The 72,089-nt window shown below is 33.0% G+C and overlaps 5 protein-coding genes across 5 annotated transcripts; 2 read left to right on the forward strand and 3 right to left on the reverse strand.

The window, feature by feature from the left end:
* The first annotated feature begins 756 nt into the window (after positions 1 to 756).
* LOC124921206 (non-specific phospholipase C2) lies at positions 757 to 2,942 on the forward strand. The gene is made up of 4 exons (XM_047461834.1): positions 757 to 1,130; positions 1,207 to 1,754; positions 1,829 to 2,070; positions 2,335 to 2,942. Exons 1-4 carry the CDS (start codon positions 816 to 818, stop codon positions 2,808 to 2,810), a joined length of 1,581 nt encoding a protein of 526 aa, XP_047317790.1. The 5' UTR covers positions 757 to 815; the 3' UTR covers positions 2,811 to 2,942.
* A 1,264-nt stretch (positions 2,943 to 4,206) lies between these two features.
* On the reverse strand, positions 4,207 to 7,837 carry LOC124920619 (hydroxyproline O-arabinosyltransferase NOD3-like). The gene is made up of 9 exons (XM_047461144.1): positions 7,701 to 7,837; positions 6,925 to 7,410; positions 6,545 to 6,612; positions 6,256 to 6,457; positions 5,396 to 5,493; positions 5,227 to 5,296; positions 5,077 to 5,148; positions 4,876 to 4,989; positions 4,207 to 4,689 (listed from the first exon to the last, which is right to left on the reverse strand). The coding sequence occupies exons 2-9, from the start codon at positions 7,318 to 7,320 to the stop codon at positions 4,627 to 4,629; spliced, it is 1,083 nt and encodes a 360-aa protein (XP_047317100.1). The 5' UTR covers positions 7,321 to 7,410; positions 7,701 to 7,837; the 3' UTR covers positions 4,207 to 4,626.
* Positions 7,838 to 22,144: 14,307 nt separating this feature from the next.
* LOC124921177 (ABC transporter G family member 23) lies at positions 22,145 to 24,212 on the reverse strand. The gene has a single exon (XM_047461801.1). The coding sequence runs from the start codon at positions 24,179 to 24,181 to the stop codon at positions 22,145 to 22,147; it is 2,037 nt and encodes a 678-aa protein (XP_047317757.1). The 5' UTR covers positions 24,182 to 24,212.
* A 3,486-nt stretch (positions 24,213 to 27,698) lies between these two features.
* On the forward strand, positions 27,699 to 29,326 carry LOC124921255 (ankyrin repeat-containing protein P16F5.05c). The gene is made up of 6 exons (XM_047461883.1): positions 27,699 to 27,836; positions 28,261 to 28,348; positions 28,463 to 28,527; positions 28,691 to 28,759; positions 28,836 to 28,885; positions 28,972 to 29,326. The coding sequence occupies exons 1-6, from the start codon at positions 27,768 to 27,770 to the stop codon at positions 29,081 to 29,083; spliced, it is 453 nt and encodes a 150-aa protein (XP_047317839.1). The 5' UTR covers positions 27,699 to 27,767; the 3' UTR covers positions 29,084 to 29,326.
* A 37,830-nt stretch (positions 29,327 to 67,156) lies between these two features.
* LOC124921471 (protein LATERAL ROOT PRIMORDIUM 1-like) lies at positions 67,157 to 68,981 on the reverse strand. The gene is made up of 2 exons (XM_047462138.1): positions 67,698 to 68,981; positions 67,157 to 67,609 (listed from the first exon to the last, which is right to left on the reverse strand). The coding sequence occupies exons 1-2, from the start codon at positions 68,188 to 68,190 to the stop codon at positions 67,287 to 67,289; spliced, it is 816 nt and encodes a 271-aa protein (XP_047318094.1). The 5' UTR covers positions 68,191 to 68,981; the 3' UTR covers positions 67,157 to 67,286.
* Positions 68,982 to 72,089: the final 3,108 nt, after the last annotated feature.

The raw sequence follows: 72,089 nt of genomic DNA on the forward strand, positions 1-72,089 counted from the left end.
ATGTTACAAATACTATTATATTTAAATCGATAAAAGAGCACCAAATTTTTGTGCTCGCTTCAGGCCTCGAAATCTCAGGTCCGACACTGATATTGATATATACTGAAATTCTTCAAAGAATCCATTTAATAAATTCTCAAACTTTTGACTACTTTGAATTTCACCACTAAAACTAGAACTTTAAAATCTGATTACATCAAATTCAAACTCTAAAAAACAAAAACATTTGTTCATGAATTTGGCAATACCAAAAAACAATTTTACATTTAAAAAATGACAATATTCACTTCATTGTAATTTGAAAACACTCAAACAAATAACATTCATGTACCTTGTAACTTGTGTCACATAAAATATAAATAATAAATAATTACCTAGTTAACTTATTTCAGATAGCAAATAAATATTTTTTCAATAACATCATATTAATTAAGCTGTGAATAGGCTACAAACAATTCAATGAACTTAAACAACTATGAATTAGAAACAAATATAGTTGAATATGAGTAATAACTTTTCTTCACCAATTATAATTTATGTAAGATTTATTAATTAAACAAGATTGAGTAATTAAATTTCTTGTATAAATGTATTTATCAGTTATTCTGAATTAAACTAAATTTCCTTAATGGTTGAATCATGATAATCTTTAAAATAAATTAGTATTTCTTTTTTGAAAAGTAACAAAATTATTAAATATTGAGTCTTTTCTCCTTCTCTCCACGCATCACTAATATATAAATCTTTCTAATGTTGTGTGACTGATCATTATTTTCAGTACTTTAGTTGCTTCTGTCATCTCTCTCCGGTTAAAAATGTTTACCAGGCAGAAGCAACAGTCGCCGGCGCCGCCGGTTTCTCTCTCTATGTTTATCTTATTTATAGTCATTTCCGGCTGTGCCAATGCCGGAAAATCCCCTCCAGGTCCCATCAAAACGGTGGTGGTTCTGGTAATGGAGAATCGCTCATTTGACCACATGCTCGGCTGGATGAAATCCTTGAACCCTGAAATCAATGGCGTCACAGGATCTGAATCCAACCCAACCTCTACTTCCGACCCGAATTCATCCCGTGTCTATTTTCAGAACCAGTCTCATTACGTTGATCCCGATCCGGGCCATTCTTTCCAGGTACCGTGTATAAAAATGAAATCTGAACATAACCCATATATTCATTCATTCATTCTCATTAACATCTTGATTTCAGGCCATTCGGGAACAGATATTCGGATCCAACGACACCTCAGCTAATCCGCCTCCGATGAATGGGTTTGCTCAACAAGCTCTATCAATGCAACCAGACATGCCACAAGCAGTCATGAATGGGTTCAATCCGGATAAGGTTGCTGTCTACAAATCTTTGGTGTCTGAATTCGCAGTGTTCGATCGGTGGTTCGCTTCTGTTCCGACATCAACTCAGCCGAATCGACTCTACGTTCACTCCGGCACATCGGCCGGCGCCACCACCAACAAACCGATTCTACTCGCAAGAGGGTATCCTCAGAAAACGATTTTTGAAAGCCTGGATGAAGCCGGTTACTCATTTGGAATATACTATCAAGATGTGCCGGCGACTCTGTTCTACAGGAACTTGAGAAAGCTCAAGTATGTGTTTAAATTTCATCAATACGATTCGACCTTTAAGAAAGACGCCGCCAAGGGGAAATTGCCTAATTATGCGGTGGTGGAGCAGCATTACACCGATACAAAAAATAATCCGGCCACCGACGACCATCCATCGCACGACGTCTACCGGTAAACGATTCTTACATCTCCGATTGGTTATTTATTCACTGTTAATGCTAATCGAATTCAATGATGATGAACAGGGGACAAATGTTGGTGAAGGAGGTGTATGAAACTCTGAGGGCTAGTCCGCAGTGGAACGAAACCCTTTTGATAATCACTTATGATGAACACGGCGGTTTCTTTGATCATGTTCCTACTCCTGTCCGTGGTGTCCCGAGCCCAGATGATATTGTCGGACCCGAACCCTTTTTCTTCAAATTCGACCGGTTGGGTGTCCGGGTTCCCACAATCATGGTCTCACCTTGGATCCAAAAAGGAACCGGTAAGATGTCACTCTTTCTAAAGGGTGGTGGGAAAGAAGCTGCCTTTTGTTGGACTTTAGTTTAATAAAATCCAGTCTAGAAAAAGAGGATAAGTTAGTGTTAAAAAAATAATATATTTATTTATTTCATTCCGTGATCTAAATTATTGCATGTGGTTTTCTTTACTAAATTCAACACCAAACAAACTACTTTTGTGTTTTTTTCAAAGGGTCCAATAATTTTGATAATAATATGAATATAAAAGTGAGTGATTTTGTTTGCAGTTGTGCATGGGCCCAATGGGAATCCATCTGCAACCTCAGAATACGAGCATTCATCAATCCCAGGAACAATGAAGAAGATATTCAATCTACCCAACTTTCTCACCAAGAGAGATTCATGGGCTGGCACCTTCGAGGGAATTCTCCAAACAAAGGAGCCAAGAACCGACTGCCCTGTAACATTGCCGATGCCAGTGCCGATAAGACAAACCGAGGCCAACGAGGAAGCGAAGTTAACGGAATTCCAGCAGGAGTTGGTTCAGCTGGCTGCGGTGTTGAAAGGAGAGAACATTCTGGGAAGTATTTCAAATAAGATTGAGAAGGAGATGAATGTTAAAGAAGGGAAAGTGTATATGCAAGAAGCAATGGAAGGGTTTGTTGAGGCAGGGATTGCAGCTACTTCAATGGGAGTTGATTCTGAACAGATTGTGCACATGAGGCCTTCTCTTACCACAAGGCATTTCAAAACAGTTCATTAATTTAATTACTATCTAGGTCTAGGACTATATCATATTACAGGACCTGGTGTATTATAAACCTATCAAATCATAGTCATGATCAGATCGTTAAATATATGCAGTATTACTAATTCAATTCATTTTTTTGCTTTATTGATTTGTCATTATGTTTCTTGGAAAAAATATGTTGGCAAAGAACTATTCTTTTTGTGTAAATTGTCTATTATCCTAATAGAGATTGTATTTATGCCAGTGACAATTGATTTTGGACATAAAAACAATCCCACCTGTAACAATTATAAACAGCGGTAATATGATTTGTTAAAAACAAAATGAGTTTTTAAATTCTATAAGACACATAAATCAATAGTTATAAAACATGAATCATAAAATTTTCTAAAATAAAAAAAAAAAAACGAAACTTGGGATAACAATGGGTCCTTTACCCATGGGTAGTGAAATATTCATCTCCAATTTTCATTTTACAACCTAACCCTATCGGGTATTTCTAATTCTATCACTATCGACCCCATCGGGTATCTCTAATTCTATCACTATCGACGTTTCGTCGGATATCTGATCTCCCACGGATGCTTTATTATCCTATTCAATGAATTTAAGAAAGTAACATAATTTTATTAAATAATAAATAATTTTAAAATTAATAATATTAAAATGTTATAGAAAAATAAATAAATAATTACTTAACATCTTATTTGTTGAAGAAAACAACCTCTTAAAAAAAATAAAGTAAAGATTAAATATAAAAAAGTGAGAGTGAAAGTAATATTTTATTATTAAAAAGAATGGAAGATAATGAGAAATGATCTAAATGTGTGATAAATAATTTTTTTTTGGTAAAAATAAAGTTGGAGTAGAGAATAAGTATAAGCAAAATAAATTGTGTATTTATTAGAATGTTTATCAACTTGAAATGTCACGATAAAATTTAATAAAAAAATTTATATTAATATAATCGGTTATCGAAATTTTGAATCATACCCGATTTAAAACACCCTACCCAATTATCTAATACTCACACGGAAATCAGGTACCCATCCCGATTTAAAATATCAAGCCACCCAAGAACACTTGCATAGATATTAACATAATGTTTATTCAATTAAATTAAACTATATTCTATTGTTAAAACTGTCTTGCTTTGAAGTGGGGTTAAATATAAACTAAAACCTTTAAGTTAACTTGTATTTCAAATGTCAGTTGTGGCTTCGAACTGATAACCGTTTCATTTGAAGAATCTTTCAATATTTAAATCATGTTTAATGCTAATATCTTTACAAAATATTATTTTAATATCTAATTTAAAATAAGAGTGCTAGCTTCCAAGATTAAAAATAAAATAATGCCCTAATCTTGCCATTTTTTTTTGCAATAAAAGACCCAAATTTGTAGTTTTCATAATAACATATTGCATAAACATGAAACAAAACCTTAAAACACTCTGAAGGGGATAAACAGACCTTCCAAAAGTATCAAACAACTCCTAAACTTCCAAAACATGAACACCTATTCTGGTGTTACTTCAATAATGAAAAAAGAAGTCATTGTTCTAACTAAATATATAAAAATGAAAATAAAACTATCCGAGCAATATTGAACTCAAAATTCTGGTTATGTTAAATCAAAGAGAGTAGATGAGTACTGAAAATTCCATAGCATCAGTTTTTGATTTGTTGATGTAAACATTCTTCTTCCTATGATCTAATTTTCTGCTCAAAGACCTGTATATGTTTTGTATTATGTACTCTCCCCAGTTACTTCCATTTTTCTACCTATATTATTATACCTCCAAAAGATACTTCCAGTCTTCAGTTCACTACAGTTTGTCCCACCCAGGAATGTTAGCAGAAGCTTCGTTCACCATCTTTACAAGTCTTACCTGCCAAGTACAACAACATACATAACAAACAGGACATCAAAACCAGAAATTAATTTACAAAACATAGGTAATGGCAGATCAACAATCTGATCTTTCATTGTATCTCAAGTCCAAACATGTTCTTTGCACATTCAAACAGAATGTCATTACTATACGCATCATCTAAAGAAGAGTTGGATCACATACCACACTTTCGGGAACTCCAGGGGGAGGCAAGGTGATGTTTCTCGGGGGAGGTCTCCTAAGATGAGATCTCTTGTCAAAACGCCATTCCCCAATTTTTCCATAAGTTAGTTTTCCCTATCATTTTTTACCAACCAGGAATAATAAGGCTTAGAAAAGAGGAAAGGTCATCACATGGGCGAGTCAGTCAGTAAAACCTCTTACCTTCATATTGTAATCACATCCATAAGTGTAATGAATTATAAAATTCTTTCCAACCTCCAAATCCCAAGGTGGCTGATTGAAGCGAAAAACAGTCCAAAACAAGTGAGAAGAAGTCAAATAGTTAAACTAGAGTAAATAGCACAAACAAACCTGAATCATAAAGTCTGTACGAAGAATGTGTCGCACACCATGCAGTGCAGATGCAATCGCATAACCATACCTAAAGGAATGGAATGGATGTTCAAAACCTCCAAAGTCAATATACATGTTCAACTTACAAACTTAAAATAAAAAAGTTTGACATATGTAATGAACTCACATTTCAAGTACCCATCCAAAAGCTTTGTCGGTTTCAGGGTCGTATTTCATTCTGAGAGATATATTCATCCATGTAGGTGCTATATCCTCTAGAATAGACTGTTGTTACACATACACTAATGTCATGTCATTATTAAAGCAACATCTTTCAACAGAACATATCATAACTAATCAAAGTTTTTCTCAAAAAAAAATTCATAGTTCACCAACTACAGTTGAAATCCATTATTGGCCTTATAACTTTAACCCAATGCTATAGAGAACGCTATCCAATACCAAGGACAAGGATATGTTAAATGAATAGAACAAAGAACACTATATAAGATCCAACAAAGAATCAAACTTATTTAAATGTTCACCCACCATTGTTTAGGTATTTTTTTCCTTTGATCGCGGAAAAATCTAAATTTGTTATGTTTGCCAATAATCACTCTAGTCTATAAATTATTTGGTCATGATCCAGAAAATAAAAATTCTATACCAAATGAAGCAGAAAAATACACTATAATTTGGATTGTGATTTAGGAAATAATTTGCATACCAAATCAAACTACAAAAATCATGCTATAATCTGAATTATAGTAAAAGAATAAACTAATCTCATGGCAAACAAAAAAAAATGTTTCAATAATTTTGGCTTTCCAATGTGACTGACAAAATACTAGTTTTCAGATAGGCTCTATATTTTCTTGACAAAAGAGCTCAACCTATAGGAACTGTTCAGATATTCTAAAGAATGCAGATATTTTAAAGTAATTTCATCTGAATCAACCGAAAACTAGTTTGAATTAAGTAAAAAAAAGAAAAAAGAAACAGAATGAGAGTGATGATTTGTATTAACAAATGGGGAATATGCATCACCTTCTTGATAATTACTGGAGAATTGCCAATAGGATCAACATTAGTGATAGGTCCCTTCTCTTCAGGAAAATATTTCCTAACTATTGCCTTGTTTTCAACTGGTTTGATGTAGAAAAATGGAAAAGCTGCTGGATGAACTCCATGTGCCAAGTTAGGTAGAGGGTTTACAAATAGGTGATCAGGTTCTGCCATCAAAATGTATCTGCATCAGCCCATAGAATGTGCTCGATTTTAGATCATAAAAGCATGAGTGAAAATAAATTTTATGAGGATTGCAAATGAAACTTACTCTTCCTCAATAACAGTTCTCTCTAGCCATTGCACAAAAGCCCACGGTCTATTCAACACAATATAACCCTAGACATGACATCCAAAATTGTGTGAAAATAGATAGTTAAAGTGATGGATTTCTTGAATGCACTATTTTTCTCTTATAGAGAACCAATTGAAACTGCCTCAACCAAGGCCTCTATCATATGCACGAACGAAAAGCAACACATGAAGATGAATCTACTTACTGTGAAATAAGAATTTCCTTCTTTTTAAGATGTTTAGTGTTTTTGTACCTTAAATGTTCAAAACATTGGTACACTTATACAAAAGAAGCAGGGATTTACATCTACTTCATATATGCAGTATCAAAATTAATGCAAAGAATAACAGTTATACCCGATCAAGCCCATTAGGAAGTGGATCAACCACAAAGGATGGAATCTCATCCATCAAACGATCAGATCTCCCTGAGTGCAAGATCCTAGTAAACCCTCCCATGTCAGATCCAGGCATGTCCTTAACCTTCTTATACCAGTAATACATAATTCGACACTGCCATTGGCTGTAAGCCGCATCTGTTGCTGTAAGAGCAACATGGTAAAGAGCTCGTGTTTGATTAGTCTGCCTAGACCCATCTGGGTTAAAATCAAACCAATTCAAATCTTCCCCAGAATTTGCTTCCATGTTGTGCATGATCATAGTTATCAAATTATAAGTTGCAAGGAAGAATCCCAATGATATCAAAACCAGAAACACTGGAGAAGCACGAGACATATGCTTCTTCCCTATCATTGCACTATTTTAAATCAACTCAATCTAATAGGAACAGCTGATAAGCAGATAAACCCTTTATAGAAAACAATATCAAACCACTCCCCGAATCTGCCAATCGAAACAGAAAAGAAAATGAAGTCAAAAAGCAGCTAAATAAACTGCAGAATCGATGATGCGTTTCTTTCCTGGATGACAGATACGGAAAAAGGAGTAACTGCAGATCTGACATTCTAATAAAAAAAATTGGATTTTGACTAAAACCCTAATAGCATAGATGATCAATGCATGGGAGAGAGGAAGTAAAATTGAAGGCGTTAGCGATTGAGTAGTTAAAATTGAAAAGAAAAAAATACCCTAAAAGTTGAAGTTCATGAAATGTATGTGGTGAAGAACATTACCTGAGCTTATGATAGACGGAAATGGAGAGAAATAGATACAGATATCTCGATGTATATATATATATATATAGAGAGAGATGATCGAAAGGAAAGGGACGATCAGAGGACTGAGTGGGGATCCACAACTGCAACCATATTCAGATCAGTCTCTTCTTTTACTTGTACATTTTGACTTTTCTTTCTTTTTAATAAAAAAATATTACATATGTAAAAATTTAATAAATAAAATTATAAAACTCACCTACAAAAAGGGTAAAATCTTTCAAATCCATTATATATATTATATATATATTAGGGATTTATCTATTATAATTATTAATAAGCATTCTATTTTACACTTAAAAAAATAAAAAAATAAAAAAATAAAAAAATAATAATAATAAAAAATAGTAATGTTTGTTACATGGTATTAATTATATAAGTATTAATTGTATGAGATATAAGTTATAAATGGATATTAAGAGGTGTAAATTATATAGGCTATTTTTATTTGGTTGATAGTATAAAAAGATTATAAATTGTAAAGATTTTATAATTTTGTGTTTGGTTGATTGTATAAAAATGTTGTATAAAATGTAAAAAAATATTTTTATTCTTTATATTTATATTTATATAAATTTAATTTAATTATTAAATTAATATTTATTTATTTTTATTCATATTTTTTTTATTATTACTTATAATTTGTAAACACATTTTGTGTTAGGTTATAAAATGTAGTTAACAAGTGTAGATATTTGTTTATATTGAATATTAAAACTTTGTTTTTCACTTATAATTATTTTATTTTATTTTTGTGGAAAATTTTTAAACTAGTTAGATCTAATTTAATAATCAAGCTTCTTACCACTATATTAAATCATGGCTTTATTAATAGGTAATTTTTATTTATCTTATTTAAGAATATATATAATTAATAAAGAAAATGATTGCCAATCAAGCTAATCACATTACTCATCACATAATTAATAAGATTAATATAATATATTAAATTTTACCACAATATATTAAATTATAAAAAAAATATCTATATCTTTAATTTTTTATTATTTTTATTCCTTGAATGCCCAATTTTTATATTTACATTTTTTTTTATTATAATTTGTAGAATATATATATAGAAAGTTAATATATTGTTCATTTACTCCAATTTCAAAAATGTTAAAATTATTAAAAAAATATTAGATCTAGATTTTATTTAAATATATAATATTAAATATTAACAGGGTCAAAGTTAATAAAAAATTATTAATTTCATTTTTATTTATATTAAACTAAATAAGAAAAAACCCTTTTTCATTTTTATTATATTAAATTAAATAAGAAAAAAAACCCTTCAAAAAAACATAAAATTCATAAATAAGTTGTTAATTTTTAAAAAAAAAATGAGAATATAAAAAATATGAGAAATAAAAACTAATAAAAAAAATGAAATATAAAATAGAAATTAATATTAAAATAATAAAAAAATTAAGAATAAAATAAATTAAACAGTTTAATTAATGAAAAAGAATGAGAGAGAAAATATATTAATATTTAATTAATAAATATATAAATTTAAAAATAAAAGTTAACCATGTTTATTAAAACAGGCTAAATGAGCCAATTTTTGATAATACATATGTTGAAATGATTTTTATTAGTACATACGTCTAACTTAGCTATTTGTACAAGTATATATGAGCTTTTTTCTATTTTAAAATATAAATTATATAACTTTTAAATATTATTTATACAAAATAATTAAATAAAAACACTTAACAAAATTTACTATTACTATTATTATTTTATACCTACAATCAATACTACCTAACAAATATATATGGCAATATATATTATTACATAAATATAATAATTTTTATATTATTATTAATAAAAATAATTTACTTTAGTTACTTAAATAGTATTTTAACATTTATTATAGATCTGTTCAAATTTTAGAAAGTGGCATAATATTAATAATATAAAACTATTTCAATATTAAAGGATTATTATTATATTTTTTTATTGTTTAAAGAAGTATGAAAATGAATATTAAGTTCTTATCATTTTAGTAATCGGTGAGTCATCCACAATTACAAAATTTAATCAACTCAATTGGTAAGATTATAAAAAAAATGTCACAGTTTCAACTATATTTGGAGAATTTGGGTTATTGGTTATAGAGTCCTACCCAATTCTACTTAATTAAAAACAATAAGAATTTAATGAACTCAATTATTTTTAGTTAATTAAAAATCTTATTTTTTTTAGTTATTATATATTTACTAACATTTATTTATTGCGTAAATTTTATTTTAAATAATAATACTACTATTATTTACAGATTTTATTTAATAAAAATGTGTGTTTAAAATTATTATTGCGTTGTAATTTTATACTTTATTTTGTTTAAAAAATGTCTTAAATCTATTATTAGAGGTATATAATTGAATAATAAAAATTATCAAACATACATAACGTTTGTTGCATCAAATGGGTTGTTTAAAGAGGTCTTGAATTTGAATAAAAATTTCTAATTAAACATAGTCATTGATGGGCACTGCCATACTCATTTTAAAAAATTAAAAGAAAAATAAATATATAATATGAATGATTATAAATTTTAATTTGTTTTCATAATTTATCCCATGATAAATGTCAATTATAGCAATCATTCATATGCAGAGTCGGTCCCGAGTTTCGTGCTGTCCCAGTCCCCGTTAGTAAAATGCTCTATATTTTTTTGTTGCCTTAAGTCGAGTTAAAAAATTTAATAAGAAAAATGGTTTTTGGTGAGGTTTGAATCCATAACCAAAACAAAAATTTTAAGTTTTTATCTAAAATCACTAAACTACAATATTTTATGTTCAAAATTACAATATATTTAATTTAAACCTTATTATTTTTAATAAATGGGCTGTCCCGGGAAGTGGGCTGCCCTAGCCCGAGTACTTGTCGGGCTTACCTCAGGGCAGACCCTGTTCATATGTCATTTATGATTTTTATTTTTATTGTATTAGTTTATATAGTAAAAAAGGAAAATAAACATTTACAAAATAATTATGGATCAATCAAAATATTTTTATCCATTTAAGAAAAAAATACTATTGATTATCTCATCCTTTGAAATCATTTATTGATTTAGAATTGCCTTAAATTTAATATTTATATTCTTAGAATTAAATTGAGATTTTTGGGTTGCAAATATAGGTATTTATTAATGCTCTTAGGTTACAAGTAATTGCAAATTTGTCACTATTCCGTTACAAGTAATTGCTAACTTTTATTTATTGTTTACAATTGAGTATACAATATAGAGGTCTCCTTATCATGTGTGAGTTTTTCTAACATATTAAAAAACAAAACTTTTTAATTAAAGTAAATTTTTATAATTAATTTAATATCTTGCATAGGGTAAAAGAGTTGAGTCGAGTACGTACCATACTACTCGAACTCGACTCGAATTGAATTGTAAATACTCGAACTCGATTGAGTATCAAAATTTATACTAGATCGATTATAATTCAAACTACTCGAGCTCGAACTCAAACTCGAAAACTCTAAAATTAAATTTTATTAATTAAAATTATATTTTACCATTAAATAATATCTCAAATATAATATAATATATATTTCACAAACTACACATATATATAATCACAACATTATTTAATAATAAAAAATATAAATATCATCACATAATTTAAAAATAATCATTCAATTATAAAAATCTCATTTAAAAATTACAAACGAAATTAAATATTTAAAAGATGTTCATCATAAATATTACAAGATTCGAATATATAAAATAGTGAAAGCAATGAACAAGCTGTTAACGTAAAATCCAAAAAATAGATGTTTCAAAGTCATGTTGGAAAAAGAATCTACTAAGGAGAAGAAAAAGAAGGGTTTAACCGTTTAAAAATGGAAGGAGAAAAAAAATAAGGGTTGGCCATTTTGGAAATAAAAGGAGAAGAGAGATAGAGATGAATTTGACTGTTTGTTTGAGAATGGAAGAAGGAAAAAACAGAAATGAAAGGAGAAGATAGAGATAAATTTGACTGCTTGCTTGGGAATAAAAAGAAGAAGAGAAATGGAAGGTTTAAGAAGGAAAGTCTGTGGGTTTTTTTTTTGGTTATAATATTATATATTATATAATTATATATATTATATAATATATAATTATATATATTATATAATATATAATATATAACTCAACCAACAAATATAAAACTCGAGTTTGAGCTCGATTTTATAATCGAGCTACTCGAATTTGACTCGAGCTCGGTCAAACCGAGTTCGAGACGAGCTTTGACCGAGCTATTTACGAGCAACTTGACTCGTTTACGCCCCTAAATGTAAGTAGGATAGGTAAGTCAAAATCACATTTTAACAAGATCTAAAATTTGACTATATATATATATATAAAATTAGGAAGAGTATAACATTTACGTTCTAAGAATCGAACCCTTCACATTTCACTTATGTTAGTTTAATAAGTTTTGTCAACATATATATTACCTTTGAGTAACAAAAATTAAGTTGCTAAAAAAAATCTAAAACAAATAACAATCACATTGTGCAGCACTAATTCTTGATCCCATGTTTTGATTTATCTATATAAATAGTAGTACCCAATTCGACCAGGTCACCGTGAGTAGGAATTTAATTTTATTAGAAAAAATAATTTATAAAATATAACTAAATATTTCATGATAAATACTATATAGTTGACTATGCTAATATAAAAAATTATTCAGATCCTACCCAAAAACTCAAATCTCTTAGAACAATTTAAGATTGGGGCTAAATATTTATTTAAAAAATTTGTATCAAGAGAATAATTTTTTTTATTACAAGTTGTGCCATATATATATTGTCATAAGTTATTCAAAAGAAAAACAAATTTCTCAAAGAATGTCTGTAAATATGAAACATCATTGAGACAAAACATAAAATGATCATGTTCTCAAAAATCCAGTACAAATTTAATTTATTTTTGCCAAATAATATATTTTTAGAATTTTGATCTAATAAGATAGGGAGAATCAGCCTTGATTTTTTTTTAAAATTCTTTTTTATAACCTATTAATGATATTTAGTCATGTATGCTTGTGATTTTCTATAATTTACGTTTTTAAATCGGTAAGAGAAATTGTAGATCAATCGGATCATGTTATGTTGTTATACTTTTCATTTTCCCATTATTATTTTCATTTTCTTCATCAATTTATTTTAAACATTGCTTATGCAATAAGAAAAGGTGTATTTATGATACTTTTTATAAAACTTGAGAGGATTAAATTCTTATTAAAAATATCTTAATTAAATTGACAAGGGCCAAATATTTCATTTATTTATTTGTTAGTCATGGTAAAGATAATTTAATTTAAGTTTCTCAATTTCTTCTTAGAAGTTTTTAACTTTAATTTTTTTACATTGTATACAATACTTAATTGTATCTCAATACAAAAAAGAGATAAAACTACATATCATAAAGAATCTAATCAAAATTCATAGTGTAACATGGTAGCATAAATTAATGAGCAAATTTAAAAAGTCCAATATTTACTTCTGTCTATATATATATATATACCAAAGTATAGAATATTGTCATTATACAAGAAACTAAGAATGGGCTCCAAAAAAATGAGGGGAAATTGCTGAGAAATATTTGTATTAGTACTTGTTCTAGTCCCCATGGGATCTACAATGCAGTCTGCTCAAGGATCAGAAGTCTGCTGAAGGATCAGAGGAACTAGACGGAGAGAAATTGACCCCCTTTCCAGGTTTGGGTTGTTGGAAGATGATCAATAACGTTAATGGGTGCAAAGAGAAGATTCTCGAGACATTCAAAACCCGAAAAATGCATGCTAGTAAAGATTGTTGTATGGTCATTTCTAGACTAACCAACGATTGTTTCTCAATTGTATTCAAGACCAATCCTTATACTTAGCGTCATTTTATTAAAAATTCCAAAAAATGGGAAAAAAAAAACCACGAGTTTAAGAGATCATTCTAGACAGGCCTATAATGATTTTGAAGTTGTAACATTCTGAGTAAAAGCTAAAAAGCTAAAAACGTAAATGAATTATCTGATTACAATGTTTTCAATTCTAGTGAGTTTAAAAAATGGTAAATTCCAGTTCCTACAGATATTCCAGTTCTGCTCCGTGCTTGGAATTCTTGTCCACGTTACCGCGAGGGCGCTGCAATCCGATACAACATCTTTCCATAACTCTTCAACGCTCCTGCGGGTTCTGTCATATACTTTGCATTCCGTTCTTGCCAAATGTTATACACCACTGCTCCAAAAAGCCGCACTTGAACACGTTTGTTGCAAATTTATTTCCCTTGGCTTTGAGTAGTGCTGCATCTTTGATTTCATTCCATTCGCTCGGGAAACTGATCAACTCCAGGCTTTTATAGAATCTGTTCCAAAGCTCTAAAGCAATACAACAACTCCCGAATAGGTGATCTATGGTTTCTTCATTTCCTTTACATAGAAGACAGTTCGTGTTCGGGATGCTCATATACTTGCTGATACGATCACGAGTGTTGAGTCTTTCCCAGAAGGCGAACCATAAGATGAACTGGTGTCTAGGGATAATCTTCGTTGACCATAAAAGATGAGCCCATTCTACTTTATGTGCTTTTTCCCGGGTTACCTCCCATATTTTCTTCGATACTAGCTTCCCATTGTCCTCAGCTTTCCATTCATGAATATCCGGTATGTCGTGTAGTTGTATGTTACTTATATGATCAAGTATCCTCTGTCCTTCTAGATTTCTTCTCAAGAGTGAGTCCCAATTTTCGTCTTTAATGTCTCTGATTTTCGCTTCTGTGCAGTCCCTTCTGATGCGGGTATTTTGAAACTCCTCCTTGTGGATGATAAGCTGGTTTTCGAACTAGGGGTCGTGCTAGAATAAAGTGTCTTTCCCGTCCCCTAGTCGGATGTCATAAAGATCTGCAATATCGCTTCTTAGTTTAAGAATCTTTTTTACAGACCATCTCATACATTCATGAATTTTGTAGGTCCAGATGCTGGTTTCGTATTTCATAAACCTCGTATGCACCCATTTGATCCATAGTGACTCCTGATTGTGCTCTAAAGCCCACAGATGCTTGAAGGTGAGAGCCTTGTTCCACTCGATACAGTTCTTCAAGCCGATGCCTCCCTCGTCCTTCGGTTTGTAGAGAGCGGTCAATTTGACTTTTTTTCCTCCTCTTTCGCTACTGACCCAGATAAAGTTCCTCATCAATGTATCGAACTCATTCATTACCTTCTTCGGAATGACCATTTGCTACGCCCAGTAGCCAACTATGCCCATGACCACTGTTTTGATAAGTTCGATCCTCCCTGCATAAGAAAGTTTTTTCGTTGTCCAGCCAGATATCGTGTTTTTTACCTTTTCAATCAGCGGCTTGCAGTGTGAGATCTCGATCTGCTTGGCAGTTAACGGAATTCCTAAGTACCTTAAGGGAAAACTTCCTTCCTTGATGCCCATGATGTTGAAGATGTCCTGCTTCGTTTCGTCATTTACGCCTCCATAAAATGCCACACTTTTGCTTTCATTAATAGTTAAACCTGTAATCTCAGAAAAGAACGTTAGTGCAGCCCTAATAGTTATAATGGAATCAATGTCTGCGTGCGCTAGAATGAACAAATCATCAGCAAAACATAAATGGGTTACCTCCTCTACCTCACAGAATGGGTGAAAGATGTATGGACGATTCTTTCGGAACATCGCGAATATGCTCTCAAAGATCGCCATGATAGCTATGAAAAGGTAAGAAGAGAGGGGTGTTAGGATTTGTATCTCCCAAATCCGACCTGCTTGAAAACTATATGTAAAAAACAAAAGAAAGAAGAACACAAGAACACACAAATTTATAGTGGTTCACTCAAATTGAGCTACATCCACTTTAGCCACCACCAGATTTCACTATGAAGAAGAAGAAAGAATACAGAGTTTTTGCCTTACACTTTATCTCTCTAAAATTCTGTCTTGACAATGTAAACCCTTAATAATTACATATTTATAGGGTAAACATTCAGTTAATAAATCTAAATAACTTTAGTCAGGCCCAAACCCAAAACCAAAAAGAAAACCCAATAAACTCTAATTAACAATGTAGAGTTTATTATAAGTGTAGGATCCATAACTCAACAATCTCGCACTTGGAGACTAACTTCATCATCTCTCGATCGGTAGTGGCTTTCCATTTGGTGTCTTAACGAAGAAGACCAACTGAAGTTACACACAACTTCAGTTTCCCATTTGTCACAACTTTCGTTAACATATCAGCTGAATTCTCACTCCTGAGAATCTTCTCAAGAGCTAATACTCCATCTTCTAAAGCTGACCGGATGAAATGATAACGAACTTGTATATGCTTCGTCCTGCCATGATAAACATGATTCTTTGCCAAATGAATGACACTCTGACTGTTGCATCGCAACACACTTCCCTCGTAGTCTTGACTCAATTCTCGCAAAAAGGGTTGTAACCACATCATTTCCTTAGCAGCTTCTGTCACAGCAACATACTCTGCCTCACAACTAGAAAGAGCAACAATCTTCTGCAATTTTGAAATCCAATTGATTGCAGTACCTCCTAGAGTATAAATATACCATATTGTGCTCTTCCTACTATCAACATCACCACCATTGTCAGCATCAACATATCCTTCCAAACCCATATTAGACTTTCGAAAACACAAAGCGAGACCCATACTTCCTCTTAAGTATCGTAGTATCCACTTTACTGCTTCCCAATGTTGTCTACCCGGATTGCTCATGAATCTGTTAACAACTCCCGCTGCATGTGCTATGTCTGGTCTTATGCAAACCATCGCATACATAATACAACCAATGACAGAGGCATACGGAACAGTTGCCATGTAATTTTTCTCCTCCTCTGTTGAAGGCGACTGATCTTTAGATAGTCTGAAGTGACTAGCTAAGGGGGTAGTAACTGGTTTTGCATCATACAAGTTGAACCTGCTAAGAACTTTCTTCACATATTCTTCTTGTGAAATCTTGAGAACTTCTTCATCCCTGAAAATTCTCATCCCAAGGATTTGTTTAGCAGCACCCAAATCCTTCATTGCAAACTTTTCAGACAACTCTTTCTTGAGCTTGTTAATCTCATACAAGCTTGCTCCAGCAATCAACATGTCATCAACTTAGAGAAGAAGAAGAATGTACGATTTATCAAACCTCTTGATATAGCATCAATGATCAGCTTCACACCTCAAAAAATTATTACTTTTCATGAAGCTATCGAACTTCTTGTACCATTGCCTTGGAGCATGTTTCAAACCATACAGACTCTTCTGAAGCTTACACACAAACTCATCTTTTCCTTTGATTTCAAATCCTTCTAGTTGTCGCATATAAATCTCTTCATCTAAATCACCATGAAGAAAATCAGTTTTGACATCCATTTGTTGAAGATGAAAGTCTTCTTTCACAACCAAACTCAAAATAGTTCTGATTGTCATCAATTTAACTACTGGAGAGAAGATTTCATTGTAGTCAATATCTTATTTTTGTTGAAATCCTTTCACAACCAACCTTGCCTTGTACCTCATGGTTTTATCATGTTCTTCTTTAATCATGAAGATCCATTTGTTGTGAAGTGATTTCTTTCCCTTTGATAGCTCAGTGAGCTCCCAAGTCTGATTCAACGTCAAAGAGTCCATCTCATCTTTTATCGCAGACTCCCACTTAACTGATTCATCAGATTTTATTGATTCCTCAAAGTATTCAGGTTCACCTCTATCTGTAAACAAGATATAGTTCAAAGATGGAGACCATCTCTCAACTGGTTTTCGATTCCTAGACGATCTTCTCGACTGGTTTTCGATTCCTAACGATCTTCTCAACTTTATAACCGGTGTTTGCTGATTTACCTCTGGGGCCACATTCTCAACAGTTTCATCTTCAACAACATATTGTTCTTCTTCGACAGTCAGTATATATTCAGCTAAAAAATCTCTCAAATCGACTATACCAGTCTTTTCCAACTTGGAATCACCATCTGATGTCTTCCCAACACAATCTTTGTAGAGAACCTGTTCATTGAAGATAACATTTCTGTTACGAATGATCTTCCGATTTTGATTATCCCAGAAACGATAACCAAACTCGATATCACCATAACCAATAAAAAACATTTATTAGACTTTGGATCAAGCTTGCTCCTATCACATTCATTAATATGAACATATGATAAACAACCAAATACTTTCAAATAAGAAAGATTTACCTTTTTATTGCTCCAGGCTTCTTCAGGAATTCTGAATTCAAGAGGAATAGAGGGTCCCCTATTTATCAAATAGGCAGCAGTATTAATAGCTTCTGCCTAGAAGGTTTTAGGCAGCCCTGCATGCAATCTCATGCTTCTAGCACGCTCGTTCAATGTTCGATTCATTCGTTCAGCTACTCCATTCTCTTGAGGCGTTCAGGGAACAATCTTCACCATACTGATCCCATTTTCAACACAATACTCATTGAAATCTGAATTGATATATTCACCTCCATTGTCGGATCTCAAGCACTTAACTTTCTGATTTGTTTCATTTTCAACCAAAGCCTTTCATTTCTTGAAAATAACAAATACTTCAGACTTGTGCTTCATAAAATATACCCATACCTTTCTTGTCGAATCATCTTTAAATGTCACGTACTATTGTGATCCGCCAATAGAAGAAATAGGTGCAAGTCCCCACACATTAGTGTGTACCAACTCTAGCCTTTCTTTCTTGAGCTCCTTACCAATTTTTAAGAAACTCACCTGTTTCTGTTTTCCAAGAATGCAGGTTTCACATAACTGATGTTCAATAGACTTCAGTTCTGGAATATGTCCATTCTTCAAAAGAATTTTCATCATTTTTTCGCTCATATGGCCTAACCTGCAATGCCACAGCTCATTGTTCTTCGAGTCATCAACTACAGTAACAACTGATTCTCTGCAAGTTAAAGTCGTGTATAACGTTCCAGTTTTGTGACCTCGAGCAACAACTATTGCTCCTTTAGTCACCTTCCATGCACCATTTCCACAACTGAAATTGTGACCTTCTTCATCAAATTGTGTAACAAAGATCAAATTGCGCATTAAACCTAGAATGTGTCTCACCTTATTAATCTTCCAAACAGAACCAATTGTCATCTTCAATTTGATGTCCCCCATGCCAATAATATCTAGTGGCTCACCATCTGCGAGATAAACTTTCCCACAGTTTCTAGCCACATAATTCTCCATTAACTCTTTGTGGGCAGTGGTGTGGAAAGACGCTCCTGATTCCAAAACCCATGAATCTATCGGGCTATCAATAGATAGAAGTAATGCATCAGTGATAGATTCTATAACAACGTTGGCTACATCATTTTTATCATCATCATTTTCTTCGGTTCTTTGCAGTTCCTCTTTAAATGACCATATTTACCACAATTCTAGCACTCAAATGTCCGCCCAGACTTGGACTGACTCCTCCTGCTCCTTGACATAGATCTGCTCTTACCTTAGTTGAAATTTCTATCATTACCTCTTCCCCTGTTTTCCACATTCAGAGCAGAACCTTTGAATGTTTCACCAGAATCAATTTTACAAACCTCTTCAGCAAAAATACGATCTCTAACTTCAACAAATTTCAGTTTAGCATTTCCAACTGAATTATTAATTGCTGCCCTCATAGGTTTCCAACTATTTGGTAGAGATGCTAACAAAATCAGGGCACTAACTTCTTCCCCCAAATCAATCTCAACAGATAGCAATTGATTCACAATTGTATTAAATTCATTTAAATAAGTAGTGACAGAAGTACCATCAACCATTCTTAAGTAAAAGAGTCTTTTCATTAAGTGTACCTTGTTGTTAGCAGATGGTTTCTCATACATATCAGAAAGAGCTTTCATCAGACCCATGGTGGTCTTCTCCTTTACTACATTGTGAGCAACCGTCTTGGCTAGCGTCAATCAGACAACTCCCAAAACCTGTCTATCAAGGAGTTTCCATTCAGCTTCATCCATCTTCTTTGGTTTCTCACTCAAAGGAACGTGAAACTTCTTTCCATAGAGATAATCTTCAATCTGCATTCTCTAGAAGGCATAATCTGTCTCATCAAATCTTCTAATCTCATGTCCTATACTGTTCTCACTTGCCATCATTTCCAATGCTCAGATCTAGCCTAGCTACTCTGATACCAGTTGTTAGGATTTGTATCTCCCAAATCCGACCTGCTTGAAAACAATCTGTAAAAAACACAAGAAAGAAGAACACAAGAACACACAAATTTATAGTGGTTCACTCAAATTGAGCTACATCCACTTCAGCCACCACCAGATTTCACTATGAAGAAGAAGAAGGAATACAGAGTTTTTGCCTTACACTTTATCTCTTTAAAATTCTGTTTTGACAATGTAAACCCTTAATAATTACATATTTATATGGTAAACATTCAGGTAATAAACCTAAATAACTTTGGTCAGGCCCAAGCCCAAAACCAAAAAGAAAACCCAATAAACTCTAATTAACAATGTAGAGTTTATTATAAGTGTAGGCTTCACAACTCAACAAGGGGGTCCCCTTGCCTTACCCCGTTTTCACCCTTGAAATAGCCTCCGCGGACTCCATTGACACTAACAACAAAGCAGGATGATGAAACACACTGCATAATCCAATCAATAAAAATCATAGGAAAAGTAGATACAACAAGAAAGTCTCGAATGGCTTCCCATCTAACAGAGTCGAAAGCTTTCTTGATATCTATTTTGAAAGCCACTCTCGGGGATATTTTCTTATTCCCGTAGCCTTTTAAAAGGCTCTACATGAGAAGAATATTATGAGAGATTGTCCTACCGGGGATGAATGCAGATTGGTTAAAATTTATAATTTTTCCTATGACATTTTTAAATCGTTTAGAAATGATTTTTGAAATTATTTTATAAATCACATTGCAGCAGGAAATTGGTCTGAAATCTTGTACTTTCTCAGGTATCGCAGTTTTGGGGATCAAGGTTAAGACCGCTGTATTCCATTGCTTTAACATCTTCTTGTTCTTGAAAAATTCCAGAACCCCATCAATAACGTCTTTACCCACAACCGACCAATTGTCTTTGAAGAACTGTGCATTAAACCTATCAGGATCCGGACTTTTATTCCCATCAATACTAAACAGAGCTTCTTTAACCTCAACCCTCGTGACCACCCTTATCAACTCGCGACTATCTTCTGCTTCCTATTAATAACTACACTAGTTGAAACAATCTGTTTTTGTCTAAGGGTCATTTTTTAAATTGTCCATATAAAACAACTATTACAAAATAAAAATAAACAAATATGAAAAAAAAAATAGGAGTAGAATGATGAATTTATTTATTTTCTTTCAAAATAAAATACATTCAAATGCACAAGTTTAAGAAACAAGTCACGGCTTGAATTATCGTGAAGAAAATAAATATTCCAATAGAAAAAAACAATTGTTTTAACTTTCACTTTTCTTTTAATTATTTTGTTCAAATCTAATATCTCAATATGAAAAAACAGATAAAAATGACATATCACAACAAAAAACCTTATTAATCATAATCTATATTCTAACATGGGAACATAAATTAATGAGCAACTTTATATTTACTTATATATAAATACACTAAAGTGTAATATATAATATGAATAAGTACCAAAGTATAGAATATTACCATTATACAAGAAATTAATTAGAATGTCCTCCAAGAAAATGATGGTAAATTTGGGAATAATAATTGTATTAGTGCTTGTTCTAGTTCCCATGGGATCTACAATGGAGTCTCAAGGATTAAAGGAGCAAGGAGAAGAAAGATTTGGGATTCCATTCTTCCCATCATATACTTGTTGGAAGAAAATCACGAACGTTAAAGGGTGCAAAGAAGAAATCAGTGATACATTCAAAACAAAAAGGTTCAAAATTGGCAAGCCTTGTTGTATTGTGATTACCGGGCTATCTGCTAGTTGTTTCGGGATTGTCTTCAAAACGAATCCTTATACCATGTTTTATGGATTTTCCGTCCAACAGTTCTGTAAAGGTAAGGGTAAGGGTAAGAATGGAAAGGAGATGTCTTTTCGCGAGAATCAGATTCAATTACATCATTTGTTCATTAGTGATTGACACTTTTGTTAAATGTCTTCTTTTATTCATATGTATGATTCATGATACTATAAATAATGTCATATAAATGATCAATTAACTAGTATCTCGTGTTACAATCGGGGATCTAAAGCTTATTCATAATAAAACTAATAATGTCAGTTTATAAAACTTGTAGTTTGAGTCAATACTCTTGTTCAATAAAATGTTGAAAATAATTAGATATTATTTAATAAGTTACATTATTTATTACCTATAATCGTAGATATAATATAGTTAATAGAGAATTATATATCTTAATTATGGATAAATATAATAAAAATATGATGTCATATTGTTGTTTTAGATACTCTTCGCAGAAGAATGATCCAACAAAGCACCCTATAAATGATAAAGAATCCAAACATGATTCCAACGTTAATCCATCTGTTGTCTCCTTCTAGATCTCCGTTCTTAAGCACATCATTCCCCGTCGTCAAACACTTGTAATCTCCTCCTCCTCCGGTACTATTATTGTAGATCATCAGATCAGATCTAGAGAAACAAACATCTCTTTGGCTCCAATACTCATTGGTAATCATTGAATCCAAAGGATATCGATAAATCGAAACATAGTACATGAAAATCCAATACTTGGGTATATTCTTCTTGGGTATGAAGTATCCCGAGAACAGGAAAAACGCGCCCAAAACCGTACAGATTAGAGAATTTCCTGATATGAAATCGGGCGACACGGCGCTCAGGAACATCACTAAGGAGCTGGCCATTAGAACGATCATCCAAACGAGGAATACGAAGAAGGAGAAGGCGGGAAGAGATGGGTTAAGTCCCACGAGCCAGTAAACGGGGATGGAGAAGAGTAGGGCGACTGCGAAAAGGAATGGGAGAAAGATGATTGTGTTTGCGATTATGTATGATGATATCTTGTATGCCCCTCTGGATGCTTCTTTCATTAGGACTCTCCTTTCTTGAAGGTAAATCGGTAAAGCTTCCACGGTTGATGATAGGAGGAAGCTTAAGCTGAACGCGAATAGGCCGAGTCTTTCCGCGATGCCAGTTTCGTCTTTCTTTACACTTACGTACACGCTTCCTAGCCCGAATCCTCCCACCAGGGCCTGAACTGTTCTGGCTAAGAACAACTGTTTCGTTCGATAAATGATTTTCCAGAATCTCGAGCACAGGACCAAGATTTCAAATCCTGGGAATTCGTTGTTGTTAATGATACTACTATTATCGTCTGGCTTCCATGGTTTTGATGATGGGAAGTTGATCTGTTGTTGGGTGGAATTGGAAATGGAATTCGTATTGTAGTGATGTTCCAGGGCGGAGATGATTTCGGATTCCATGGAGAATTCGAGAGGATTGAGTTGGGGTGGGATTCTGAAGCCTAATTTGTTGATTGTTTCTTCTAGAGAATGGAGACTGCCATGGTGGACGACTGAGCCATGAGAAAGAATCAAGAAACTGGAGATGAAGTCCAGGATTCTGTAACTTGGCTGGTGAATTGATAATATGATTGTCCTCTGCTTTGATTTCGCCATGGACGATAACAGCTCCATCACCTGAAGTGCTGATGAACTGTCGAGGCCGGAAGTGGGCTCGTCAAGGAGAAGAAATGGAGGATCATGCATCATCTCCACTCCAATAGAAACCCTCTTTCTTTCTCCTCCTGATATTCCTCTTTTCTCTTCATCCCCAACAAATCCATCCCCGACATGGGCAAGTCCAAGCTCCTGCATCAAGCTCTCAACTCGTTCCACTCTCTCTTTAACAAGCCTGAACTTAGCACTGAACATGAGCGTCTCCTTAACCGTCAACAATGGCAGTAAATCATCCTCTTGCGGAACGAACCCACATGTTTTCCTCAAATGGGTCGCCGATTTCACATCCTGATCGTTAATATAAATGCAGGCCCTGTTATCATCGAATAAATCGTTGTTGTTTCTAACTCTCCCGGAGATGATTCGCAGCAATGTGGATTTTCCAGTGCCACTTGGGCCTACAATGGCAAGTATTTCAGAGCTTCTGGCCTCGAACGAGACTGATTTGAGAATCGGAACTTGGTTTGGGTTGGTATTTTTGATTAATGGGACGATAGAATAGATCAGATTTGAGATCGAATTGGGACCCTTTTGGGAGATTGAGTAAGAGAGGTTTTTGGTGGTGAGTTTATTATAAGTGGGTTTTGTTGTTGTTGATGATGATAGTTGGGAATGGATTGAGGGAGTGGTGGTGGAGGAAAGGCTGGTGGATTCGTCTAGTTCTAATTCGTAAAGAGGGGAGTTGGAATTGGATGAGAAGAGGATTGCAATACTGTCATCATCAGTTGTTGTTTGAGGTTGATGATGGAAGAAAGGAGAAGCCATGGATGAATGGATTTGAGGTTGATTCAGAGAAGGAGCTTAGGCTATTAAGGTTTTGAGAAGATGGGGAGTTGGACCAACCTGAGCTGAATAGATGAGAAAGTTGGCAGAGTTTGGTGAACTGAAAATGGGGTTGGTTTTAACTGTATTATATCTTCCATATTAGATCATCCCCCACTATTTTAGAAACATCTGTTTCTTGTTGGTTCAACATTTTACACAAAGATTCAGCAAGTATCATCATAATTTACTTTTTATCATACTTAGAAGAATGAAATTTAAAGTGTGACTCAGAAATTTGTTATATTTCATTAGTAGCAAGAATGAATTGAATTACAGACCTGTTTATGTTAAGGGCATTGATTCCTCCATCTTGTTTGATCATCAATTCCTAAATCTTGTGTCATGTTTTGTTTTTTTTTTTGTTTTTTGTTTTTTTTTTACTTTTGAGTGCTTTGTTGAATAGTATAGACTAATGATCAATAGAATGATAAAAAAATGGAACCATGTAATATTATTTAGAATCTTTGAAAAAAGCATTGTTGCTGTTGCGAATGAACCATATTGAATTGGACAATAATGATTATACAATATTGGAAAACAACAATATTAAAAAACAACATTGTCTAATTATACAATAAATTAATAATGGCCTCCAGAATAAGGTAGCTTGGCACACCATGGGATCAACAGTGAAAGTTGAAGGATCATAAAAAGAGAATTGGACAATAATATGGGATGCAAAGAAGAGATCAATGATATATTTAATACAAAAATAAAAACCAAAGTTTATTGAATACAAGATAAGGAAATCAATTTATACAAAATAAAATTGGCACTACTAGTTTATTCAAAATATAACATAAGGAAGTCAATATGTCTAGAGCTCCTTATCTTGCCTTTTTATTATTCACAATAAAACTATAGTCTGTTTTACAAATTTTTAATTTGAGAAATAAATAATTTTATTATTTACTCTAGATGTTTTTGTTAAGATAAATTAATGTCATTTTTTAATAAGTAGTTCAATTCACAATTATAACACTAGTTATTCAATTTGAGGGCATTAAATAGCTTTTGAGACCTTAGTGTGAACCATATTAACTAGACTAATATATTATAAGTTATAACTAACAAAGAAAAATCCTAATAAAAAGAAATTATTTAAAAAAATTGAACATTTTTTTAATAAATTTAAATTCTGTCATCTATCAGGATGGGTATAGTCAATTTGTTAAAAAGAATATATGACCTTATGCATATAATATTTATATTCTAACATTTTTGTAAATTAATTAATAAAACAAAATTAACTAAAAACCATAAACATTATAATAATTTAAAACAAATATTAAAAACTTAAATTAATATATATATATATATAAACAAAAATAGTATGTATTATCTTTAATTATATATTTGAAGGGAAATCCAATTAGTTAAGATTTCTAAATAAATAATATATTGGGAATAATATATTTTATTTATATATAGGATTTAGATATTTAAAAATTATAACTATATATCCTGATATGTGATTATTTTACTTTAGATTAGCAAAATAAGGATGAAGTGAGAATCCAGGCTCAGATCAACTCCATCGGTGTGAAACCTTCTGTCCGACCTAGATGGCACGATAATCTCTCCATTTTTATGTTGATTGTAAATTTCAATTTTTTTTATTTTTATTTTTATTTTTTTTTGTATAATTCTGATATTTATTACGATTGATTTATGTGATTGCGATAAGAAATAACAATTTTTTTAGCAAATTGATATCAACGTAATGTATAAAAGTGTTTGGGAATAAGCAGAATTGATCGATGAGAGTGCACTAATAAACAAACCGTGTCTCTAAATGAATCTAGGTATATTGTCGAATTATTGTATCAAATATTTTAATTGCGAATGTTATTCTTCTTAACTATAAAATACTAATAATATAATAATAAGATGAAATATTTAAAATTTGGATATATTTTACCAATCAATTAAAATGTTTAGATTATATGAAAATATGAAATTGAAATGATATTTGTGCTAAGAATTTGTTGATATGGAAGAAAAGTTGATTTAGTCACTAGTTTTTAAAATAACAAAAAACAAAAAATAAAATAACAAAATTTGTATAAGAAAAGCTTTATGTATTTTGCTTACTCACCAAATTTCTTCAATCCTTCAAAGGGTTTATCATCATCATTGGAGTTTCCTTCAAGTTTATATGGGTTTTGAGTCTTCATAGAAACCCAGAAAGCGTGCTAGAGATTTGTGGACTTTGAACCATGGAAGGTACAAGATAATTTTGATTCGTAGTTTTTAAATTGTCGCTCAATTGAGTTCACGAATTTCGAGAGCTTCAAATTCATGCTGATTAGAATGGTAATAGGGCGGTTCAGGACATAAATTTATTTACCAATCGGATTTCTTTTATTTTGAGGATTTTTTTAATACTATTCTCGCTCCATTCGATTTTGTTCAGAGAATCCCGCGGAATATCGTTAATAAAATATTTTAAAAAACAAAAGAAATTAAAAAATAATATTATATAAACAAAATTTTTAATATAATATATATTATAATATATTAAAAAGTTATATTATTATAAATAAATAAACTTACCACTCTTATAAAATATAATGAATAAATAAATATATTGGTGATTTAATATATTTAATTATGTTTTATAGTGTTCAGGACATAATCGAGATGAGATCGGGGTTGGTCGAGGCGGTACCATCCCCGCCCCATCCTCATTCGGTTTGGGGAAAAACCGTCCAAAATAGGACAATTCGGTTCGGTTTCCGCGGAACGATTTCAAATTAATTGACTTTTCTTTTTTTACAATGATTCTGCTCTCGAATCACTTACTCGTATTTGTTTCCTGAAACCCTATTCGTGGGTTGTTCTTTTCATGATTTTATTTTTTTATTGCCCAAACATTTTATCGAGCAGGATTTTGATAAGATGAACACCTTATTTAGGGTTGATGATCAATATATATTGAAACATGTATAACCTTTGTTTGTACATATATTCTTAGTTCTCTTTCAGTTGTTGCTATTCAATGTTGCTTGTTGCTCAGCAGAATGTTTTGTTTGTAAAATGATTTTAATTGTTTTGTTGGTGTTTCGATGAATAAATACATTAATCATAACCTCAAAAGACAAACTAATAGTAGTACTGTGGACCCAAGGGTAATAAGATGTTAGCCCAACTCATCTTAAATATGGTATTTTCGTGTTGGGTTGTGACTTGTGCTCATGTTGGAATATGTATTGGGCAAAGATCTAGTTTTTGGCCCATTTATTTGTTTTTTTTTTAAGTTTATTGATAAATTTATTTATAAGTCAATTTAAATATTTTTTTTGGTTTAAAATAGTAAATTTTAAATTGTAATTTTTTTTTATACTCGTAATCAAATTCGGGAGAGGGGTGAATAATATAAATATTTTCGGGTTTGGAGTTTGAATACTTTAAGGTAACCGGACACCTAGGTTTTTATTTATTTAATTAGGCAGAATAATTATATTATTGTATTTTCTTTTTTCATCTCTTTCTTTCTTTCTCGCCGTGACCTGAAGGAGATAGAATGGGAGCACCTGCCTTCCAGACTTCAGAAGATGAAGCTATGGCGGAACAAATTGACGCATTACTTGAGGTACGATCTCAACCCGCAATGATTAGATAACATGATCTTGTTTTATCTATATCACTTTTCCGATTTCCTAACTGAGAAAATAACCTGCTATAGAGAATCCATGATTATCCTATAACAATGAAGCCAGCTAGACTATGTTCATACTCTTAGCAGCTTTGTGTAACTGTTGATCTTTATTATTCTTTAAAAGTCTATAAATCCAATGCTTTTAATAAGCAGGTACAAGTTGAGTTGAGTTGCAGGTGACTGTTAAAAGTGATATAGTTGGGATTAGTTAATATCTCCTCATTGAAATAGGCAAATTTTGTCCACTGTTTGGGAATTGTTGATGAATATAAGTAGCTGCACACATGATTAGGTTTTAAACCTTTAGTGCCTGTTATTAGTTTGCAATTTTCAGCTGGTAGTTTGTATTGTTTGACAGGCTTCTCGATTTGACGACATTGATGATATCATGAGCTTAGTTAACTCTGGGGTTTCTCTTGATTCAAAGGATTCTCAAGGAAGAACAGGTTAGTAATCTTTATAGAAGATGACATTTTTGTATTATACCCTTTTCACAGGAAGTTTATTTTAGAAAACTATGCCAATCCAAATTAAGTGTTTTGCTTCTTTTGTTCTTGTAGCACTCCATATGGCTTCAGCAAACGGACATGTTGATATTGTGAAGTACCTGATTGGGCAAAGAGTGGTTAGTGATTTCCTTTTTTCTCCTTGTTGGAGAAGAAAGGCACCATTTTTTTAGCTCAACTAAAGAGTTTACCTGCAACACAACAAAAACTTAAGAAAAATTGAAGTATAATTCAAACAAAAGGTTGAACACAAATTGAAGTATTGTTTTGTTCTTGTTACAGGAGGTGAATGCTTGTAATGTGGAGAATAATATAGCTCTTCATTGGGCTTGCCTGAATGGGCACACAGAGGTAATTAATTACCTTTATTTTTTGGCTAAGATAAGAAAATTGTTATATTATGTTGTTCTGATATAGTTAATTATAGGTTGTTAAGATACTAATAGAAGCAGGAGCAAATATTTCAGCCCTTAACAGGTGAGGTTACTTTACATCACATCTTCAAATGTCTTTCTTTACCTTGAAAAATGTTAAAACAGTGTCTGCTCTCTGTTTGAACACAGTCATGAAAGAACTCCAGTGGATGAGGCAGTTAGCAATGGAAAGATGGAGGTATTGGACGCCATTAATGAAGCTGCAACACAACTCGAACTTAGTGGTGCAACTGTCTCTTAAGAGATTTGGCTTCTTTGTTGAGCAAATTCTGGTATTTCTTTTCTTATGTATTTGGTCCAAAGTAGTGTTTTGATCTTGAAATATTTGTTGTTTTTTAACATGAAATGGAGATGATTAGCATTAATATTTGGTCCAAAGTAATTCTTTTTTAATCTATAAAGATGTTGTGTATGTTTGTATACGCAGTTATGATGTATGTGGTTTGGTTGGATTGTTAAATCAGATCTCCAAGTTGCAGTTTGACTATATTTCATGGTAAAGTAGCTAGATGTTTATTTGCAATTTTGTTATTATATATATATTGTATAGTTTCATAAATTACAAATATGATATTGTTAATTGATTAATTTAAAATAAATAACTTTTTAATAATGTGAGTTAATAGGTATTTTGTTCTATTTACACCGAGCCTATAGCGGTTTAATCGGGTTATATACTAAAATGTACAAATAACTTTTGTCGTTGGCTTGCCTAAATCACACAATGTCGGTTTCAGTTTATTGAATGGTTTGATTTAATCGGTTTGGCAAAAAAGTTCCATAAAGGGCACTCATATGCGGCCCAAATTAGTTCCAATTGATAGGTTTTAATCCCCATCTTCTCAACCAATTCATGACCATCTTACCTTCTTCAACTGCAACTAAGCCTTCACAAGCAAACAAAACTCCCAAACAATCTGATGTCACTTCGGCCATTCTTGACTTGGAAAAACATGTGCAAAGATGGTTCCAAGATACTATATCTAACATTTTGCCAAACATTTAAGTGTTCTTACAGCAGTATCTCCAGCATTGAAAACAAGTTCAACTAATTGTTTCAAGAGCATATAAGACATTTAAGACAAATTCTATCATTTAGTATATGAAAATCATTCATTCCATCGTATACATCCAACATCATCAATAAATTCCGAATCAATTCTCCACCAGAAAATTTTCTGTCAAAATGTATGTCCCTCTTGTTTTGCTTCTAAATAAACTTAGATGTATGTCCTCCGTCTCATTTGTCCCTAGTTAATGGCACGATTCATGAAGAGCCTCTCCATCCACTAGGTTGATCTGCTGCGGTGAAGTCGAAGCAGCGCGAGTGAGTGAGAAGGAATTGCGGACAACCGGTCGGTTCGCTTGTACGGTTTCGCAACTATAAAACCGACGCACTGAACCGAATGAGTTCGGTTTAATGTATTTTAGACCGCGGTTTATTGGTTTCATCGATTCGGTTGGTTAACCGGCCTAGTTTGAAATCCTTTTTATATACTAATTTGTTTAACAAAATTCTTTATACATTTTTTTTATTTGATTTTACTAATGACAGTATCATTTTTTGTATTCTTATATCTCATTACATCTTTTTATTTTAATAAAACAAAATATTATTAAAAATATTATTTTGATTTTTTTTTAAATTTAAACATAAATTCTTAATCTTTCTTTCTATCTACACTCTAATTTTTCATAATCAAAATGCTAACAAAAACTCATTTCTAAACTAATTTTTCAAAATCATAATTTCACTAATTTTTTTTCTCTAAAAAAAAAAAAGTCTCTTGATCTATTATTTCCTTACTATTTATTGTCTTAGTCTATTTTGGTAGACGAAAATAAGAGTTAGCCTGAAAACTCTTTCACCGACCACAGTTAGGGTTATTTGAATTCTTCGGTTTGGGTTCTTTGAAATAATTATGAGCCAGTAATTTATATTTAATTTCAATACGAGCTCATTTCCATGTAATTAAAATAAAAAATTGAAACAATGTTTTATCATTCGAATTCCAAATTAATTAATTTTAAACTATTTTTAAATAAATCCTAAATAGTGTAAATAAATAAAACCACTAAATAAAAAAAACCCCAGCTTTTAAAATCATAATTTTAGAGAGAAAAGTTCTAGAGATTTTCGGTGAGAATTTTTTGACAGTTTCTAGCAAAAAATTTCGGCAACGAATTCTTGATATTCTTCTCCAAGAACGTGTACATCATTCTACCCAGCAATAATAACAAATCAGAAATTCAATTGCATCACCGGAAAAGCAAGAAACGTTGTTTGTCGATTGAAATACGATCGACACAACACAATTGACGACACGATCGACACGAACGACACAATCGGCACAAACGACACGATTCACGAAGTAAGTGTCGCTAACCTTAAATCTCTTAGAATTGCGTCGATAACTTTTCTGAATGTTTATTTCCTGGTTAGTTCTCTAATCTTGGATGTTCTCAGAAGGTTTCCTTTCGAAGCGATTTAGTTGTTATAATCTTTAGGGCTTTTGAATTGCCCTGTTTCTACATATACTCTGCTTTATTACTGTGTTATGCTCTTCAATAATGAGGAAAAAGAAAAGTAATAAAATCAATGAAGTCAAAGAGTTTGTTATGGAAGGTCTCAAGGAGATTGCTGAAAAAGAAATTGAAATAGTTGTTGAAGAAGTCATTCAAGCAAAACATGACAAAAGCAAAGAAAAATCAAATGCTATGGAAAATTTCGAAGAAAATAATGCAGGAAAATAAGGTTTTTAAAGAAAATAAAGTAGAAAAGAAAGGAAAAAAGGAGGGAGCCTGAAATGTTGGTTACAATGAACGAGTCAATCTGTTTAGCCTAAAAAACAAAATCACCAAACTCTTGATGCATTCTAAAAAATGAGAGATTGTTATTAATAAAGAGAAAGCCCAGCATATAACAGTTCAACTAATTATTCATTATTTTCAAGACTGAAATTTGCTGAAGAAGAAAAAATATGAAGAGATAGTAAATTGGTCAACGACTATAATGAGGGAGCTGATAAAGGCCTATAAATCGAATACCTATACTATCATGATCAACTCTACCTAGAAAGTAATTGAGGTATGGAATAAAAATGCAGGAAAGAAAGTTGAAGACCATACCTACAAAGGGAAAATCTTCTTAGGGGATGTTAAAACAAAAGTGGAGGTACTTAATTCTCCTTTTTGTTGGGTCAAATTATTTTGACTAAGTGTCGAAATAGTTTGACTATTAGAATTTTGATGATGAATGGATATCTATACGTCTAATTGTCTTTGGTGCAGGTGTATCGAAATCAGACTATATTAGACGTGGTCTTAATGAGGTTCATTAGACCGATTTGATATTAGATGCATGAAGTTAGATGTGCAATCTAACTAACAGAGTTAGACGTGCAGTCTAATTGGTTGAGTTAGACGTGCAGTCTAACTAGCGGAGTTAGACGTGCAGTCTAACTGGTTGAGTTAGATATGTAGTCTAACTAGTTGAGTTAGACGTGCAGTCTAACTAGAGGAGTTAGACGTGCAGTCTAACTAGCGGAGTTAGACGTGTAGTCTAACTGGTTGAGTTAGACGTGCAGTCTAACTAGCGGAGTTAGACGTGTAGTCTAACTAGCGGAGTTAGATGTGAAGTCTAACTAGTTGAGTTAGACGTGCAGTCTAGTGGAAAGAGAAAGTTAGACGTGCAGTCTAACTCCTTCAGACTAGTCTGAAGTGGAACCGTAATTAGACGTGGAGTCTAATGGAATGTGAAAGTTAGACGTGCAGTCTAACGAGTGAAAGTTAGACGTGCAGTCTAACTTCTTGTAATTAGACGTGAAGTCTAATCCCATTAGACCAGGTGGTCTAATGGATCCTGTTATTAGACGGGGATGTCTAATTTCATTAGACGAGGTCGTCTAATTGAAATACGTCTAATGCCATGCTTAAGCAGTTGCTTGAAGCTAGCACCCGCCTACCCACGTGCTCTAGCTGTACGCTACTCTTGCTCCACTTTCTAGTGAAGATTAGTACGACAACCAGCTGCAACCAATCAACCAATGCCACGTAAGCGAATATCCTTCATATTACTTGTTTTGCAGGTACATCTCTAAAGAATATTCAACGCACTATCAGTTGTGTACGGCCACGATCCTTGTATTCAGAGTTTACTGTGTACTATGGAGGCGTTCCAATGGAAGCTCGCCACGTGTCATTATGAAGATTCGACCGTTGGTACATGTTCCTTATTTAAAGAATCTCAAGGACAACAGACAATCTCTCGCACTCTAACAAGAATTGCCAGAACTTTGAGTGAACAAGCCGAACAATTGAATCGATCACTTGATACTAAGATTATTCTATTGAAAACTGTCAGCTGCTTTCCTGATTTACTGTGTGTTAATCAAGAGAGAGTTAGAATCAAAGAACTGTATTAGCTGAGTGATATTCATCATATTGTAAGTTGAACATAGTCTGTTATGTTCAACAGTGATCTATTTGTGCAAACTGTATTTGATTCAAAGCATATTATAATGAATCCTTCTAGTGGTTGGAAGAAGGGGTGGCGTAGGAGAGTTTGCTCCGAACATCCATAAACAAACTGCTGTGTTTTTCCTTTCTGTCATCTTTTCATTCTTGATCCTAAGCTTCAAACCTAAGTATACATTTCCGCACTTGATTCTGTTTCAATTGTTTACAAGGGTTTGCGTAGAATAGAAAGTGAATTAAATCCTTAACAAGATTTCTTTCAAACCGTTTTTCAAAAGTCTTCATCAATCGCCAGACCCCCGTCTCTATTGATTAAGCCGATCCTATCAATTGGTATCAGAGCTCTGTTTCTATTCTCAAGCTTTCAGAACCTAAATCATGTCTATCATCAATGAGATCTCTATTATGTCAAGAGACAACTGTGAATATTGGATGATGAGAATGCAAGCTCACTTGGCTGCTCTTGATTGCGATATGTGGAGCGTCATTACTGATGGCCCCATAAAGATTTCGAAGCCCAGAAGTGAATGGACTACTGAAGACAAGATGACCAACAACCTAGATAATGTGGCCAGGAACATTCTGTATCAGTCGATCAACATGAACGTCTTCTATGAAATCAAGTCCTGTTCCTCTACTAAAGAAATATGGGATAAGATAACTCAGATCTATGGTAGAAACGTTCAAGCAAAGAAGGACCATAAAGTTTTCATGTGTGTTGAAAATAAATCCAAATGGGTTGATAGCGATTCAGAGGAGTCTCTTGTTGAAAGAGAGACTGAAGTTGTTACATGCTTGATGGCAGACGACCAATCCAAGGTAAATGATGTTTCTACACCAGAATTTACAAACGAAGAGTTAACTAATGTACTCAATGAAATGGCCATTGAGTACAAGAAATTATCAGATTCGTTTTATGAGATAAAAGTGAAATATGAGGCCAACACATCTTCCTCTCATAAAACTTCTGAAATAAATGTTTTTTAGAAGAAAGAAGTATAGATTTTATCAGAAAATTAAATGCTCAAAGAACAGATTCAAACCCTTTCTGCTGAAAACAAAAGGCTAAACTATGTAGTTAGTGCTTGGACAAGGTCTAGAGATGCTGTCAAATATCAGATCAGCATGTTGGAACCTGCTAGATCTAGATCCGGTCTGGGATTTGATAGCAATGACCCTAACCCGTCCTACAAAAAGTCAAACTCAACAAATAATAAGCTTAAGCCAATAAGTTTTGTTAAAGGAAGTCTGACTAACAGTGAGTCTAATCCCATTCATGAAGAAGTAGCTTTTAAGAATGAAATTATTTATGTTCCACCAAATGTTAGATGGCTGAAGAATAAGTTAGAAGCAGCTAGCAAGTCTGGAAATCTAAAACCCGACTCTAAGTCAAGGAGTTTTAAAAGAAAATTGTCTTCAAAAGTTAATTGATCAGTGGCTAGCAGGAAGGCGTCTGCTATGTCAAAATCATACGCATTAATCACAACACAAAATGGGAAATCCATCAGAATAACTCAAATATGGATTCCTAAGGGACTGATTGACCGAGGACCCAATTAAAAGTAGGTACCAAAAGATTGTAAATATTCCTTTGTGTATGTACAAATAAACGATGGGCTAGAGGAATCTGTATGGTATCTTGATAGCGGCTGTTCCAGGCATATGACAGGAAACAGACGGCTTCTTACTGATATAGCAAATTGCTTTGGACCTAAGATTAATTTTGGTGACAACAAGAAGGGTAAGACCATGGGTAAGGGTAAGATTATCCATGGTAACCTAACCATTAATGACGTGTTACTTGTAGACAATCTGTGCTATAACTTGATCAGTATCAGTTAGTTATGTGATAATGGTTTGTCAGTTGATTTTCAAACTTATGGATGTCTAGTTAAGGACCAAGATGAAAATACTTTGTTAACTGGTAGTAGAGTAGGAAACTCATATAAAATGAATTGGCAAAAAGAATCTTCTGATCCTATGTGCATGATTTACAAGAATGACCAGAAATGGTTATGGCATAAAAGGTTGAACCACTTGAATTTCAAAACCATCAACAACATTTGTTCAAACAACTTAGTTAATGGATTACCTAAATTGCAGTTTGCTAAGGACAAGTTATGTCCTGCTTGCCAGTTAGGCAAACAAGGTAGATCATCGTTCAAAAGTAAAGGGAAATCTCAATTCAGATATGGCCTAGAATTGTTACATATGGATTTGTTTGGTCCAATTCCTGTAAAGAGTCTAGGAGGAATGAGATTTGCCCTAATTGTTATTGATGATTTTTCTCGATTTACATGGGTTGCATTTTTACCATCAAAGGATAAAACTGCTGAAAACTTGATTAGAATATTTAAAAGAATTCAGAATCAGAAATCTTTGAATATTGCATGCATTTGAAGTGACCAGGGAACTTAGTTCACCAACAACCTATCATCTTATCTCGAGGAGACCGAAATTAGGTACGAGTTGTCTAGTGCCAGAACTCCACAGTAAAACGGCATTGCTGAGAGAAGAGTGAGGACTTTGAAGGAAGCAGCGAGATCCATGCTAGCTGAATTAGACGTGCCTCAGAGGTTCTGGGCAGAAGCCATAAGCACTGCTTGCTATACACAAAATCGGTCAATAATCAACAAACGTTTTGATAAAACTCCTTATGAACTATATTATGGGAGAATTCCCACAGTTTCTTATTTTAAGATATTCAAGTGTAAATATTTTATTCATAACAATGGAAAGGTTTATCTGACCACTTTTGATACTAAAGTAGATGAGGGATTCATGTTGGGATACTCTTCAGTAAGCAATGCTCATAGAGTATACAACAACAGAACGCAAACCGTCGAGGAATCCCTCCATGTAGTTTTTGATGAGCCTGTTGAGAGAAAATCCATTGACTCCATTGATATTGCTGACAGACTAAAAGCGACAAGTCTTGAGTCTGTGAGTGAAGAAGAAGCTCTGAATAAACGAATTGCGTTGTCTGATCTAGTGGCTGATCCGGTTGAGGTTCAACCAGACATACAAACTCATGTTCAACAAGATGTTGAGAGTTTAGATGTCGTGGAGTCACCCGTTCAGATGACCAATCCCCTTGGATCCAACTTCAGATGGAACAAAAATCATCCACCTGAATTGATCATCGGAAATCACTTCTCTCCTAGAAGGACAATACGTCAATTGATGGATGAAATGGCCAATTGTCTTTATTTCTCAGATTGAGCCCAAGAAAATTGGTGAAGCCATAGTTGATCCAGATTGGATCAATGCCATGTAGGAGGAGTTAAACCAATTTGTGAGAAATAAAGTGTGGCATCTAACTCCTAGACCAACTGATAAATCAGTCATAGGAACAAGATGAGTCTTTAGAAACAAGCTTAGTGAAGATGGTCTAGTCATTAGAAACAAAGCTCATTTAGTTGCTCAAGGATACAAACAGGAGGAAGGTATCGACTTTGATGAGTCTTTTGCACCGGTAGCAAGACTTGGGGCAATTAAAATCTTCCTAGCATATGCATAATTTAAGAATTTTAAGGTCTTTCAAATGGATGTGAAAAGCGCATTTTTAAATGATAAATTGAGTGAAGAAGTGTATGTTGAGCAACCCCCTGAATTTGTAGATCATGTGTTACCTAATCATGTTTATAAGCTTGACAAAGCATTGTATGGTCTGAAACAAGCTCCTAGAGCTTGGTATGACACCTTAACTGAATTTTTGTTTGATCATGATTTTGTTATTGGAACTGTGGATAAAACCTTGTTTAGATTTACTAAAGATTCTCACATTCTGCTTGTTCAAATATATGTTGATGATATTATTTTTGGTTCAACTAACCCTAAATTGTGTGAGAAATTTTCTAAGCTGATGCATGACAGATTTGAAATGAGCATGATGGGAGAATTAACATTCTTCCTTGGGCTTCAAGTCCGTTAGTTGGAAAAATGACCCTCATCAATCAGGCCAAGTATACCAAAGAACTGCTAAAGAAGTTTGGAATGGAGAACTACTCTGCAGCAGCTACTCCAATGAGCTCCTCTAGTAAATTGGATAAAGATGAAGGTGGTCAAAGTGTTGATGTAACAGCCTATAGAGGACTTATCGGATCCTTGCTATATGTGACTGCTAGTAGGCCAGACATTCAGTTTGCCGTTGGAATTTGTAGAAGATTTCAGGCTAATCCTAAACTTTCTCACTTTACTACTGTTAAACGCATTCTTAAATATCTTAAGGGAACTCAAAATATGGGACTGTGGTATCCGAAAGATTCCAATTTCAATTTGACGAGTTTCTTAGATGCAAAATATACAGGGTGCAAAATTGATAGATAAAACACGAGTGGAACTTGCCAGTTCCTTGGAGACCGTCTCATCTCATGATTCAGCAAACAGCAGACGTCAGTTGCCACGTCTACAGCAGAAGCAGAGTACCTCGCATCTGGCAATTGTTGCTCTCAACTTTTGTGGGTTCAACAACAACTCAGGGATTTTGGGATCGAGGCTGAAGAATCTCCAATTTTCTACGACAACACTAGTTCTATCGCAATCACATATAATCCAGTTATACATTCTCAGACAAAGCATATCGAAATTATCCGAGAACACGTCAATCAGAAGTAGATTCGTCTTGAATATGTTCCTACAAATCAACAAACAACAGATATCTTCACGAAGCCTCTGACCGAAGCTAAGTTTTCTCATTTTAGAAATATTTTAGGTCTTGTTGATCTTGATTGATGTGATTACGTGCATAAATTGAGGGGGAATGTGTTGTTCAAAACGTAACTGAACATACATGAAGACAGAGGTCTTAATACGTCCTAAGGATTAGAATTTTGAGAAACATAACTACTTAGACGTACATCTACTCTAGCAGTTTAATCTTCCTTTGGGAATATATGTCTTGGTTCTTTAACCTGCGTGGTTAGACGCATACGTTTAAGAGCAAGTGGATGCTCACGTCTAACCAGACACACGTGCAACACGTGTTGTTCTCGCATAATTAGACGTATACATCTAATAGACGGATTTCCAAGTAGAAGTTGAAAATGTGAAAAGTAGAATAAACGTCTAACTACTTGTGTAATTAGACCTTTCATCTTCTGGCTATTTGGAAATCTGTCATCTGATTATGTATCTGTTCATGTACTTATTCCCGCCAAAAATTAAATCTGTCACTTCTCAAAAGGATTGAAGACACGTGTCTTTCAATACGTAAAGAATGACTAAAATTTCTGACGACTTTATCTTGTACACTTAGCATTAACTCTGCGTTTTCATGATTAATATTAAATGCTATGTTCCTTGGGAACAGATTTCTGAGTCTTTGACGCTCGATATGATCATTAGATATTCTCTACACGTTAGTCTTTAATATTTAATGAGTGATATTACTCAAATGGTTGAGTACTTCCAAATCCGTGTCTCTCTCTATAGAATTCGAATCGACCAGTTCTTGTTCATCTAGTCGAAATGACTTCTTTCTCTCCAAAATCGTTACAAGTGGATTTTTAGTCTGTATTCACTCTACAACATCCTGGAATGGTCAAGATGTTCGAATCGTTAAAAGCCTTCGGGCTGCAGAAATTTCTTACCCCTCACTGTGTTTATCACGAACAAATCATTCGTGAGTTCTTTGAAACAACTAGTTTCTATCAGGACAAAATTATTGCCAGGATTGTCTAGGGCCGAATGATCTGTATCTCCGAAAGTTCTTTCGGCATGTTCTTCCAACTCCCCACTGAAGGAATCCATGAGTTTAAGCCTTTCCCTTATGAAATCATGTTCAAAATGATGAATGTCTTCTCTGACTCCCCTCTCATGGATATTCACGGAAAAAGCAGTCTCCTAAAAGATGAGTACACGTTACTCAACGATACCATTTTTAAATCTCTCCTTTCCAAAGAATTATCTTACAAGTTTTTTACGAAGGTTTTTAAGATAATGGTGGCTATCACAATAGGTGTACCCATCAACTGGACAAACTTTCTCTTCGGAAACTTTGTCAGAATGATTTGTGCCTGGAAAACGATCTTTGGTTTTGACGGTCCTCTTGACACTTTTCTTTGCTTCCATCTTGATGATCCTAGTAACAAGTATCATCTAACTTCCAAAACTCTGAACAACCAGAAAGTTGTTGATTATATTCTCAGGGTAAAGAGGCTAAAATCGAATAAAAGGAAAAGAGATGTCTCCAACCCCCCTCTAACCGCAGTCTTAAAGATTCCTTAGGTTGAAGATTCTCCTTTTCAGATAATGATTAAGAGGAAGAAGAGGAAGAAAAGATCTTTTGATGTTGTTTTGTTTTTGAACTTATTTATGTTATTTTTGGAAAATTTTTTGTATGTTTATCTTGAAAACATTCCTGATTATGTGCTTAATCTGTCATTGATAATTTATGCTTATGGATTTAATTTTTTGAATGCTGTGTGTTTGAAAAAGTTCATGGATAAATAGGGGTTTGTCTATATTTATATGATGGATACGTTATTTGTCATCTATGCAGGGTTTCAATCTCACCATCAAAAATGGGGAAATTGTTGGGTCAAATTATTTTGACTAAGTGTCGAAATAGTTTGACTATTGGAATTTTGATGATGAATGGATATCTATACGTCTAATTGTCTTTGGTGCAGGTGTATCGAAATCAGACTATATTAGACGTGGTCTTAATGAGGTTCATTAGACCGATTTAATATTAGATGCACAGAGTTAGACATGTAGTCTAACTAGCGGAGTTAGACGTGCAGTCTAACTAGTTGAGTTAGACGTGCAGTCTAACTGGTTGAGTTAGACGTGCAGTCTAACTGGTTGAGTTAGACGTGCAATCTAATTGGTTGAGTTAGACGTGCAGTCTAACTGGTTGAGTTAGACGTGCAGTCTAACTAGTTGAGTTAGACGTGCAGTCTAACTAGTTGAGTTAGACGTGCAATCTAACTGGCGGAGTTAGACGTGCAGTCTAACTCCTTCAGACTAGTTTGAAGTGAAACCGTAATTATTGGTGGAGTCTAATGGAATGTGAAAGTTAGACGTGCAGTCTAACTAGTGAAAGTTAGACGTGCAGTCTAACTCCTTCAGATTAGTCTGAAGTGATTGTAATTAGACGTGAAGTCTAATCCCATTAAACCAGGTAGTCTAATGGATCCTGTTATTAGACGGGGACGTCTGATTTCATTAGACGAGGTCGTCTAATTGAAATACGTCTAATGTCATGCTTAAGCAGTTGCTTGAAGCTAGCACCCGCCTACCCACGTGCTCTAGCTGTACGCTACTCCTGCTCCACTTTCTAGTGAAGATTAGTACGACAGCCAGCTGCAACCAATCAACCAATGCCACATAAGCGAATATCCTTCACATTACTTGTTTTGTAGGTACATCTCTGAAGAATATTCGGTGCACTACCGGTTGTGTACAACCACGATCCTTGTATTCAGAGTCTGCTGTGTACTATGGAGGCGTTCTAATGGAAGCTCGCCACATGTCATTATGAAGATTCGACCGTTGGTACCTGTTCCTTATTTAAATAATCTCAAGGACAACGGACAATCTCTCGCACTCTAACAAGAATTGCCAGAACTTTGAGTGAACAAGCCGAACAATTGAATCGATCATTTGATACTAAGATTATTCTATTGAAAACTGTCAGTTGCTTTCCTGATTTACTGTGTGTTAATCAAGAGAGAGTTAGAATCAAAGCACTGTATTAGCTGAGTGATATTCATCATATTGTAAGTCGAACATAGTCTATTATGTTCAACAATGAGCTATTCGTGCAAACTGTATTTGATTCAAAACACATTATAGTGAATCCTTCCGGTGGTTGGAAGAAGGGGTGACGTAAGAGAGTTTGCTCCGAACATCCATAAACAAACTACTGTGTTGTTCCTTTCTGTCATCTTTTCATTCTTGATCCAAAACTTCAAACATATGTAAACATTTCCGCACTTGATTCTGTTTCAAGTGTTTATAAGGGTTTGCGTAGAATAGAAAGTGAATTAAATCCTTAACAAGATTTATTTCAAACCGTTTTTCATAATCCTTCATCAATCGCCAGACCCCCGTCTCTATTGATTAAGCCGATCCTATCACTTTTGAATTTAAACTTCCCAATGAAGTAGAAGAAACGTGCATAAAGGAATGAGAAAATGTGATGGTAGGGAATTATATTGGGAAAAACAGAGTAACATTCACAATCACCAAAGAAGATTTATTGAAATAGTGGAAGAAAAATGGGCTGAAGAAGATCTCTACAAATATCTATGATCTTTGCTTTCTTCAATTTAAAAAGGGGTCGAATCTGGATGAAATTCTGTAAAATAGACATATATATATTGGATCCAACTACATGAAATTGGAAATATGGTCTGAAGATTTGAACATGTTAAGTAACCTAAGGAGAAATCATATATATGGTTCAAGCTTTGGAATATCTATGCACACATGTACAAACAGAAATCATTAGTCATTTTGCAGGATTATTGAGAAAACTATTATACATGGACCCAATAACAGAAGGAGGAGAGCATCTATCCTTTGCTAAAATTAACATAAAGGTAAGGATGGCAATTTGAAACCGCCCCACAAAAACCGAACCAAATTGCCCCGTTTGGGACGGTATTTCCCCAAAACCGAACGTGCATGGGGCGGGGATGGTATTTGTGTCCCCCGCCTTGACCCGCCCTACCCCGATTCTTCCCCAAACACCATAAACATAATTAAATATATTAAATCACCAATATATTTATTTATTCCCTCTATTTTATAAGAGTAGTAAGGTTATTTCTTTATAATAATATAATTTTTTTATATATTATAATATATATTATATTAAAAAAATCGTTTATAAAATTTTTATTTATTTATTTTTAAAAAATTATTAACGGTGCCCCGTGGGATTCCCCAAAACCAAAAAAAAGTGAATGGGGCGGGGATGGTATTAAAATAATCCCCGAAATTAAAACGGGGTGAGGATGTAAATACATTCCCCGCCCCGAACTACCCCATTGACATCCCTACATATAGGTGAATCCTCGTAGAACATTGCCAAATAATATGACAGTGGTCGATAAGAAATGAAAATGTATTGTCATGGGAATCACTTATGAGTGAATACCAAATAGGTGTGCATTCTGCAATATTTTCAACATGTCAGCACGAAATGTGCTCAAGCTATGAAAGAAGAGCAGAAGATACTGAAAGCCAAAAAGTAAGAAACTAGGAAAAAGAAATGGAGGAGTATAAAATCAAAGAGAAAAATATGGAGGAAAAAAAGAAACATAAATCAATGAGGACTCTAAATAGGAAGAAATCAATGAAATTGAAGGAAAGAGGTTAATAGAGTTTCTATTGAAGAAGAGTAAATGTATCGATGAAACAAGGAATGGAAAAGATGAAGGAAGTTAATTCTCAAACAAGTCAAGCTGTAATAGAGGAAACAGAGAGGAGAATACTTAGAATAATCAAGTTGAAGCAGATTTTACCAAGGTTGTTGTGGAGGATACCATAGCTAAAGCTGAAGGAAGCAAATACAATAATCCTGAAACTCAAGTTGAGAACAAAAAAGATAAGAATCCTGAAATTCTGAAAAAGAATCTTTTCTATCAGATTAGCATAGGTTCATTCAAAAAAGTTTACACAATGAGAATAAGAAAGCTTGATCATCTTCTTCAATTCAATCTCCTTTCATCGCAAGAGGAAGGGACATGGGCAGGGGCAGGGAAAGGGAAAGAAGACCACGAGACGCAATAGGCTTATATAAAAATAAACACCCTAATTGGGATAATTAGAAGATGCTATTGATTGTAATATTTTAGTTTGTAATCTTTGTTGTATGGTTATATAAATGTTACTAATCAGATATTTTAAGATTTGTTGATTGTCATCCTTTAATTATAACTAGGGTCTTTCTAACTATTATTTTTGACACTCTCACTTTTGTGATTTTTAATGAAATGGTATTAACCGTCCCCCCCCCCCCCCCCAAATAAAAAATCATTAAATAAATAGGATAGGTAGAAATGATATTTATAAATAATGTTGTTTTATTTGTTTTGCAAAAATTGAAAAAAAAAATAGTTCAACAAAAATGTGTCGGCGACCGCGTAAGTGGACACCATATCACTATGAGTGATGGTCGCAACACACCATAGATCGATCGCGTGAAAGAAAGGAGTATGGGTTCAATAGAGGACAAACCCAAGGCAAAAAGCTCGAGTCATATGTGCATGGGTGCGGTCAATGGTGCACTTGACCCGGACACGCATGTAGGCTAAAGTGGCTAAGGGGTTTGTTGAGTCAACCGACCGAGTTGAAGGATGGAGAGAGTGGTCCAACTTGTCTTCGTCTCCTTCCCCAAATAATCTGCGAATTAGAGTAGTTGAACATTAAGAAAAGCTGCGACAACCAATCTTTTAGAAAAGTGAATTTTCGGTACGATACACCAAATTGGACGAATGAACTACCGAAATGACCAGGGCAAGACAATGATTCATTTGGAATTAGCAAGAGGTCGTGACTCATTGTGTGTAAAATGGATTTTACTTAAAAAGTTTTAAAACCAAAAAAATAAAAATTACAAATCAGTCGTTCCTTAGTTAAATTTAAATGGGGCAGATATTGGCATTTGTTAGGGTTAGAGTTTTTTAGAACTCTAAAGAGAGAGAACGAACTACAAGGGAGTCCTTATATGAATCTGTTATAGCTGGACTTTGGAGCATAACCGAAAAATTTTGAAATTACTTGAAAGATTAGGAAACTCCGACCTCTTCCTATATAAAGCTTCCTTAACTTTATTAGAAGATTACCCTACCAACAATATGTAAATAGCAAATCACGTTGTAATAAGGATGGAGAGAGTGGTCCAACTCGACTTCGTCTTCTTCCCCTAAATAATCGACGAACCATAGTAATTGAAGGTCAAGAAAAGTTGCGACAACCTATTTAACACGAATACTTCTATTTTTTTGGAACACAAAATACGATAAAATAAGTATCATTGAGTTTTCGTAGGGTTGACCAATCTGATACGGTTTGAATAGTGTTGGAATATAGTTTTGGGTAAATTTTCAAAAATTAAAATTTTAGTATCAAATTGAAAATAATTAAATTGTTGAGGGACTTATATTTTGACCTATTTCCTTTGCATATTTCTTCATTATCCTGTAACTCGCTTCTCCCTTTTGTCCAACTGTAACTAGGAATTATTTGGATCGGAACATATTAAGGGTTACTTCTCTATAACTAATAGTAATTTGTCAATGTGTAGTTTTCACTAGATTAGTGGCTCAAAACACTTGTTCATATGATAGTTTGTTGTGATAATATTAGACTTTGTATATGATAAGACATATATCTTTAGTGATTGGCTAATTATTTCCCTTTTTAATCGTATTAATTAATATATAAATGCTAGACTATACTTTTCAATCAATCTATCATAAAGTTTGAGTCCACTATTGAGGAACTTGTCTCCTAAAGCAGTCAACAAAATAGAGGGATTATAACTTATTAAATTTATATAAATATTATATATATAATTAAACTTATTAAATTTATGTACTCGCAGTCCATCATAAACTTGTCAAACTGCTTATACAATTGTCTCAACAATTGCTTTAACCTGTACAATGATTTGTTCAACTTGCAAACTCAAATTTTTTTATCAACAACTTTGAACCCATTTGTTTGAGTCATGTAAATGTCCTCGTTCAAATGACCGTCTCTGAATGTTGTCTACACATCTAGTTGAGCTAGCTCCAAATTCATCTACGCTATCAAGGCCAACAAAATTCTAATCGAAGAGTGTTTAACAACGTAAGAAAATACCTCATTATAATTAATTCCTTCTTTTGAGCATAGTTTGTAGCTACCAATCTTGTCTTGTAGCGAATATCTTTTTCAGGAAATCTTTCTTTCTTAGCAAAGATCCATTTACAACTAATACCCTTTTTCCCTTTTGGTATATGCGTCAACTTGTATGTCTCATTCTTTTAAAGAGATTGCATCTCATCTTCCATAACACCCTTCAATTTTCTATTTTTAGTACTTCGATTGACATCTAAAAAAGTGGATGGAACATCATCTACGACTAGAAGTGCATAGGCCTCCATGTCAACAAACCGAGCTAATTTTTGAATAACTCATCTTAGTTTGTTCACATCAATTGATTCACGTTGTTGTGAAGGTTTTTGGGTCGGAACCTCTTCCTCATCTAACTATCTGTCTCTTGTCGGAGAGTCACTTGTAGTTGGACTTATCTTTATCTGCTGAAACTCCACCTGTTGAGGAGTACAATCAATTTTGTCTAGTGTTACCTTATTCAACATTGAATAATCGTCAATAGTAACATCTTTACTGATAATGATTTTCTTTGCATCCAAACACGAGAGAGGATATACTTTAACTCTAGTAGTAAATCTCATAAAGAGAGCCTTCTTTCCTTGTTGATCTAATTTTGATTCAACTACATGACAATATGCTATAGAACAAAAAATGCAAAAAATCATAATCAGTTGCAGGTTTCCAGACCATACCTCTAATGGAGTCTTGGTACCAAGTGTAGATGATGATAGACGATTTACCAAATATTAAGCGTATGCCACAACTTCTACCCAAAATTTCCTATCTAACCCAACATTAGACAACATACAATGAACTTTCTCCACCAATGTTATGTTCATACGTTCTGATACTCCATTTTGTTATGGTGATTTTTTGAGTGTGAAGTGTCGAATGGATCATTCTTGTATTCTCCACCGTTACTAGTTCATAGAATTTTGATCTTTCTTCTTGTCTTGTTTTCAACTTGAGTTTTCTATTTAAGAAAATCTAAAACACTTCATCTTTGTTCTTCATAGTAAACACCCATATTTTTTTGAAAAAATCATCAATAAAAGTAACAAAATAATGTCTAGCTCCAATAGATGAGGTCTTAGTAGGTCTCTAAACATCTGAGTGCACATATTCCAAAATACCTTTGGTGTTATGGATAACAATGCCAAATTTTACTCGCATTTGTTTCCCAAAACACAATGTTTACAAAAATTTAGTTTACAAACTTTTGTACCTTTCAACAATCATTACTTAATAAGGGTTTGTATAAATTTCTCACGAGCATGTCCCAATCGCATATGTCATAGCTTTGTTGTCTTTAATTCCTTACAACTGTTGTTATTCCATTAACTGTATCACCTTGATAGTAATACAAATTATTACTTTTATTGATAACTTTCAACATTACTAGCGCTCCAGATTTTATCTTAAGAATTCCATGTTCTATTCTCACATTTAGGCCTTTTGATTCTAAGGCCCCCAAATAAATGATATTTCTTTTCATATTCGGTATGTACCGAACATCTCTAATAATTCTAGTGGATCCATCATCATTTCTTAGCTTGACTGAACGTATCCATTTTATTTTACATGTATTAGCATCTCCCATGTAAACAACTCCACCATTTAGTTCTTTAAAATCAAAGAACCACTCTCGAATTGGCGTCATATGATAAGTACATGATGAGTCCAATATTCACGCGTCAGGATATGATGTTGTGTGTGACATCGACAAAGTGAATTCTGAATCTGCATCACCTTTTTTTTCTACAAGATTTGCATCTTCAGAATCTTTATATTTCTTCTTCAACTTTGGGCATTTAATCTTCCATGTCCTTTCTCACAACAAAAAGAACATTCATCTTTGGAAACTTTGCTTTTAGATCTTCTTCCTTCCCCTTATAATTTTCTTTGCTAACGGCCCCTGACCACCAATGCTTCATCTTCTATAACTATTTTATTTTTCCTCTTGTCTTGTTTTCTCAATTCGTGATTATATAAAGCAGAACTTACATCATCAAGAGATATATTTCCTTCACATGAAGTAACATTGTTTCTAAATGTTCAAATTCATCATGAAGAAACAATAACAACATCAAAGCCATATCTTCATCCTCAAATTTTACATCAAGAATTAAAAGATCTATTACTAATTGATTAAACTTAGTAATGTGTTCATTATTTGTCTGGTAATCAAATTAGAACAAACGTTTTTTCATTAGAAGCTTATTCTAACCACTTTTCTTTAGAAATTTGTCCTCTAATGCTTACCATAGTTTATGTGCAGAAGTTTCATTCTTCACGACATACTTCTGCTTTCTAGACAGGCACAATCGAATTGTTTGGCACACCAACCGATTCATTATACTCCATTGTTTTTCTTCTATACCATCTGACTTTCTGACCTAATTAGCAACATCTAGACCCTATTGAAAAACACAATATAAAACATCACCATGTCACATGCCAAAATGCCTAGTTCCATCAAATATGTCCCCACAAACTTCAAATTTGACACCAGGATCCTCGTCTAAGATGATGAAGAATTTGATGCCCCTTTTGAAGACTCATCCGCCATGCTAAGAACGACCTTTTTACTCTGATACCACTTGTTGGGGAAAATTGACAAAAGAAAAGAAGAAATAAATGAATAAAAACCCTGAGAATTAGATAATAGAGTTCGACCAAATGTTACCTACGTCTTTGAGCACTAAGACTATCAATTAATAACGAAGAGGAGATACAAGTATTGAGTGCAATAAACCAAAGGAGAGAGTTTCTTTTATAGACTAAGAAACTTCCCCAACTCCCATCATCTTCCGATGTGAGATTCAAATTTTGAAGAAAGTTTCTTTTATATACTAAGAAACCTCTCTCACTTTCATCATCTTCCTATGTAGGATTCTAATTGTGCTAAAAACAACAAGTGAGACAATGATTCATTTGGAATTAGAGAGAGGTCATGACTCACCGCGTGTTAAATGAATTTTACTTTAAAAGTTTAAAACTGAAAAAATAAAAACTACAAATTAGTCGTTCTTTGGCTAAATTTAAATAAGGTTGTTATTATCATTTAATAGGGTCTTAGTTTTTTAGAGCTCGAGGGAGAGAGAACGAACTGTAAGGAAGTCCCTATGTGAATCCGTCATAGCCAGACTTTGAAGCATAGCCGGAAAATCTTGATATCACGTGGAAGCTTAAGAAACTCTGACCTCTTCCTATATAAAGTTTCCTTAGCTTCATTAGAAGATTACCCTACCAATATTATTTAAATATCAAATCACATTGTCATCCGGATTGATCGAACAATTGGGATAGAATTGCGCCTAACAAGGTTCAACTGACGGTTAGGGTTGGATATCTAAATGTTTGAATTTCTTTTTTTAACCCTAATTTTTTGAATTCCTAACCCTAGGTTCTTGACTAAATCTTCCCGCTCAAACTTGAGTAGTTATAACTGAATTCTCTAATGAATTCGGTTGGTATATAACTCGAACTCACCACAATTAAAGCATAAATAAATTTGTGAAATTTTGGTTTCTCTCTCAATTAAATTTTTGAATCTTCCTTCTTCATCTTAAAACTCTTGGATTGTTAGGCGCTAAAAATATTATTCTCTCCCTTATTACTTCTTTTCCTCGAAACCCTTGAATTCTTGTTATTCTATTTTTTTGTTACACCCACATACAATAGAATCTTTCTTAGTCCATTGGATTAAGAAACATTAATCATAGTTATAAATTCAACTAGTAACATCTGAATTAGGAAACATTAATCTTAGTTACAAATTCAACTAGATTAGGAAACATTAATCCTACTCGAAGACTTCAACACTTTATTCCAGTAATTTGAAGACCTACCACCTTCTAGGGAACTTGATCATCAAAATCCCACTAAAAGAATGCACTAAAGATGTGTGCATGCACTCATAACGGTACATTGCCCTACAAAAGACAAAAATTGAGGAGTTAGTCAATGATATGTTGGACAAGGTGTCATTAGAAGGAGCCATACCTCTTTTGTTTCCCTTGTGGTGCTGGTCTGAAAAGAAGAACTTGTCTTGGAAGTTGTGGTTAAACTCAAAAAACATCAATGATAAGTTTTGTAGAGCTGATGGAAGAGTTACACAAGTCTCGGGTCTTCTCCAAGTTGGATATGCGGTCATATTCCATTAGATAAGGATGCATCCTAGTGACTGTCACAAGACAACATTCCAAATTAATGAGGGTATCTACGAATTTATGGTGACGCCCTTCGGCTTAACCAATGCCCCATCCTCTTTTCAAAGCATATTAAATGCATCCCTAAAGCCATTCTTGATGAAGTTTGTGCTTGTATTCTTCGATGACATCCTAGTCTGCCAAAATTGCAATAATATTGTTGAGTTGTCTTGAATTGATAGTGTAAGGAAAGAGAATATTGAACAAAAGAAAATTATATATTTTTGGTGTATAATCTTGATTTAAGGATATAAGATTAACACAAAAAAATGTGATATTTTGTTATAGTAATATAACTAGGAAAGTATTATGATAATATTTTGGAGATTCTTTGACAATATATTAGTGTTGACCTAGTTGAAGCTTATTTAAAGGGGTAATCAAACACTTTAGAAACCTAAAGTCTTTGCCTTGAGAGCATTATTTCTAGTCCTAGTTCTGTATTTGTTAGGGTTTCAAAAGACCGAGTATTATATAAACTTGTGTCATAACGCTAGTTTATCATGGTATAATCTTTATTATGTTATCCTTAATTAGATTCTCTCTTCTGGTGGACATAGACAAATTTTAAGTTTGTGAACCACGTTAAAATCTATGTCTTTCATTATAAACTATATGTTGAATCCAATTTGATCCATTAATCTTGAACAATAAATGCCTAATTTTTGTTTTAAATTTCAAAAGTAAAGAGTTGTTGGTCTTCGCTTAAGAACAACAGTACAAAAAATATCTAAGCATGATGAAAAATCGATTAAAATTAACTCTAGACCGTTTTATAATTGTTAGAACTAAGTTATATTTTTTTGGAAAATCAAATAAATGACCGGGTTTTTGATTGGATTGTGGTAGACATTATGTATTTTTGCCTCTTGTCAAATGAAATTTAAGAAGTTGAAGTGTTGGCTTCCCTCATTAGAAGAGTTTAGTTAATATCTTCAACTCTTGAGTCCCCTCTAGAAATGGTATATGTACCGGTGGTTTATATTGCTTCAAAAGGAGAACTTTGGATGGATGAGTGGAAGTTGGTGTTATACCACCATTCCGCGAGAGCAAACTATTTATACCATTGGTGTGGACGTTGTCTTGCCAACACCTCAAGTAAGTTTTCAAATAGTGGCTTACTATCTCTGTTTGTCCACCAGTTTAGGGATGATAAGCTGAAGAGAAAGCTTGGTGTACACCCTGCAATTTCAAAAACTCACGCCATAAGATACTAAGAAATATTTTTTCTTGTTCACTTACAATCGAGAGTGGCATCCAACGGAGTTTAAAGATGTCTTTAATGAACACATTTTCTATCTTTTTTTTGATGTAAAAGGATGTTGAAGACCAACAAAGTGAGACATTTTTTAGAGACGATCAACCACAACCTGAATAACTATTTTTTCCTCCTACTTTTGGTAATTTTTCAATGAATTTCATCGATATTGATTATTAAAATTTATTTGGGATGGGAAAGGGTTGTAGAAGGCCTTTTGGGCATGCATTGTTAGCCTTATTCTGTTGACAAACATCACAAATACGTATGAATTCTCGAACATCTCTCACTAGTCATGTCCAACAATATACTAGTTATAATTTCTTTAGTGTTACTGACATACATGAATGACCTATAATGGGACTGCAATAAGGATTGTTTTTAACTCTAGATCATCGCCAACCACTAATTTTCCAAATTTACGTAGTGTGCTATCAATGAAGGTAAAGCTCGGGTGCGTCTAACATCAGCGATCTTATCGTTCAAGTTCCCGAACGAAGATGAGACCAACCTTATTATGATTAGCAAAGTCCTTTCTAACTCCGTTAGATTTAGAGTTAAGTTAAGACAATGGAAAAGATCAGCATTAGGCCAGGCAAGGGTGTAAGTCAGTTGAACACCGTGATTTTTGAGTTGGTAAGGGCATCAAATCCCGTCTCTTTTAGAGACAAAAATTATCCTCCTTTATCTCATGAGTTAGTTTGATAAAGTTAGGATCAGAATTCTAACTCAAGTTGATTCTTTTTATGACAGGTGAATGATATAGTGAAAGGCTGACACACTACACTTCTGTAGGTCTTTGGGATAGTGCATCAACAATAACATTATTACGTCCTTTCTTGTATTGCACAAAGAAATCATAGCCGACCAACTTGAACATCCACTTCTCTTGAGCCGTGGTTTGAACTCGTTGTTCAAATAAATGTTTAAGAGACTCATGATCCGTTTTCACCACAAACGATTTATAGCGTAAATATGGTCTCCACTTATATACTACAAATGTGAGAGCTAACAACTCTCTTGCGTATGTTGACAGAGGGTTCTTTGTAGCATGTATCACTTGATTGATAAAAGTTACGGGACAATTTTTCTGCACCAATACTTCCTCAATGCTGAAGCCACTCACATCTGTCTCTACCACAAACGAAATAGAAATATCTGGAAGAGCCAAGATTGGAGGGGTCATCATACGTGATTTGAGTAGTTTAAATGCCTCGTCAGCTTGAGCTTTCCATGCAAAGTTGTCTTTCTTTTAACAACTCCATTAAAGGATGAGAAATCACCCCGTAGTTCTAGATGAATCCTCTATAGTATCATATAAGACCTAAAAACCCTCATAGTTGTTTGATCGAACTCGGTGTTGATCATCTTTCCATGGCCCTAAGTTTCTCCATATTAGCAGCTACACCCTCTCGATTAATAATATGGCCTAGGTAAGCAATCTAACTACTTTCAAACTCATATTTCTCACGAATGAGGAATAGAATATTGACTCTCAAAGTTTTCATTACATATTTTAAGTGGGGCATATGTTCTTGCTAGTTAGTGCTATATATTAAAATATCATAAAAACACTAACACAAACCTTCTTAAGAAAGGCTTCAACATTGTATTCATGAGACTTTGAAAAGTATATGGCGCATTGGTCAATCCAAATGGCATCACTAAAAACGCGTACAACTCCTCATGAGTACGGAAGGCAGTCATGAGACAATCTATTTCTTTCATTCGAATCTGATGGTAGCCTGAGCAAAAATTGAGCTTGGAAAAAACTTATGAACCTTGCAGTTCTTCAAGCAGTTTTTCAATGAATAGTATGAGAAATTTATCCTTAATTGTAGCTACATTTAGTTGTCTGTAATCAATGCATAGTCTCCATGAAAGATCTTTTTATATTAGGACCACTAGTGTCGCGAATGCACTATGACTGTTCTATTATTCCTTTATCTAGCATATCATCTACCATGATCTCAATTTCCCCCTTTTAATGGTAGGATACATATAGGATCTCAAACATATTGTCTGAGTACCCTCCTTAAGGTGTATTTGATGATCAAGAGCCCGTACAGGAGGTAGTCTCACTATTTTATAGAATAAGTCATCATGTGTCGCAAGTATGTGAGTCACTTCTTGTAGTATTTCATGAAGACTCGTAGTTGAAATTGCACATAATTGACTCATACTATCTTGTGGATTTCTTACTTGAACAAAAGCAACATTGTTTCCCTTTTTCAGCATCTTTGATAAGTTATCACATTCGATGATATTGATATCCTTTTGATTAACGCCCTACATGAACCGAGTTTCACCTTTTCGATTAAAGAATAGCGTAAATTTCTCAAAGTCCCAACAAGAAGGACTAGTCATGATAAGCCATTTGATTCCTAAGACTACATTATAACTGAACATATCCAGTACCTACATATCAGCCATATATTCTTCATCATTCATAGTTCAATTAAGATTCTTATAGTACCCCTTACTTATTAGATTGAAACCATCATCCACTTTTATAGATAGGGACTGGGTAGGTAAAATATAGTGATCAATGTTCTTAAGGATTCTAGAATTGATAAAGTCGTGGGTACTACCTATATCTGTGAAAATTATAACAGGTAGTACTCAAATCTTACCAGAAATCTTCAAGGTTTGATAGTTTTTAGATCAGACAAAGCATGGATAAAAATAGAGGGTGCATCGTTGGCTGGTTTGGAACTGGTAAGACCTTCATTATATTCTCGTAAAAAGTTCTCACATTCCCTTGCATAAATTAATGCAATCATAAACAACTTAGCTTTACATTTGTGATTAACATCATACTTCTCATCACATTAATAACAAAGGTCTTTTTCCTTCAATCATCGAGTATTTTCGGATCCATTTGTTGCATATACCTTTGTCTATCATTCTAGGTAAAATGTGAGGTATAGTTAAGAGTTGGCTGATGGAGTTTAGGATTATTAGGCCTGTTAGATTTTGGGAGATTGGGAGTAAGTAAAAGTGGTGGTGGGTGATGTATAAATGACCGCTCGCCAATAATACTTTATAAGTGGCTCCTTGCATTTAGCTACTACAATAACTGCATTTAGGGACTCTCATTGTATCAATCTAACATAATTTGATATTTCCCCTCTTAATCCACTTAAATAACAATCTTATACATACTCCTCTAGAATATGAATAAGTTTTTGAGAAATAGCCTTGTACCTCATATTATATTCCTGAACATTATTTGTTTGTTTTAGATTCATCACACTATTGATTGGTGTATTGTAAATAGAGGGACCAAACTTTTGGATCCATACCACGCTCGAGCATCTCCAGAGAAATGAATTGGAGCAATATATACCTTTGTCACGTCTGCAGTTTTGTCCACACAAAAGAACTATTATGCTGAAATCAGTTAGACTTTCACATCCGTTCCATCGAACTTGGGGAAATCCACTTTCGTCAATCGAGTGGGTGGAACATAAGGCATATCCCTTTATGGTGCATTTCAGGACGAACCTACTGAAGGTGATCAGCTCCATTCATACTTGCCAATATGTGTAGTTGTTCTTCAATAGAACCTACTTTGTCTTCTATCCATTTTCTCACTTCCTCCAACATTTAGCAAATTGAATTTATCGATGTATGTATGGAGTCGTTATTCGCAAAGCTGTTAAAATCGAGAGTTTAAGTAAAATCGTTTTACATATGTAAACTCGTAAAATCTAGATTTTACTCAAAATCGTAAGAGTTTACCTAAATTAATATTTATTTACAATAATAATAATAAAATATGATTTTTAAAATAATATATATTCAATTCATATAAAAATCAATATAATTATTCAATACAAAAATTAATATATTTTAAAATATATAACAAATTTAAATTTGATAATATAAATATATTATCTACTCAAAATTTTTATCTAAAATTTTATTTAAAATTACTCATATTTATGTATATATTAAAATAATAAATAACTAATTAAAGTCATAATAATATATATATATATATATATATATTTATATTAGTTAAAGAATTATACTATTAATTTAAAACCCTAATTTCTCTCTCTACTTTTCAATCACTCATTATTTTCCATTTCACAGCGTTGCGGCGGCTCACAGATCTATTCTTTCATCGCAATCCTTATCGGCAGACAATCTTTACTGTCTATCCTCCTTCTTCGTAGATCGATTGCTTTTCTAACACTAGCCGATTTCGATTTCGATTCTTACTCATCTTCACAGATCTATTCCCGTTCATAGATCTACAAGCAAAAGATTGTATGTATAAGGTAAAATTGTTCGATAACACTAATTTTACCGCGTTTATCGATTTTAACGAGTTAAATCGCGACTTTATTACAATTTTGTTTCTAAACGAGTTTCTTTGACTCTTGACTCGTTTTCGCTTAGTCGACTCGCAAACTCGAACGAGTTTACGAGTTGACTCGCGATTTTGACAACTTTGGTTATCCAATTGATGTCTAGTTTTGACCATCATGAGAATTGCCGGCTCTAATACCAATTGATACATATGAGAGTTATGTTAAGAGGAGAAGAGTCACTATTTTCTTGAGAAGATGAAGGTAACCTGCGAATTTGATAGAAAATGAGAGAAAAACAAAAGGGAGCTAGTGCTTGTTCATTCCATAAAACTTACTAAGTAATATTCTTTGAGCTAAATAACAATCCCCTCAACAAGTCCTAATTCTATTACATAGTACTAATGATGTGACCTAATTACACAATGGGCAAAATAACAAAATAAAAGAGTTTATGAACTAAAAGAAATTAGGATATGCAGTTAAAATAGAAAAGATGTAAGTTCTTAGTGCTCACGTGGATCTTTTACAATCGTTAGATCAATCTTCATTCACCCTTGTATCACCTTGTGGTAGTTTTGGGATATTTGGAAGGTTGAGACATGATCATATAATGATGTTAATGAGTTGTAGCCACATGTATTCAAGAATTGCAGTTCGAGACAATTTTGTTGGATTTTCGATCGAAGCTAAATGGTCTGCTGGAGGTTAAAGATGACAAGACTCCTGACTCCATTCTTGACCTAGGTCTCATTTTCGATCGATGCACGACCAAAAAATCACACTTGTTGATTCAACCGAAGACAAATACTTCTCGACCGAGGTGCCTATTCCACGACCGAAGTGAAGGCTAATTTTGTCCACCTGGTTTAGGTTTAGACGCCCGATCTTTCACGTCCACGATTTAACTCGGATCTATTAGGTCTGTTTGCCTACTATCTCAGGCACTTTAGTAATTTTTTGTTTAAGATTTTTTTTTTTAAATCCAAAATAATAATAAATGTTTTTAAATAGAGTTCTAACAAAAAAAAATTGCTTAAGAGTTGTTTGGTTTATTTCTTTCATTCGTACATTACATTTATATTTTTTACTTGCATTTAAAAAATAAAACATAATTATTTAAAAATTCTAACAATTATTTGTGGAATCTTTTTAGGTTCCTATGAATCCATTATGCTATTTAAATGTGTTTTTTTGTACGTGTTTTTTTATAGAATTTTTCTATATTTTACCATGACTATCTAGACACATATCTAGGAACAAATGAGCATTATTCTTATATTTATAATAAGAATTAGGCTATTATCTTAGATGTAAATAGAATTTGGACAAATTTTCAATAAAACTTGTAAAAATCATATTTTTATTAAATATTCATTTGTAGTAGAGACCATACATTTGGGATAAGCACGTAAGACATATCATCGTTATCTTTTTTCACGTGTAATCAAGCACCTAACAACAAAACATAATCTCAAAACAACGTGTTCACATTAGTAACATATTTTTTCCTGATTTTTCGAGAAATAATTAAGTGGCGACTCTAAAATGAGTCAAAGCTAGTCCAATCTTGTTAAGTATTATTTTGATAAAATTGTAAAAGAGTTTTAATTTTCTGAAAAGAGAAATCAAACATATATTTGTTAGTAGAACTACTCTTAGAATATGTACAACTTTAAATTAAATATGAAATTTAGAGTGAAAATAAATTTTGATTTGAAATAATAGTGTAAAAGTTAGAACATCACCTTAAGAATGAAAACGGAATAATAACAACGGTAGTGAAATGCAGAACAATAGCATAAAAGTAAGAAAGACCAAAATAACGACATAAAAATCTTACCCATGTTCGGACTAACAATATCTTACGTTCTACTTTCGGAGAATCGATCCAATAGAGTTATAATAGGGATTACAAACTCTAACTCTCTCTGTTTGTTTTAGGTCTTGTTTACAATATATAAATATAGGCTTTTAAAATTCTTAATTAGAGTAAAGATCATGTGATATCTTTGACATCTCTACCATGATATGCTTTGTTGGCGATTTAGTTGACATTTCTATAATAATATGATTTGATTGACATCTTCACCATTATGTGATTTCATGTATTTTTTATCCAACAAATAATCGCACATATATTCCTTCCCTTTTTTGTACCTAACATTGAGGCACACCAAATTGGGCCTCAAAACTTTAGGACCAATTCCATGAACTCTCCACCTTGCCTTTATGTCTATTGTCAAACAAATGAACCTCATCACCAAGAACACCCTAAAATTGACCCCCCTACATCTTCGATTACGTTCCAACCTTTGTGACGTGAATCAAGTCGCAACATTTCTGAAATTTGATTCCCGTCACCACCTTTGTGGTCATATCTACGAGATTCTCATATGTGTGAACCTTCTCCACAACTACTGTTTCACTCACTATGACATCTCGAATGTAGTGAAATCGGATATCGATGTGCCTTGTGCGCTCGTGAAAAATTGAGTTCTTGGACAAGTGTATGATGTTTTAATTATCGCAAAATATCTCCACTTTATCGTGCTCTAACCCAAATTCACCCACAAGACTCTTCAACCAAAGTGCCTCCTTGACGCCCTCCCTCACAACGATATACTCGGCCTCTGTTGTTGAAAAGGTAAACATATATCCCATTTGGGACCTTCTCTTGTCCAAGTCATCTACAAAATCAGCATCAACATATCATCTCAACCTATACTCACCTACACCCGCCCATTTAAAACAAAGAGTGACATCTAAGGATCCCCAACGTAACTGAGAACTCACTTTATCGCCTCCCAATGTTCTTTCCCAGGTTCGCCATAAAGAGACTAACAAGACTAACCGCATGAGAAAGATCAGGTCGCGTACATATCATGACATATATTAGGCTCCCAATGACACTTGCATATGGGATATTTTTCATTCTCACATTTTCCTCCTCGGTATTCGGTGATATCTTGAGGAGAGCTTGAAATGAGTAACTAATGACATTTGAACCACCTTAACGTCATACATCTCGAACTTGGTGACCACTTTTTAGAGGTAGTCGCTTTGAGACACGAAGATAGAGACTTTCTCCCGGTCCCACTCAATCACCATTCCCAAAATTTTCTTTGTCGGTTTCATATCCTTCATCTCGAACAAACTCCCTAACAAACTCTTGACCTTACGAATTTCTTCTTTGTTTCCCGATACGATCAACATATCATTCATGTATAACAATAGGAAGATTCCACAACCATCAACCCACTTGACATAGACACAAATATCAAAATTTCTCCTCATGAAATTGTAACGAACTAGGGGTGTAAATGAGCTGAGTCGCTCATGAGCCGCTCGGTCAAAGTTTGATTCGATTTCAGTCAAAATCGAATTCGAGCCGAGCTCGAGCTAACTCGTTTAAGATTCAAGTCGAATTCGAGCTTAGGTAAGACTCGCTTGATGACTCCTCGAGCTTTTTCGAGTCTATTCATATAATTTTTTTTATTATATTTTACTTTTTAATCAAAATTTGAAACATACTCACAAGATTATCTATGGGCTTATTTCTTATGGGCCACCTCAAAATCTAATTATCCACATAACCCTATTTTCTATCTTGTTTTCCAAATTTCCAATACAACACATCATCAATAAATAGCGCCCGTAGCTCACTCTACTTTTCTTTCTTAAGAAGACTCTCTACTTCTATTTGCATCTCAATCTACAGTCTACACAACACATCAATCTTCCAATATGACTCCCGACTTCTACAACCATTTTCAAGAAGACTCTAGAGACTGCCCATTGATACTTCTACAACAAACTTAGATCTCGTTTCGAAGCCCTAAATCTCGCTCTAGTAAAACTCTAAATCTTGTTCATTTGTTGCTCTCTTTAAGCACTAAATCTAGATAGTAGTTGTTGACATAACCCACTATGGGAAAGAAGTTGCAATGCCCACTTAAGTTGTTCTCTTGAAGACTATATAGAGTAATATACATGCCAAATGTGAAAACGTTCCCTAAGTGGTCAATACCTTTGATTTTTTTTTATCTTTCAATTTGTAAAAGCTCATCTTCACAAAAGAATAACTGAGCTCATGGGCGGATTATCACATGTTTAATTTAAAAATTAGATTTAGCCTATGCAACATATGTTTTTTTCTTCTAGAAAAATTGGAGAAAAATTTGAACATAGATGTTTGATCTATAGTTATTATAGGAGGATTTGTAAATAATATAGGTTATTTGATCTTTTGTCTAACTTTGAAGTTTACAAACTAAAATTGGTATATTATGCGTTTGATTATATTATCCCTATGTTTGTTTTGATTTCATTTATTTATCTCTTAATCAGATTAATATATATTATGGAAGAGACATCAATTCCACTTAATATAAATAGTGGTGTAGTTGAAAGTAATGAGGTTATTCCTAACTACAACCAATACACGCAAGAAAATGACGAAGAAAAATAGGATAAGGGTTCCACACAAAGAAAAAGAAAAATAACTTAATAAGTTTAGAATGATTTTGAAATATTGGAGGGATCAAATAAAATAAGATGTAAATATTGTCAATCCCTCTGAATTTTACGATCCTTTAAAGTCTCCGGCCTTCTAGGCTTCCAGTAGCCCTTCCTCCACCAATCTCGTCCCTCCTATTGATCAGGAAAAAACCTCCAGCTCCGGGAATTCAATATCAGGCTTAGCTTCTTCTTTACTTTAGACTGTTCATTTTAGCGCGTCCTATGCAATATGGCATACTGCCAGACAATCCGAAAGGCAACAGAAAATAAGTCTATGCCCGGGTACGTCTTGATCCGCTTCCAGCTCCCGGGATCCGGATCGTTTGAGATTCGAATAAGTCTTTTCGCTCAAATTCTGAACCACTATAGAAGCGAACAAATCGCAAGGCTCTATCTATTCATCTTAAAAAAATAAAAGAGTTCTGCATCTCTCTCTCCGGATAGATGTCGGACCTTCTTTCCTTCCTTAAGGATCTCGCCCTGGGGCTATTTCCAACTAGCCAATTAAGAATTCTCAGATGTACTAGTCCTAGCAGTGCAGCAGTCATCGATTCTCCCGAGAGGTCACAATTACCGCGAAAAAAACATATGAAGGTATTTTTGTTATGCTACTAATACTTGTACTGCTATTCTGCCCAAGCCTGGCTGAGGAAGAGTTACGGGGCGTAAAACAAAAAAATACGCGGAGGGTACAGGCATAAGCACCACCTTGAACGCTACCGCGAGTCCGCCTACGGTGCGGTGAATTGCTTTTTTGAGAGGATAAAAGAGTCATTCATCAAGTTGGCCAAGGCCCATATACCTTTCGGCCATCTTCTTTAGCTTATTCGCTTCGTATTTCAAATCCTGCTGCAGCTGCACGAGCCCTTCCCGCGTGCCACAAATGACCTACGAACAAGAAGAATCCTAGAACAAAATGAGAGGTAGCTAACCAACTTCTAGGAGACACATAATTGACTGCATTGATTTCGGTAGCTACGCCACCCACCGAATTTAAAGAACCTAAAGGAGCATGAGTCATATATTCTGCAGAACGCCGTTCTTGCCAAGGTTGTATATCTTTTTTCAGCCTACTTAAGTCCAACCCATTTGGACCCCGTAGAGGTTCTAACCATGGAGCACGCAAATCCAAAACGAGAAGGAAGCAGAAGTTCTTTTAAAAGAAGCCATTCGAAAATATCTAGTTTCATTCCCGGGATACTTTCACTGAGACGTTCTACTTCCTATAATAGTTTTAGTTATGTAACCCGGATCATCCTTGCCGGTTTTTACTTAGCCATTCCTGGGAGTCGACGGGCCGAATATCTTTCACTCACTGAAAACCAAGCACTTCGCGCGCGAGAGCATTATAACAATGGCAGATCTCTTCCCGAAAGCGGATGAATTAAGATCCGCGGAAAACAATAGGACCCGGGCCTCTTAGGCATTGAAAAAATTGTGTAAGGAGAAAAATTCATTTGCGAGAAGCTGAGCAACAGACAAAGTTAAATTTTGTGCCCGTAGATGCAACTTCACCGTTTGTTCTCTCTTTGCATTCTGGAAAGTTTGACATGGAACAAATGAGGGAGGGAGCTTCTCATTGGATCATGATGCATGAACATCCATTTACAATTCTTGAGGAAGAGGGGTTCAATTTAATGGAGAGGCGAGGAATGTCGGAATGACCAAAAATTAGTAAAACGACATGTAAAGAAGATTCTATGAAAATTTACGAGATAGAGAAAAAGAGGTTATTACCTAACAAAACCTCGCCCACCGAAGTCTTCTCATAGGTTTCAAACCAACTCTCATTAGGTGTCATATGGAACGAACACCTGGAAAATTCAACGATTGTCGGACTGATTACTAGAGACAACGAGAACATCCACACTTTCATACTCATTCTCGACCTCTTGAACAACCTCCGCTTCTCCTCTTTTCTTCCTATCGTTACTCAAATTTAGAAAATATCACTTAAAGTGCCCCTCCTTGTCATAACTGTAGCACTTAGTAGATTTCTTCCCAAGAGACTTCAAACGCCTCTTCTTCTTGCTTTTATTGTCTCTTCTCTCGGTTCTCCATCGAACCTAAAGTCGATCTCCACTTACATTGCTCCCTTCATTCCTCTTATTTGGTCCTTCGATCTCAACGCACTCATCACATCATCGAGGGTAAGTTTCTCCCTCCCATGCTCGAGTATGTCTACGAACGTCTCATACGACTTCGGTAAATAATTTAAAAGCATCATTGTCTTATCCTCATCCTTGTATTTCTCCCCGATGTTTTCCAAATCATGGAGAATATTGACATAATCATCGAGATGCGTCTACAAGTCCTTCCCCTCAGTCATTTTAAACTTGAAGAATCTATGTTTGATGTAGATCTGAGACGATAGTGTCTTAGTCATATACAAAGACTCCAATTGAAGTCACACATTTGTTGTTGTCGTGACACTAGCAACATCTTGCAGCACCTCATCACTAAGACTAAGAATCAATGTGTTATAGGTCCTTTTCAACACCTCCATCTTTTTCTCCACGTCCATTGAGGCCGATAATTTTGATTCCCCTCGAGTGCTTTAGAAACTCCCATGTTGCATAAGTGTGCCCTCATCTTCATCTTCCATAACCCAAAGTCTTTCGTCCCATCGAATTTCTCGATATCAACCTTAGAAGTCGATCACATCTCAAATCTTCAAAATAATTGACTGAATTAAGAAAACTCACCAATAAAGTCGAACCACGACCGCCTTAACCCAACTTGACTCTAATATCATTTTGTGGTAAAAAAAAACTATCACCCTAAAATAAAAGTGGAATAATAACAACCATAGTGGAATGTAGAACAATATCATAAAAGTAAAAAAGAATAAAATAACGACACAAGAATCTTACCAAAGTTCGGACCAACAGTCTTATGTTCTACTTTCGGATAATCGATTTAATATAGTTATAATAAGATTACAAACTCTAATTCTCTCTGTTTGTTCTAGGTTTTAGTCTCACACTATTTTCTCGTTTACAATTATATATTTATAGGCTTTTAGAATTCATAATTAGGGTAAAGATAATGTGATATCTTTGACATCTCCACTATTATATGATTTGGTGGTGATTTAGTTGACATTTTTATAATATTACGATTTGATTAACATCTTTATCCTTTATGTGATTTCATATCTTTTTTTAATTTAACAAATAATTGCACATATCTTTTTTTTTTCTTTTTTTACCTAACATTGAGTCACACCAAATTAGTCCTCAATACCTTAAACCAAATTCCACGACTGTGCCATAAATTAATAAAATCAAATAAAATTACATATGCAATGAGTTCACATCAGGTGGGTTGCTTCCTCTTTAGTTGAGTTTTATTAACCAGTTCACAACTTCCAAGTTGCTTCATATGTAGTCGTCCAATTTTGTTAAATAAATTAGTTTAAATAAATATTTAAAACAAAATATAAGTTAAAATACAATATATATATATATATATATATTAATCCGTAATAATATTAATGATTTATTTATTGTTTAGTTTATTTTATAAAAATAATACACTTATAAGTGAATTTTCATGAATTTTTAAAATTTCACTACATTACACTAACATTTTTTAATTTTGTTTATCAACTTCTTCATCATCTTCTATCTTATGGCTAGATGTCTGACTCAAATCGTAAATCGTGTAGGTAGACCAGAGACTATACAGTTGTCTTTTCAGTTTTATTTTATAATTTTTATTAATTAATTAATATATATATATTAATTATGCGTCAAATAAATTAAAAATATTGTTAATATTTTAAATTGGATTAACTAATATAATTATGTTTAACTAATGAACATAAATGCTTGACTACTAAAACTTAATTCTATTAATAGTCAAAACAATAAACTAATTTAATATTTTTATTTTACAAATAATTTTGATTTTATAATTTTACATAAAATTTTATATTTATAAAATAAAAACTTATTATTTATTCAAATAAATGAATTATATAATTAATATTGTAGATATGACTTTATTATTTATTTATACATTTAATTAAAATTTTATACTTAATTATATGTATAAAAAATAATGATTATTATTTAAATGAAATTCTAAATTTTATAAATTTTATTTAAAATAAATTCTTAATTTCATGAGAGAGGTATATGTATTGCACAGAGTGCTTGTACTGGTTGAGTTTTAGAATTCTTAAACTTGGGTTTGTGAATCGATTCTCAGTGTGAAACAGTGCAACCTAGATTTTTAAGGTTTTTGAAAAGATAATATTGTAATTAATTTTAATTCGAAAGAAAGAATCCGATGTTGTTAATAAAGTAGTACTGTATTGAATATTGAATGGGGGTATAGTAAGAAATATATTGAATTAAATGTACGCTTTTCGTAAAGGTGCGAGACAGAGTAGAGTAGAGGAGTAGAGTAGGCAATAGGGCTAATAATACCATCTTCCTTATTTTATTACTAAAGCCTGTATCTTTTTTTGCATTTGTCCCATTTCTTTAATAATAACTATTTGTTCATAAAATAATAGTTTATTTATTTAAATTTGATAATAATAATTTTTCATATAAATAGTTCACAAGTCCTCCTCTAAGGTTTTGTTTCGATTGGAATTTAAAAAAAATAAAAATTAAAAGGACATTTATTTTAATAATTTGTGATAATTTTGAGAAGGTATAATTTTTTTTATAAAATACTTAAAATGTTTAATATTTAATTAAAATAAAATATTTCAAAAACAATATAATTTCTCATCAATTAAATTACTTCATCTAAAAAAAATATAGTTTATCCTTTAAATTTTTTAACTTATTAAACCAAACTGTATAGATGTTTATATAATTCTAACCCCAATTTAATTTTTGATCATATGTTGGCATTCTTGGAACTGACTAAGGGCTTGTTTGATGAACTAGTTTTTTTGGATTTTTCCAAAATTTTATCCTAAAACCTAAACATCTTTTCATCATCATTTCAACTATCCAAACAATCATTTTGTATATTTAAATACTAAAATTATATTTTATTTAATTATATACAATTAATCTATATTTAAAACTAAAGGATATTTTTAACATTTTAACTTTAAAAATTAGTTTTTTCAAAATTTCATCTAACATTTTTTAGGACAAAACCCAGAAAAAAAACCTAATAACCAAAGATCAAACCAGCCCTTAGAAATTAATAGTAAAATATTACATTTGCACGTTATCTTAGGTAAGAAATTAAAAAATTTAACCACTTAAAGTAGTTAAGTGAAAAAAAATAAAATTTTGAGAGATCAAATATTTAATTCTTGCTTACTGTAAAAATGTTATCATAGCCTTTAAAATTAATTAGGATCTCAATAAACAAATTCTAATTTAAAAAGTGGTGTTAACCAACTAAAATAAACTAGGGTAAAATAAAGATCACCTATATTATTACCACAACCAAGCAAGTTAGATTATTTGAAAATTTACCAAATTCTAGAAGATACTTTCTAATGTGATGATGATGGAGCTTCTTTTTGTCTAGCATGCAAGTTCATTTTTATCAGTCTAACATTAAATCTCTCTCTAACTATACCCATGCATGCATTAACATTTAACATCCAAATCTTCATATTTATATATTGCAAGGAAATGGAGAAAATAAATTAAATATATTTTTTATAAATAAAGAACCAATTTAAATGACCGCTCCTAGATCCGTACAACAAAGAAATGTTTGAGTAATCTTTAATATATTAATAACAAACCAACCCTTTAAATATTTAAATATATAATAATATTAATAACAACTCCATCACCACCAATATTATATATATATATAAAAAAATGTGGGAATGCAAAACCTTTAAAATATACCCATATTAAACTAAGGAACATGTCTCACCACCATTTTAGGAAATATTAATCATCTACTCATATAGCCCATATGCAGACAATTAATGGTGGATATTGAACTACCACCAAAATATGATCACATTCTCATATAACCTTAATCTTCAACAACCAACCATATGACCACATGCACATTATCATGAAAATATACATTATTTATTTATTTATTTTGTTTGTCTGTGTGTTAAGTGTTGTGTTTCAAAGATGCAAAAGATTTGATATAGAGTAATATAATGTTTAATTTAATTTGTTGCAGCCTGTCACACTCAAAGCAAATTAATAATTAAGAATATAAAGCCAAGTCGACTTTCAAGTGGGCATCCAAAGCGAACTCCATTTGATCAAATCATACATATGCTGCATCTAAATGATTGCATATATAAAACAAGTACTAAAAATAAAAACATATAACTCTACTAGATTCTGCAACAGATCCTAACATGATGCAAAATGATAAGAGAGAGAAGAAGATAGAAACACCTACAACATACATATTCTTGAACATGCATGAGACTAAGATTGTAATTTTCTAACATTTAAACTAAAAACCTAGAACACCCTAATTCAATTGGGGGTCATTGCTTAGGGTTGCCGATAATAAAGATTAGGTCAATTTATCGCTTAACAATCATGTAATGTTTAACAAGAATTAAAATAACTCAAGCTTCTATAAGTGTAGCTATAATTGGTAAATAAAAAATAGATAGTGTAGACATGAATATAGCTAACTAGTTATCATAATTCAAGCAATTACCTTATATCTATACAATTAATACATACATTAGTTTAAAATGTTGAAAAAAAACAATTATTTCTACTTTCACCCATTATGTAAACAGTAGTAAAGTACCTACTAAATAACAAATTTATATCAATCAAAAAACAAATATAGTGATTCTTGCTACCCAACCCAAGGCTAAACAAGCTTTTAATAAGTAACTATGGCCAACAAACATTATTATTTTAACTTTGTTTTGGTGAAATAGAAGGCCATAAACTTAATTTCTACTACTATATAAGATACTATTATATATATAATCATCTCTTGGGATGTTTGGCTATAGAGTGTAACAAAATAAACCTTGAGCAACATCTCAAATTTAATATGATCTGTCCCTAAGAAAGAAATATCATAAAAAACATTACAAGAGAAGTAGTCATGCTCAGTCTAAGAGAGGAAATTAAACTTGATGTTAGTTTAAAACTAGTGTGTTTATATGGAAATAAGGACATGATGATCAAAAGTTTAACTTATTCAATAACAACAAAAGTTTAATTATGCAGCAAAACCATTATCAAAAGGAAATCACAATGTGTTACAAATGGGTGAAAATGACATCCATTTAACTGTCATTCACATTTAGGTATGAAGATGGTGACTTAAAGCTACCATTGAAGCAAAAGTCTAAAGTATAATTAATAATATTAATAATGGAGCCTTCCTAAGAGACTTTTGATTGAAGTGATGAACCAAATATAGGAAAATCAAACCAAATTCCATCATTTTTATAATGTCAGTTCTGCATATGACCCATTTTACATTTTGAAGAAGAAGCCCACAAAGTACCATTATTCAAAAGAGGAGAAAAGATCAGTCCTTTCAGCTAATAACTATGATTTCTCCACCCCCCATACAAAGAAAGAAATCCTAAGAACACTCATTAAAAGCCATGACTATGCAAATCATACTAGCCAACCTAGATTAAACACGGATAAAAGAAAATTTGAATTGGGAGATCTAACAAATTGCTAAATAAATAAATAAAATTGAGATTAATTAATTGGAAGAAAATAAAATTTCTAGAATCCACAAAATAGTAAAATTTAGCAGGTAATTAATTAATGGGAATAATTAATTACTATGCTAGAGTGATCAAGAATTGTTTAAAGTCTTTTAAATCATTGTTTTATTCAATGCACAACAAGAAATAAATATCCAGAATGATCAATTGATTTGGTTACCATAAGCTGAACCAAGTCCTCCAAGTAGCCCACCGCCGGCGGTTTGATATACTTGATCCGAAGACGGCGGATCAATAACCGGACCCAAATGCAAATCAGACATGTTTGGAAACCCATCTCTACTAGCCGCCACCACCACCTCCGGTCCTTGGTCATACAAGAATCCCTTGAAAATATGACCACCAATCTTCACAACCGCTTGGTATGCATATTCATCATCACCATCATCCACGGCTGTAACCCTAACACACTTGAACACCGCCGATGCACGCACTTGACCCGGCATTGTCTCTTTGAAATTACCTTCTACAAATTATTGAAAAACAAATTTCAATTGCTAATGTCATGTCATAAAATATAAGAATTGGTTTTTGTTGAAAATAGTTTTTATTACCTTGATGGCTAGATGTAGTCTCGAAGCTTCTAGGGGTAGTGTTGGAAGTAGATGTGTGGGAGGTAGTAGTGGTTTGAGATGTGATATTAAGACGAGGTTTTTTGGTGCCGGATGTGGAACCGGAAGATCCGGCTGTCGCGATGTTGGCGGTGGTCATGAGCTGACGTTCGCGGCGGCGAGCGGCGGGAACCCATGTGCTCTTTAGGTGTGTAGAACAATCGAAACCTCGACTTTTACAACAAGTCCTGCAACGGCGATGTGTACAATCTTTCTTAGCCTGGTTACCGCAATCCTGACAACTTAATGTCCCCGCCGCCGTCACCGAAGATCCGCCGTGAAACAAGTTCACCGGCTGGTTCTGCCAAAGCTGAATTCCCGTGTCAATATTATTATTATTACTATTATTGGGTTCGGCAGAGAGAAGATTGATTTGGCCGGCAGCAAGAAGATTGATGTTATTGGGTCCGACAAATACGTCTCGAAAATGACCCATGTCATGCGGAACGCCGTAATTGATTTGGCGGGGCCATATAGCCCCGCCGCGACCTGCTACACCGGCGGTGGATGCGGCGGCTGTGGGGTCATTGAACCCTAGAGAGAGATCCTCGGTTGTTCGAGGAGTAGAAGAAGATGAATTAGGTACCCAATCCGCAAAAGCACCGGAATCTGAAGGAAATCTCCTTGTGGTAGCCACAACTGAATCGATGGATTAGATCTTGGAAAAAAATGAAAGATTTTTTTGGTGGGTTATGAAAATTAAAGAGTGGGATATCTGAAATTCTGTCTGAGGGTAAGATATGAAGAAGATCACGTTATATAATTACAAAGAGACTGTTGCTGCTGCTGCGAAGCTACTACTGCTACTTACTACTGCTGCTGCCCTCTTGACTTTTATTTTCCGATAAAAGGAGTGAGTAAGAGAGAGAGGGAGAGAGAGAGAGAGGGAGAGAGAGAGAGAGAGGGACAATTAATAAAACAATTTACAAACCCTTTTCTTCTTTCTTCCAGTCTCTGCGATCTCTCTGCTACTGCTGCTGCGTTCATTTGTTGTCCAACTTTCTCTCTCTCAAAAACAACATCTTCTTCATGCTAAGCTGATGAAAGCTTCTTTCTTTCTTTGCCCTATCTTCTTGATCTCTTCTTCTTCTTTTTCTTTTTCTTTTCTTTTCTTTATAGAGAAAGTGTAAATGAGGTGGGTTCCTCTCTAACTCAAACTCTAATGGCCTGCATCTCTCCAATAATCACACACAACTGTAGTTATAGAAAGAGAGAAAGAGAGAGAGAGAGAGAGTAAAAAGACTTTTGTTCCATGGCTTTTGTATGCTTATGGTGGCTATAAAGTCACAAGGGTATTATTCATCTCCCCCCAAACTTCTCTTGTCCACCCATTCATTTAATCCCTCTTCCAACTTTTTCATTAGAGGATCTTTCATTCCGGCTTCTTTGGTAAAAAACAAAGTTCAAATCGTTAAAAAAACAACAAATTAGGTTTAATTTGATAAGATCTACCATTAATGTTTTCACCTTAAGACGAACTTTGAACATAAGGCCGAACTTTGAATTGTGCACCTCCAAATTATTAAAAAACAAGGTGTAATTTGATAAGACCTACCATTAATGTTTTAGCCTCAACTTCAACTTTCGATTAAGTTATATAAACTCAAATTATTACAATTTTAGTAATTTGAATTTTTTTTCAAACACAGTTCAACTTGAATTGTGTAGTATTTGAGGTTTTTTTTTTTCCAACCAATCTATATTTTTCTTGGAAAATAGCAATTCTCTCATATTAAAAAAAATATTTAATTTAAAATTTAAATACGTTTAAATTGGTAAATTATACTCACAATTATGATATGTTGTTTAGAAGTTTAATAAAAATAAATATTAAATTTATCATTTTTAAAATTTTTTACTATCACACTTTTATAATCACTCAAATCAATTTGACAAATTAGAATGAATATATCTAAGAAAAAATAAAAAGTTTACAATTTTTAAAAATACGCTCAAAATGTTAGTATATATCATTTTATTTATAAATTTGACAAATTAATTAAAAAAATAAAAATAATGTGTGAGAATAAGAATTTATACGTTTTGTCTATTTTAGAAAAGTTTTGAAATAACTACACAAACAAGCTCAGTGGTGAGAGACTAAGAGTTGAGTTGGCTAATGATACCACAAGGTCATAAGTTTGCTTCTAACTGAAATCGTTTTGAACGGAAGCGGGGACATTAATGTGTGGTGAAATTAGAAAAAAAATCAATTAAAATAATTTTCTTTATTTAAAAAAAACAACATGATCTTGAACTGATAATTTAGTCATTAATCACATGATATGTGAAATTACCCAAAAAGTAAGAAACAGTGAAATAAAAATTTTAAAGAGGGGATAAATTCAAAATAAAGCTTTAATATTCTCTTATTTGCTTGACCTTTTAGGAGTCTAGGAATGACAAGGGTCCATACTAGGGTTTTAAATCAAATGGCGAACATGTTCATTTAATTACTTTGCATTGTGTGTGCCTAATTTTGTATTTGCCTAGACTAGATGGTTATTGATATTCATGTCTTCTGTTTTCCTAGGTTTTGGTTGCTCTTTAGGGTGTGACAATATACTAGTGTACAAAAATATGTTACAATGCAATTGTATATTATATGACAAAAGGGGATGATCATTGTCATCAAGTGTTCACTATCCTTTACTTCATTTGATTTTTGTGGTCCTCTCTGGGGTAGTATTGGGCTATGTCGGGCACAATCGAGGGGTATTGGGAGGATTGTATCATAGTGCAAAGTTCATATACTTATCAAGAAATGATTTCAAATTATGGTGATATTATGCTGATCAAATATGCAATTTGGTGACATTTGTTTATTATTGATTTCTCTATTTCTCAATGTTTTCATAAAAATGGGTTTGTCCTTCTCAATCTCATGTTGTTGTATACTTGTATTAATTATTGGGTTACTCCATCTTTAAAATTTCCATGATTTAATATATATATATATATATATTATTTTATTATTAATTAAAAAAACTACATGATCAATCCCCATCATCTTATCCTACTTTTCTTAACTAGTGTGTACTAAATCCTACAGAAGAGTAACACAACAATATCGTCCAATTTTCAACATCATAAGAGACTATTTTCAAAATGGGTTTGTCCTTCTCAATTTCATGTTGTTGTATACATGTTTAAAATAAGGGACTATTTAGATCTTATCAATATATATATAATTTATTTATTTTAAAATTTAAATATTTAAACATGTTTTAATTGTTTGAAAAAAATAATTCAAATAACATATTTTGTTTTAAACAATATTTAAAAAGCAAAACTAATTATTTAGTATTAAATATATTTTTTCTCCTTGTTATCTATAAAAGAATATTAATTTTATTCTTTTTGTTACTTTAATCAAAATCAATATGTGAGGAGGTGATGAGAGGTAAATGTTATAGTGTACGTGGAAGAGTGTAGACAACCTATATTAAAAGCATTTCTGATACTTAAAATATATATAGACCTCATATATATATATTATTATTATAATAATTTATTATTTAATTTTCTATTATAATATTTTTTTTATTAAATTTAATAATTTATCATAAAAAAAACTTTTTTTTCATTTTTTTTTATCAAATAAGATATTCAAATAAGAGACCTTCCATAAACCAGCTCCAATTGGACTTTGTTTGATTCCATCTTAAATTTTCTCTCTATATAATTTTTTGGATTTAATCTCAAATACTCCACCTCAAATGATATATTTTAACTTCAATTTAAATATATAATTTAGTTATTAAATAAATAATAATAATTTAACTTAAATAAACCATTTTTTAAATGAATATCATTTAATCAATAATATTTTCAAATAACCCAAATAAATAGACCTCAAATAGGAAACAAAAGGGTTGTTTGATGCCTTATAAGTTCAAGTGATAGGTAGCAGCATGTGTATACATTTTTCATTTTTTTCCCAAAGTAATATCAAATATGTATATATAAGAAAGGATAATTTTTCACCTTATTTTTAGTGAATAAATTGTTTTAGTAATTTAATCAATAAGTTATAAGCTCAATAAACATGTTCAAGGATTTTGTTTTCTCTATACTACTAGAGCAATTGAAAACTTAAAACTCAAAATTAATCAATTGTGAATAAATTGAATATCAATTTAATTAAACTATAGTTATTTGATATTAAGTTTTTTCAGTTATTTATAAAAAAATAAATAAATAACTTTTATGTCATTTTATTCCATAGATTAAATTATTCAGTTCATGAATTAAAATATAAAAATATATTTATTTTATTTTTTAATTTAAAATTTTAATATAAAATAACACTTTGATAATTCATTATAAAAAAAT

Source organism: Impatiens glandulifera, chromosome 1 (genome assembly GCF_907164915.1).
Source record: "Impatiens glandulifera chromosome 1, dImpGla2.1, whole genome shotgun sequence".
Classification (NCBI taxonomy): domain Eukaryota; kingdom Viridiplantae; phylum Streptophyta; class Magnoliopsida; order Ericales; family Balsaminaceae; genus Impatiens; species Impatiens glandulifera.

Excerpts from the sequence above, each read along its gene's own strand:
- LOC124921177 (XM_047461801.1), bottom strand. The coding sequence starts at position 24,181 with ATGGCTTCTCCTTTCTTCCATCATCAACCTCAAACAACAACTGATGAT.
- LOC124921255 (XM_047461883.1), top strand. The coding sequence starts at position 27,768 with ATGGGAGCACCTGCCTTCCAGACTTCAGAAGATGAAGCTATGGCGGAA. Across the intron at positions 27,837-28,260 it reads AAATTGACGCATTACTTGAG|GCTTCTCGATTTGACGACAT; the intron begins GTACGATCTCAA and ends ATTGTTTGACAG. Across the intron at positions 28,349-28,462 it reads GGATTCTCAAGGAAGAACAG|CACTCCATATGGCTTCAGCA; the intron begins GTTAGTAATCTT and ends TTGTTCTTGTAG.
- LOC124920619 (XM_047461144.1), bottom strand. The coding sequence starts at position 7,320 with ATGATAGGGAAGAAGCATATGTCTCGTGCTTCTCCAGTGTTTCTGGTT. Across the intron at positions 5,494-6,255 it reads CTCCAGTAATTATCAAGAAG|TCTATTCTAGAGGATATAGC; the intron begins GTGATGCATATT and ends GTGTAACAACAG. Across the intron at positions 4,690-4,875 it reads CTGGAGTTCCCGAAAGTGTG|GTAAGACTTGTAAAGATGGT; the intron begins GTATGTGATCCA and ends TGTACTTGGCAG.
- LOC124921471 (XM_047462138.1), bottom strand. The coding sequence starts at position 68,190 with ATGGGTCATTTTCGAGACGTATTTGTCGGACCCAATAACATCAATCTT. Across the intron at positions 67,610-67,697 it reads GACTACATCTAGCCATCAAG|AAGGTAATTTCAAAGAGACA; the intron begins GTAATAAAAACT and ends AATAATTTGTAG.
- LOC124921206 (XM_047461834.1), top strand. The coding sequence starts at position 816 with ATGTTTACCAGGCAGAAGCAACAGTCGCCGGCGCCGCCGGTTTCTCTC. Across the intron at positions 1,131-1,206 it reads ATCCGGGCCATTCTTTCCAG|GCCATTCGGGAACAGATATT; the intron begins GTACCGTGTATA and ends TCTTGATTTCAG. Across the intron at positions 1,755-1,828 it reads CCATCGCACGACGTCTACCG|GGGACAAATGTTGGTGAAGG; the intron begins GTAAACGATTCT and ends GATGATGAACAG.